We start from the raw sequence: 72,089 nt of genomic DNA, 5'->3' as shown, positions 1-72,089 counted from the left end.
CAAAAATAATGAAAAACATTAATTAAATCTGATAATTACATTTTTCTTGGTGAATATATTTTAATAGGAAAGATGCACATGTGAGGGGATATAACCTCATTTCAGATGAGAGAGGTCAAAATAATCAAGGTTTGATGGCAAGAGACAAATGAAATGTATTTCTATTTTTGCTTCACAACACCTGTTAGATGGATAAACTATTTCCTCCACCAAGTCTCCAGACACATGAAAAAAAAGGCATTTAAAAACTATATTCTACTCCTTATTTTCCTGATTCCTAATGGCACTGGAACAAAGTTCTAAGAGAGTTGACTTGGGGTGCAAAATCAGAAATCTTTGTATTTGCACTAAAATCATATTTTAAAAATTTTTGTTAAAGCCTGATATCATACACGAACATGCAGAGATCACAACTGTACAGCTTCATGCATTTTCACAGACTTGACACACTTATGTAGACAGTACCAGATCTAGAAACAGAATGACATCATCACTCAGAAGCAAGCCCCCCCACCCCGCATCTTTCCTTCAGTCATTATTCCCTGCTTCTGACTTCTACCGGCATTTTATCTTTTATGTACTAAGATAAACGGAATCTGGGGTTTTTATTGCTCAACATTATGTTGTAGATTGTTCTCATTGCTGCGTAGTATTCTATTGTGTGAATATAACCCAATTTATTAAAAATTAAACTTTAAATGTATATATTTGACAAAAAGAGCCCTAGAATTTTTGAATGGGGGTTGTATAACTGAATATAATGCAAACACATGAATGTTTTAAAAATTAAAATCCTATTTTTAAACACAAAAGGGTTAGGGAGAATCCACAAACGCAACCCCTTCTAATCAAACCACATGTAAAAAAATGACCCGGAGGGGCAGAGTCAAGATGGCACTGTGGGAAGATGCCAAGTTAGCATCTCCCCACAACTAGGGTGGCTGCCAGCCGCTGGTGGGAAACCCTGATGCCTAAGGAGACTGGAGGAACCCCCAAGTGAACTGATAGGACGTCGGGGTACTGAGGGGGGAGAAGTGGAGGCTGGACAGGATCAGCACCGCTGAGGCTGGGGAAATGAGGAGAGGCAGGTGGGAGGGCCCATCTGGGAGGAGCGGGAGAGGAGCGGAGGGCATTTGCCCCACCCACTCGGGCCAGGGGAGCCTGCTGTGCTCCCAGCCTGGTCCCCTGACCTCCAAGGTCCCCCTCCCCCGGCTGCATTGGTCCTGGGGGCATAGGGGGGAGGCCGGGGAGATCAGGAGAGGCAGGCAGGAGGGGCCCTCCAGGACTGGAGGAGCAGGAGAGGAGAGGAGGGCATTTACCCTGCCCACTCGAGCCCAGGAAGCCTGCTGGGTGCCCAGGTGAGGTCCCCTGCCCTCTGAGACCAGGGGTGGGGGGAACACCTGGGCCCCTTCTGTTCCTTGAGCTTAAGCCCCACCCCCCACAGCCCCCAGGGCCTTTTCCAGCACTGTGGGTCCTAAGCATAGGTCCCACCTACTGCCCAAACCTCACCCTTGCTCAGGCCCCACCCTCCACAGCCAAGGCCTCCCACCCTTTATTTCTTTTCTTTTCTCTCCTCTTTTTTACTATTGTGGTACTGTTGTACCTTCTGGTTGTTGTTTCATCTATTTTTTAAAATTTTTATATTCTTCCCAACATATCTATTAGTTTCCAATCTAATTTTTTTACTTAGTTATTATTCTCTTATTTTTCTTTTTTTTTGCCACCCCATGCGGCTTGCGGGATCTTGGTTCACAAGAAGGGGGTTGGACCGAAGCTCCTGCGGTGGGAGCTCCGAGTCCGAAACACTGGACTAACAAAGAACCTCAGCCCCAGGGAATATTCATCAGAGTGAGGTCTCATGGAGGTCCTCATCTCAGCACGAAGACCCAGCTTGACCCACAGCCTACAAACTCCAGTGTTGGAAGCCTCAGGCCAAACAACAAGTAAGACAGGAACACAATCTCACTCGTTAAAAAAAAAAAGAGACAGCAAAAAAATATGTCACAGATGAAGGAGCAAGGTAAAAACCTACAAGACCAAATAAATGAAGAGGAAATAACCAATCAACCTGAAAAGGAATTCAGAGTAATGATAGTAAAAATGATCCAGAATCTTGGAAACAGAATGGGAAAATACAAGAAATGTTTAACAAAGATCCAGAAAAAATAAAGAATAAACAAACAGAGAGGAACAACACAATAACTGAAATTAAAAATACACTAGAAGGAATCAATAACAGAATAACTGAGCCAGAAGAATGAATAAGTGAGCTGGAAGACAAAATGGTGGAAATAACTGCCAAGGAGCAGAATAAAGAAAAAAGAATGAAAAGAATTGAAGACAATCTCAGAGACCTCTGGGACAACACTGAACACACCAACATTCAAATTATAGGGTCCCAGTAGAAAAGAGAAAAAGAAAGGGACTGAGAAAATATTTGAAGGATTATAGTTTAAAAATTCCCTAACATGGGAAAGGAAATAGCCACCCAAGTCCAGGAAGCACAGAGAGTCCCATACAGGATAAATCCAAGGAGAAACACACCAAGACACATACTAATCAAACTAACAAAAATCAAATTCAAAAAAAAATACCTACAATCAAGATTAGTCTACCCAGCAAGGATCTCATTCAGATTTGACAGAGAAATCAAAAGCTTTTCAGACAAGCAAAAGCTAAGAGAATTCAGCACCACCAAACCAGCTTTACAACAAAAGCCAAACAAACTTCTCTAGGCGGGAAAAACAAGAGAAGGAAAAGACCCACAAAAACAAACCCAAAACAACTAAGAAAATGGTAATAGGAATATACATACCAATAATAACCTTGAATGTAAATGGATTAAATGCCCCAAACAAAAAGCACAGACTGGGTGAATGGATACAAAAACAAGACCCACATATATGCTGTCTACAAAGACCCATTTCAGACCTAGGGACACATACAGACTGAAAGTGAAAGGATGGAAAAAGATATTCCATGCAAATGGAAATCAAGAGAAAGCTGGAGTAGCAATACTCGTATCAGATAAAATAGAATATAAAATAAAGACTGTTACAAGAGATAAGGATGGACGCTACATAATGATCAAGAGATCAATCCAAGAAGATATAACAATTATAAATGTTGATGCACTCAACATCGGAGCACCTCAATACATAAGGCAAGTGCTAACAACCATGAAAGGAGAAATCAACAGTAACACAATAAGAGTAGGGGACTTTTAACACCCCACTTACACCACTAGACAGATCATCCAAACAGAAAATAAATAAGGAAACACATGCTTTAAATGACACAACAGACCAGATAGATTTAATTGATACTTATAGAACATTCCACCCAAAAGTGACAGAATGCACTTTCTCCTCAAGTGCACATGGAACATTCTCCAGGATAGATCACATCTTGGTTCACAAATCAAGCCTTGGAAAATGAAAGAAAACTGAAATCATATCAAGCATCTTTTCTGACCATGACACTATGAGACTAGATTATCAGTCACAGGAAAACAACTGTAAGAAATACAAACACATGGAGGCTAAATAATACGCTACTAAATAACCAAGAGATCACTGAAGAAATCAAAGATGAAATCAAAAAATACCTAGAAACAAATGAAAATGAAAACACGATGACCCAAAACCTAAAGGATGCAGCAAAAGTAGTTCTAAGAGGAAAGTTTATAGCAATTCAATCTTACCTCAAGAAACAAGAAAAATCTCAAATAAATAATCTAACCGTACACTTAGAACAACTAGAGAAAGAAGAACAAAGAAAACCCGAAGTTAGTAGAAGGAAAGAAATCACATAGATCAGAGCAGAAATAAATGAAATAGAAAAAAAGAAAGCAATAGCAAAGATCAATACAACTAAAAGTTGGTTCTTTGAGAAGATAAACAAAATTGATAAACCCTTAGCCAGACTCATCAAGAAAAAAAGGGAGAGGATGCAAATCAATAAAATTAGAAATGAAAAAGGAGAAATCACAACTGACACCGAAGAAATACAAAGGATTATAAAAGACCACTACAAACCACTCTATGCCAATAAAATGGACAACCACGAAGAAATGGACAAATTCTTGGAAAGGTACAATTTTCCAAGACTGAACCAGGAAGAATTAGAAAATATAAACAGACTTATCACAAGAAATGAAATTCAAACTGTAATTAAAAATCTTCCAACAAACAAAAGTCCAGGACCAGATGGCTTCACAGGCGAATTCTATTAAACATTTAGAGAAGAGCTACCACTGACCCTTCTCAAACTCTTCCAAAATATTGCAGAGGGAGAAACACTCCCAAATTCATTCTACGATGCCACCATCACCCTGATGCCAAAACCAGAAAAAGATATCACAAAAAAAGAAAATTAAAGACCAACATCATCGATGAACATAAATGCAAAAATCCTGAACAAAATACAGCAAACAGAATCCAACAACACATTAAAAGGATCATACACCATGATCAAGTGGGATTTATCTCAGGGATGCAACTATTCTTCACTATATGCAAAGCAATCAATGTGATACACCTCATTAACAAATTAAGGAATAAAAACTATATGATCATCTCAATAGATGCAGAAAAAGCTTTTGACAAAATTCAGCACCCATTTATGATAAAAACTCTGCAGAAAATGGTCAGAGAGGGAACCTACCTCAACATAATAAAGGCCATATATGACAAACCCACAGCAAGTATCATACTCAATGATGAAAAAAATGAAAGCATTTCCATTAAGATCAGGAAAAAGAGAAGGATGTCCACTCTTGCCACTCTTATTCAATATAGTTTTGGAAGTCCTAGCCACGGCAATCAGAGAAGAAAAGAAATAAAAGCAACACAAATTGGAAAGAAGAAACAAAACTGTCACTGTTTGCAGATGATATGATCCTATACATAGAAAATCCTAAAGATGCCACCAGAAAACTACTAGAACTAATCAATGAATGTAGTAAGGTTGCAGGATACAAAATTAATGCAAAGAAATCTCTGGCATTCCTATACATCAACAACGAAAAATCAGGAAGATAATTGAGGAAACACTCCCTTTTACCATTGCAACAAAAAGAATAAAATACCTAGGAATAAACCTGCCTAAGGAGGCAAAAGATTAAACTCAGAAAACTATAAAACACTGATGAAAAAAATCAAAGATGACATAAAAAGATGGAGAAATATACCATGTTCTTGGATTTAAAGAATCAATATTGTGAAAATGACTATACTATGCAAAGCAATCTACAGATACAATGCAATCCCTATCAAACTACCAATGGCATTCTTCACAGAATTAGGACCAAAAATTTTACAATTCGTATGGAAACAAAAAAGACCCTGAAGAGCCAAAGTAATTTTGAGAAAGAATAATGGAGCTGGAAGAATCAGACTCCCCGACTTCAAAGTATACCACAAGCTACAGCAATCAAAACAGTATGGTACTGGCACAAAAACAGAAATATAGATCAATGGTACAGGATAGAATGCCCAGAGATAAACCAATGCACATAGGGGCACCTAATTTACGACAAAGGAGGCAAGAACGTACAATGGAGAAAAGACAGCCTCTTCAATAAGTGGTGCTGGGAAAACTGGACAGCTACATGTAAAAGAATGAAATTAGAATGCTACCTAACACCGTACACAATAATAAACTCCAAATGGATTAACAACCTAAATGTAAGACCAGACACTATAAAACTCTTAGAGGAAAACAGGAAAAACACTCTTTGACATTAACCACAGCAAGATCTTTTTTGACCCATCTCCTACAGTAATGGAAATAAAAACAAAAATAAACAAATGGGACCTAATGAAACTTGAAAGCTTTTTCACAGCAAAGGAAACCATAAAGAAGATGAAAAGACAACCCTCAGAATGGGAGAAAATATTTGCAAATGGAACAACAGACAAAGGGTTCGTCTCCAAAATACACAAACAGCTCATGGAGCTCAATATCAAAAAAACAAACAACCCAATTAAATAATGGGCAGGAGGGGCTTCCCTGGTGGCGCAGTGGTTATGAATCTGCCTGCCAATGCAGGGGACACGGGTTTGAGCCCTGATCCGGGAAGATCCCACATGCCGTGGAGCAACTAAGCCCGTGGGCCACAACAAGAGAAGCCACCACAATGAGAAGCCTGTACACCACAACGAAAACTAGCCCCCGCTCGCTGCAACTAGAGAAAGCGCGTGCGCAGCAATGAAGACCCAATGCAGCCAAAAATAAATAAAATAAAATAAAATAAATTATTTAAAAAAAATGGGCGGAAGACCTAAACAGACATTTCACCAAGGAAGACATACAGATGGCCAAGAGGCACATGAAGAGATGCTCAACATCACTAATTATTATAGAAACACAAGTCAAAACTACAATGAGGTATCACCTCACACCTGTCAGAATGGCCATTATCAAAAAATCTAGAAACAATAAATGCTGGAAAGGGTGCAGTGAAAAGGGAACCCTCCTGCACTGCTGGTGGGAATGTAAATTGATACAACCACTATGGAAAATAGTATGGAGGTTCCTTAAGAAAACTAAAAATAGAACTACCATATGACCCAGCAATCCCACTACTAGGCATATACCCTTAGAAAGTCATAATTCAAAAAGAGACATGTACCACAATGTTTATTGCAGCAGTATTTACAATAGCCAGGACATGGAACCAACCTAAATGTTCATCGACAGATGAATGGATAAAGAAGATTTGGCACATATAGACAATAGAATACTACTCAGAAATAAAAAGAAACAAAATTGAGTTATTTGTAGTGAGGTGGATGGACCTAGAGTCTGTCATACACAGTGAAGTAAGTCAGAAAGAGAAAAACAAATACCGAGACATAAGAATGGACTTGAGGACACGGGGTGGGAGGGGGAAGCCGGAGCGAAGTGAGAGTAGCATGGACATATATATACTATCGAATGTAAAACAGTTAGCTAGTGGGAAGCAGCAGCATAGCACAGGGAGATCAGCTCAGTGCTTTGTGATAACCTAGCGGGGTGGGATAGGGAGGACGGGAGGGAGACTCACAAGGGAGGGGATATGGGGACATATGTATGCATATGGCTGATTCACTTTGGTGTACAACAGAAACTAAAACAGTATTGTGAAGCAATTATACTCCAATAAAGATCTATTAAAAAATGATTCAATACTCAATGCCAATTAAGAGACTTTAATTAAAATCTGTAAACACTGTGAAATGAGCTTTAAGTGTGATAAGCCATATCAAGTTTTCTTTGCTAAATAAATGAACAATGACATGGATATTAGTGGAAGTGATAAATATTGATAGTTAAGTTGTTGATAACAATGAAAAAAAGTTCAGAATCATGAATTCGACCTCAGGAAGGGAAGCCCATCAAAGTCAGTTAATATCTAAGTTAGATATGTCCTTAAAAATAAAAAAGCAGCTTTGGTCTCTAAGAGGTCATAGTAATTCAAATTAATGACTATTGAAATATTTCCACAGCAGAGATCCTGCTTTAATTTGGCTTATTATATATTATAAACTACTTATTTATAATCAGGAGTTGAATTTCTATACTATGAATAAGCTAAAAATCCTTAAAAGCCATTATCTTGAAGAACTTATAAAAGGTCCCCTGATAATCTTGTTTATAGTATTAATTTTATAAACCCTTATTCATTCATTCATTCATTCATTCATTTTAATGCTCTGGTCACCAAATTCAAATTAGAGCTCTGAACGAATGAAATGTGAGAAACACCTTTACCAAACCTTTCATATTTTCTTTATATCTTTATGATATTTGGGGCATTTTACCAAAGTAAAAGCCTCTTGACTTTCCCTCCACCAACACCACACACCCACACGGAAGCACTATATCTGAAGTGGCTGGGCTCAACTGAGAGTCCATGGCTATTTCTGCAGAATCTCCACCCATTGCCCACTCTTCATCTTGCCACACCTTGTATATATCCTGCCACCTTAATTGCCTTTGATATTTCCTGCATTTATTCTACAGTGTATCTCCATAAAAATCATCCTTCCCCTGTTATATTTTCACAGAGAAGATGAAAAATGAGTCTCTGCCAGTAATCATCCACCTCACAACTGTTAGAACAGAATCAAGAGTCTAAAGCATTTCCAAGAGCTGAGTGTCTTTATTATCACAAACACACAACTGGAATTATAAATTCAGCAAATGCAGAGAGTATATATTGATTCTATTTTGTATGAGGTTTTGCAGCAATGGCATTGCCTCTCAACAGACAACAAAATGTCCAATAGCATGTAGCTAACGAAGAACTTGGTCACATGGGGTATGTTTGTCAATGGCATTAGTAAGGCTTCTGTACCCATTAGGCATAACAGTGCAGGGGAAGAATAAATAGTTGTATGCCCGGGGTTACTAGACTTGAAGTGAGTAGTACAAAAGATGAGTTTTATCAATCAGACAGCTAATGACTTGAGGGGATTTTCAGGAGTCGATATTTGCTATGGGTGAAAAATTCAATTCAGTTACTGAAAATTTACCATATATAAAATACCATGGGCGGTACAAAAAAAAAGAGAAAGTCAACCATGTCCACAGTTGATTACACTGTGGTGAGGTTTATATTTTGGTGTAAACTATAACTCGCACCAAAACTATGACTGAGAAATGTTAACAGTAGGGAAAACAATTTCTAATTCTAAAGCATGGCACCTTTAAACTTGAATCCTGAGATGCTGTGATTTCTGATGAAGCAAATTTGTGCATTTTAACTATGGCATTTACTGAAAGTGCTCATTGAGAAGAGTATTAAAGGAAGCTCAAAAGTCTTTTGTAAACGTGTGTCCAGAACACAATTACACTGGCAGCAACAATCAGATAATGAAGCAAGAGGAAAATGAAAAAAGATTTTCAGTTCGAAAGGCATTTCATAATCACAGGAGGCTTTAGATAATGTCCCGGCCATACAATGGTCCAAAAGTAACAGCAAAGGGGAATTGTTGTTCTTTGTTTAGCTTTCTGAAGTTCAGTTTATGTGAAAAGGAAAGTCGTTGGTTTGGAGGTAGGAAAAAATTATACCATCTCACCTAGGTCCACATTTAAAATATTTCTAGAAGAGGAACAATGACTCTTTAGAATGCCTTCAGCTCAGCTTGAAGCTGCCACTAATGGCATAGCAAACAGAAAATGAAAAAAAGCTTCTGTGTCACTGAACCTGGGACTTTGGTAACCTCATGCTTCCAATTAGGGAAACCAGCTGAGCCACAGTCCAGCCAGGTAAATTGGAGTCAGGTGGGAGAAAGGAGGAAGGGCAGTGAAAGAGGAGAGGTCAAAGCAGGGGGTGTATGGTACTGAAGGAGTGTTCTGGTGGCTGGACAGACCCTAGAGATTTGGCTAAGGGGTCCTCCCTGCTGTAGTCCAAGCTCACAAATGATAAATGCACTGAATTTCTGGAAATCATGTTCAGTTTCCACCTGTGTTCCTAATCCCATCCACCATTTCCTCTGTGAGCTTCTCCTATCAAAAACTCTTTCCAGGACTTCCCTGGTGGTCCAGTGGTTAAGAATCCGTACTTCCAATGCAAGGGGCACAGGTTCCACCCCTGGTCCGGGAACTAAGATTCCACATGCTGCATGGTGTGGGCAAAAATAAACAAATAAATAACACAATATTGTTAAAAAAAGATAAAATAGTTCTCTCCCTCTTGCATCTTCAGTCTCTCAGGTTGTGCCAGCCAATTCCTTCTGCCTGTAGGTTGCACTGATCTCAAAAGGAAGAATGAAAATTATTTTCTTAACTCCCAAGCTCATACTTGCTCAGATAAAGATGGCAGCAGTCAAAGTAGAGAAAGATGGTCAAATTCTGGATATAATTTGAAGGCAGAGCAACAGGATATGGTGACATCTCTCACAGGTGAGGGGTGAAGGGAAGGGATCCTGAAATTTGTGGGTTATACAGCTGGAAGAGTGGGTTTGCCCCCAACTAAGATGGAGAGTCATACGGAAGGATATGGTCTGAGGAGAAGATCAGTAGTTCAGATTATGATAGTTCAAGTTTGAGGTGTTTATTAGATATTCCAGCAGGATATTAAGTATGTACTGAACTATCAATATATAAATCTGAACTTCAAAAAGAAGTCCATATTGGGGATTGAAATTTGGGATTTATTGGCATTCAGATGGACACATGAGCCAGACAGCAAATGTCAGCATAGCAAGATCCTGGAAGAGTTATTTCATAGGATACCAGTAAATATTTATCAAGCACCTCCCACGTGCCAATCTCTGAGCTAGGCACCTTCAAGTATGTTATCTCACAGAATCCTCATGCAAACCCTGTGCTGATGCTTTACATAAGAAAAGAAATGATAAGGAAACCAAATCTTGAAGAGGTGAACTAATTTTTCTTAAGAACCAAGCTAGCAGATTGTAAAGCGAAGATTCAAACCAGTGTTTGCCCTAACACCTTATTTTTATCACTCTGAGGGGATCTATATGTGCTAATCCTCATAGGGCTCATAAATCCTGGGTATTTGCCCCTCAGATCTGTATCAGAGGATGAGGACTACATTTAGCCCCATGGGACCACAGAGCCCTATAGATGATATGCTGCAGTTCTGATTTCAGTGGGCCTGAAACCCCCATGGCATGGTTATAGGGCCTCTTCCCATTTGATGTGAATATCCTGCCTCTTCTCAAGTGCTGTGAGGTGCACCAGGAAACACATCTCCCTCAGCTGCACCCACTCAGGCTCACTTCATTGCTACAAGCTGCTCAATGCCTCAGAGGCTCTGGTGCCTCAACATTTCTGCAAATGGCTCTTCATCAGCCTCTTATCTTGAGCTTTGGAGGTCCTATTTTCCCTTTATTTTCTTTTTTTAAAAGTTTATTTGAACTGAGAAGGAAGCACTGTCATTAAAAGAAGTAGGTACAGCCTGCGCGCCACAACTAGAGAGAAGCCCGCATGCCTCAGTGAAGATCCTGAGTGCCACAACTAAGACCCGACGCAGCCATGAAAATAAATAAATAAATACATAAATAAATAAATATTTAAAAAAGAAGCAGATAAAACTTAGAATGATGGAGACAGAAGGGAGGGGGGTAGAGAGGAAGAGCATGAGGCAGCTTGACCTTAGTACTAGGACAAAGGAAGGCAACGCCAGGTGGCTCTTTTGGAAAGGAGATTTGCCATTTGGCTTCTTTTGATGCCTTCATTTTCCGCTTCACTGAAATACTTCTGAGCATGGAGACAGAATATGAACTTTAGACTCTCCCACGTGGTCTATCATTTTAGTGTCTCTGACGTGGAGGCGCACCTATCTTTTCCTCTGAACTCTTGGAACCTGGCTTCCAAGCTCCAGTGTAGCCTTCATCTACTTCTTATTGCTTACCCTCATTCCCAATTCCTCATTCCCAATTCCCTATTATATAAACCCCTGAGCCTGGCATAATTTTCTAATTGTTGTCTACATGCACATCTTTTCCCCCACTAGCTTCTAAGTTCTTCAAAGACAGGACCCCGCCTTAGCTTCTCTGGTCCCCCAGCACATAACCTAATGCCCTCAGTACATGTTTCAATCATACCTGGTGACTTGTCTCACTTCACTACCTTCTGTGGGTGCTGACATGGCCATGCACTGTGGCTTATACAGTCCACAAGTACCGTAGCCTCTGGGACACAGACTGACCACAGAGCCTCTGCAGCTAAAAGGAGAAGCAGCAGCCCTTCTGGCTCACTGCCTTTTCCCGAAGCCCCAAGGGCTTGGCTCTGCCCCACCAGGATTCATACTGAGTTTCCCTCTTACCCTGAAGCAGACCTACCTGCTTCTCATCACAGCCTCTGCTGTCTGCCTGGTACTAGAAGGGACTATCATTGTCAACTGTCTACTCTGCATGTCACCTTTTGCTGGTGCTTTATAGACATTTTTCAATTCGTCTTCATGACAAACCCTTCTCTGCAGAAGAGGAAACTGAAGCTTGGAGAGGATAAACCATTTCCCAAGATCCCACAGAGAACAAGTAGTAAGTTAAGGAATAGAATCCAGGTCTGTCTGCCTCTGAGTCCTTCCCCTCTCCTGAATTCACACTGACCTTTTTTTATTATTTAAGCTGACAGAACAAAATGAAAAACAAATTCTACGTCCCTTGTATTCCACTTTTATCATATGCTTTCCTTAACTGGCTTCAGTGATCACACTTATTCTGAGCTTTCCTTCCATATGTTTGATTCCTGTTTGAAATCATATCCCCCTCCTCTTCCTCCACTTGCCTCTCAAACAGTGGGCTATACCAGAGTTCTCTGAGTCCTTCTCTCTTTTCACCTTATGGGAAGGTCATCCTTGGTAATGCCATTTGCTACCAGAAACGCAACTCCCACCTATGTGCTGGTCTTCCCCTTTCTCATGAATTCCACACCTTCCTACTGGGCCTCTAACTTGGATGTTTCACAAATATCTCTAACTGCAAATATCCACAGTTAAATTAAATGTCTTTCTCTCCAAATGTGAGTGTTCCCTCCTACAGTACTTTAAATTTCTGTCAAAAACATCTTCATCCACCCAATCATCTAAGTTGGGAAATCTTGGAGAAATTGATCCATGCCTGCCTCTCTCTTCCTCACCAATCCAGTCAGCCACCGAGTCCTCTCCACACTACTTCTCAAAGGTCTCTTACCTTCCTTTCTCCTGCCCTGTCCTCATTCTTACTGCCATTCCTTTAGTTTAGATCCCTATCTTCTGTACAGATTAGTTTTTCTGGTTTCCCCCTCTTCCCTTAATCTGATTTTCTCCATATGCCATCAGAGTTATGTTTGGAAAAACAATCTAACATGGCATTCCCTGTCTCAAGAGATTCACTGGCTTCCATGGGATAGGACACAGACAAGGTTGCTCAGAATTCCCTGTCCTGCTAACCCTGCACCATGTATTGCAGTGACAGTACTTTTTTTCTTCTCTATTCCTTTCTTTTCTTTCTTTCTAGTGCATGACCATTCCCTGCAATTTGCAATTTGTCTTTGTGCATTCCACTCTACTTTCTTTTGTGCCTGGACTTCCCTCCTTCTCTTCTTCACTCTTAGAACAAATCTTAAAACATCCTTCAAAGCCCAGCTCCAATTTCACTTCTATGATAGTGTCCCTAACCCATCTGAGTGAAATTAATTACTCTCTCCCTTTTGCTTCTATATATTTTTTTCATACAGCCATTATAGCACACATTACATTCTGCCAGAGTTAATTTTTGAGAGGTCTGATTCTCCAGCTAGATTGCTGGCTTCTTGAAGGCAACAGCTGCATCTTTTTCATCTCTGAAGCCCATATGTTCAACATAGTACTGGGCATGTAATAGCCTCTCAGAAATGTTTGCTGAATTAAACTTAATTTAAATGATATATAATGAGGAAAATAATATTTCATATACAGAACTGACAAAACGCACTTTACAGACAACTGTCTAGAGTCACATCTATTCCAAAAATGAGATGCTTCAACAACCACAGTGCAAAAGGAAATAATTAGGTTTGTCATACACACAATCTTATGTTCTATACTTCCAAAATGACTTCAAAAGAGAGAGTTTTGCACAGAACCATTTGTATTGAGCAGGATGTTGCTTTCCCTCCAGTGAGCATGGTAGAAAAAAAAATTAAGCCTCCAGAGTATAATTTGTTCTTACAGAGGAATATAGCTCAGAATCCCTGCAGCAACTGTTAGGTGGGCTACAGACACGTTGACATAATCTATAACCTGTAAGGCTTGCTTGTCCCCAGGGATGTCATTCCTGATATGTAGTTGTAGAGTGTTGCTTAGAAATCTGTAATGGAGACTGGCTTAGAGGTTTGCATGGAATAACTCACTGAGTGACTAATGATCTCCAAAGCCCAGATGCTTGTCACATCTGCCTTTTCTTGGGACTGTGGGCTATGATACTTACAAGTTTTCAGCCTCAATGAAAGAATTCTAGCCAGGCAGGTGAGAGGCTTTGAAATGTGACTATATATTAAACAATGTCTTTCTTTTTTTCTACGTTAAAATTTTTATTGGAGTATAGTTGATTTACAACGTTGTGTTAGTTTTAGGTGTACAGCCAAGTGAATCATTTGTACATATACATATATTCACCTTTTTTAGATTCTTTTCTCGTATAGGCCATTACAGAGTACTGAGTTCCCTGTGTTGTACAGTAGGTCCTTATTAGTTATCTATTTTATATATAGTAGTGTGTATATGTCAGTCCCAATCTCCCAATTTATCCCACAAAAATGTCTTTCTAATAATAACCATCAAAGCATTAAAAATGAGATAATGCATGCATAAAATCATACATAAATGCTACGCAAATTATTTATTATAAAATTTCTATTTATAACTCTGACTTGTGTTTCATCTTGATTGTTGTACTAAAGTTTGTATATTTATTCTTCTATTATTTCAGCCACTACCATGTCCTACTTTTTTTGCTTCACATCTGTATCTAGGCTTTTGGTCTAGCAAGAGTAGCCAGATCTCTTAATCCCTAGCTGAGGGCTCTCTGCAAAGACCCAGTGCTTTTCGATTTCATTGTCATCTCAGATATGACCAATTATATCACATTAATCTTTACCAAATCCTGGTCAGAGGGAAGGAAGAACAAAGCACTTTCTTTCAAGGTCATGGATAGATAAGGCAGAAAATCCAGGAATAGAACTCAGATATCTGGGCGCCCAATCTAGTGCTTTCACATACATTTTGAACAATGAAATAAGAAGGATAAAGACATATGTCAAGGCCAATGGGAGATGAGACGTCAAAGGGGTGTGTGCAAAGGGAATCAAATGAGAGCTGAAAATAGAAAGAGTTGATGAGGAAAGCAATAAAAGCCAGTCGCTCGCAGGAGGCCTTAGCTTTGCAGGGCAATCTCACTGGTCAATCCACCAGTGGTGCTTGAATGCTGGTAAAAGATGATTAAAGGAAGGAAGTTTCAGTTGTGCAAAGAACTCAACTGGAAGACATAATAGATTTTAAATCCTAAGGTGAATTTGAAATCAGCCCTTTTTTTTTTTCAAGCACAGAGGGAATCCAATTGAGCAAACATCTTAGCTTGTAGCCCAGCCAGGAGTTCACAAGACCCTGAGAAAACCTTCCGCCTGCCTCTCCCCAGGCCTCTGAGGGTCCCACGGGTTCCACAGCTGACAGCAGAGGCTGCTGGAATATGAAGAGAGGTGCCAAGGCTGTCAGCATCGGCCCAGTTAGGGAGACTTGTGTTCATTCACTGTCTCAGCTTAAGCGGCCTTTGTGGGCAACGGAGATTCGCAGTGCGAATTTCAATAGGATCTTTAAATCTCTCAGAGATTTTTCTCCTTTCTAAGGAATTTCTCACTGCCACTTGTAGACTGACAGCTTCACAGGTAGCTCACTAAGATAGCAGTTCCTTTCTTATTCCCTACTGTACCTAGGGGTTTGTGTCCTAAAGGTTTAGGTTTATATGTATATTTTTACATTTTATTTTGACGGATCTTCTTTTCTAACTGGCATCAGCCTTAAATTGAAATGAAGCAGACCTTGATACTATACAGAAATATTGTTTTTATAGGCTTCTCAAAGTAGGATGTATATAAAAAAAAAAAAAGACATAAGTTTCTGGGGCTTGTGTTGCCACAGTAACCCATTTAGACCCAAGGTAAAGAATGGGGATGGGGAGTGACTATGAGATCACCTAGACACGCTTCCCTCAACCATAAAACCTCAGACAGAATTAGATTCCTGCTGCTTTTGTGGTTTTAAGATGTAGAACAAGGAGAAGATAGGTGGATGGGCAGATTTGTGTGTCACCCTTTTACTGTACAAGGCAGAGGTGAATTACAAATAGGCACAAAAGTGCTCCAGTGTATTTCACAGAATTATCAAATAATAGAGTTTGGAACACACGAGGCTGAAAGAAGTTAAGTGTCTAAGTCGTCAAGTGAGGGTACCTCTGGGACAGGGGATAAACTATCTCGCCTCTCCACCAGATAAGACAGTTGTGTTCTAAACCCAAAAGGAGCACTTCCTCTTTTCAGCAGCTACCATTTCCTTGAAGAGATACTGACCCAGTGGAATGGCAACGCCATTTAGAATGAAAAACTCAACAGCAGTAAATGAATACAATGATACTCAGGCATAATAAACTCTCTCTGAAGAAGGAAGTAGAAACTGGAAGTGAAATTATTTGCTTAATTTTTTCTTTCACTTGTATAGATATGCCCTATGCAATAGGAAAGGAGCAAAGTTCCACATTATTCCTTTTCATTCTCCTTGATGTAGCTAACTCTGGGCGCTGAAGCTGATAAAAATGTGTCTCAGGTCATTATATCTGTACAGTCACTGTGAAGAAATCCCTTTGTATCTCCCACCAAGCTGGAAGCCACTCCCCAACCCCTAATCTGCAACAGGGATGTTCTGATTCTCTTTAATGCTATCACCTGCTTACAGCCCTTGATGGGGTTCTATGCTTGAACTGCACGTCTAGTCTATTATTCTGGAAATATACTGCGAGCCCCAAACGAGAGCCACATGCATAATTTAAAATTTCCTAGTAACCACACTAAGCAGAGGTAAAAACAAGTAAATTAATTTTCATAAACCAATTTTATTTAACCCAATGCCTGTATTATTTCAATGCAACTTGACCTGAAGTTTTTATTTAGTATCGCTTCTACACAGACCACAGAAGTGAAGAAAATGGCTCCAAAACAAACAAACACACACTGTTAAAATGTCTTTTGGCACCAAGGACCTAGAAAGGAAGGCAGAACCCCCAAATGGACTTTTTCCATTAACATATAAACGGGTGTGGATTTATCAGACTAGCTAGTTATATGGAGGTGTTGAAATGTGAGGCAGAAATAAAAGTGGGATATAACCAATGCAAATATATATTTACATGTATAATCAATGGAAACATATTAATGAGGTAGTTTAAATCTTTCATACTAAGTCCTAGAAATCTGGTGTGCACTGTTTACAGTGGCAGCGCATCTCATTTTAGACTAGTCACGTTTCAAGTGCTTAGTAACCACACGTGTCAAGTGCCTACCATATTGGGCAGCAGAGATGCAGAAAGTGAGAACAAGTCTGTGGTGTTGACAGGAAGAGAAAAGAAGGATGAACTTTGCTCCCTCCCTAAGAGTTCCTCACCCTACCCTAAACTTGTCTTCTCTCGGCTTTACACATAGATGACATACTTCAAATCACAACAGAAGATAATATACCATGTCATTAGCAGTTCCTATTCATCCAATTTTGTTGCTCTAAACATAAATACATGCAATACAAAACTAAACTTTAAATCTAGAATACGATACACACACATATACACACACAGCTTCTTTTCTTCAAACCTAGATTATTTGCTTGTTTGCTGTTTTGCTTGCATAATCAGTTAATTACGTTAGTTTCTACTCTACATCTTCTCTGGAACAAGGTGAGGTGTAAATAAATAATAACTTTATTTCTGTATCTCATTTTCTCCCTACACTCACAGCATTAACATAAAAAGTCTATCCACCCAGTGAAATATTTCATCAGAATGTGGACACCCTGTTTTATCAGAGGAAATTTTTTAGCCAAACTACCTTATGACCTTTTGTTGTTGAGTCACATATTAATAATATGAGAAGTTATAAGCAGAAAATTTGAATCAGTGGATAAAGAATGCCTAAAGCATCAGACTCAGGCTCAGTCTCACTACCTCAGGACTAAGTGTGAGGGAGGCAGTTTGTCTTCTGTGCTAATGCTTTTTTTTTTTTTCAGTGCCCATTTCCCATCTTTATTTCCGCCTCATGTTTCAACACCTCCATATAACTAGCTAATCTGATAAATCCACTCCCTGTTCATGTGTTAATGGAAAAAGTCGAGAAAAGCCCATTTTGGGGCTCTCTCTTTCTTTCTAGGTCCTCAGTGCCAAAAGATACGTTAACAGTGTTTGTTGTGGAGCCATCTTCTTCAATTCTGTGGTCTATGGAGAAGTGATGCTAAATGAAAACTTCCGGTCAAGAAGAGGGAAAAGGTGTCATAAATGGTAGCATCGGGGCCAGTCTTGTGTGAACAGTGTGTGTGTTTGTGCGTGTGTCTGGTGTGGTTGTTTCACCAAATCTCCATGAGAATGTCAAACGTGACTAGTTTTATTTTATGTAGGATGTTCACAAACTCTGAATCATTACATTTAACTCAGTTGCTGAGAAGAGTAATTTATTTGCTTCATATGTCTTTAACCCATAAATAAAAAAGGGAATATTTTGCAATAAGGCATGAATAGCCCCCAATTTGTAAAATAATTCTTATAAATACCATCACAGAAGTTGTTTACTTGGAATGTGGCTCTAGAGTTTCCCAAAGAAGTAATTTTATAAGAACATAATTGGTAATAATTACTATTCATTGAGTTCCAACATATGCACAACATGTTATCTCTTTTGTCATAACAATACTGAAGGAAATTATCTTCATGTTATGCATGAGAAAAGTTAACATTAAATAACTTACTCAAGGCTTCAGGACCAAAAACTGACAGGATCAGCATTTGAGAGGAAGCCTCCCAGGGCCTCGGATCTATGTTTTGTCCACCAAACCAGGGTCTTTTTTGGGGTTGCAGTTCTACCCCCAGAACATGAGTTAACCCCCTCATGTCACATCATCAAGTTACAATGTTGATGGATGCATAACCTCTAAAGCCAACTGTGTCATGTTTATTCTATATCAAACTCATTCTCAGTTCTAGTTTAAGAGACAGAAACAGATCTACCTTTGGTACAATCCTGGCCGCACTTAAGAGAATGAGGGGGACGGAAGAAAGCAAATGTGGAATTCCAGTAGAATAAAAAATGAGAAGAACGTCCTCAACTGTGATGCGAGGGGACCAGGCCACTGGAATGGCAGCTTTATGAACTAAGGGACTGTTCTGATTAAAGAGATCTTTGTAGGCAAATTGGCAATTAATGAATCAGAAACTGTTATATTTCCTACTGTAAAAGTGTACCAGATGACTTGCCACAAGCTTGAACTCACTATACTTGTTCATTCTGATCACTTCTCTGATTCAATAAAAACTGTAATTCAACTCTACAAAGTGTTAGCTATTCAGCCTAATTTGCTTCCATCATAGAATCCTTTTCCTTAGGCCTGGGAAGGACTAGGAACTCTCTAGTACAATAGCTATCAAACTGGCATGAGTAAAACCCAGGAAAGAGGTAACTAAACCACCGTGTCTCCGTTTCCTCACTTGTAAAATATGTATAATAGAAGATATCCATAGGTATTGAGAAGTCAAGTAATTAACATAAAGTACTTGGAATAGTGCCAGGCACATAGAACGTTTGCTGTCATCACTACCAACATTATTGCTATTATTTTACAATGGAAAACTAAGAGCTGTATAGACCAAATGACTTACCTTTCCTAACTAAGAGCCCAGAGTAGAATGCAGATCACCTAACTCAAAGTCTAGTGCTCTTTTCATGGTACCAGTTGACCCCCAAACTGAAGTTAATGTGTTTCTTATTTTCTTAGCTTGTTTCTATCTACTCAATCACATGTACTTAACAGGATCTTTAAACCAACATTGCTGTGAGACAGATTATTGAACTAATTTAAGAAATTTAAACTAGCATACTTTATATCTCATAATATTTTAGGATCTTTTCATCCAACAGAGTAATCAAGACCTGCATCACTCAATAGAAACTATCATCCAGGACAGAAACCAATACCTTCTGTCTTTCCACCCACCTGCTTCCTCAAGCTATAAAAATTACAAATGGGGAATCTAGTCCACTGAACTCCTACAAACAATCATTTATTTATCCACCAAAGCAGAATATGGCAGGGGGAATTTGGGAGGAGTGAAATGAGGGTTGTCAGACTAACAGTGGCAAATGGGATGCAATTGTTCGCCAAAAGCTTGGAGCCAAGGGGTCTTCCCTTTTCCCCTCCCCTTAATCCCTACTGCTTCCACCCAGCCTGCACACAGAGAAGTTGGTTAACAGAGGAAAGCCCTATGAATAAGCCATGACAGCCGTACATTCACAAACTGATGTCATTTCCCTAAATACTGTTTGTAAAATGGTAATTATCTGCCGAGCAATGACAGCTGGCACTTAGCATAGAGACACAGAGAGACAGAAAAAGAGAGAATGAGAATAAAGGTTCTCTGCATAATTTACCAAAGGGCTAAAAGAGAGAAGGAAACATAATCAGAAAATAAAATGATTACCAGTGTGTGATGGGGTAAAAATTGCTCTGGGCACTTTTTCCTCAGAGAACACAAGATTGAATTGGAAGAATGAAGCTAGAGCTTCATTATACACACTGGAAAGGAGGAGGTTGTATTAAGTAAGGCCGTGTTAGAAAGGAGAAATACCCGCAGGGTCCTGCCTGTGACAAAATAGCATGCAAACCTTGAGGACACCCAGCCTGTCAAACAGGGAGCCCACCACGACTGAATAATACACCCAAGATTATTGCCCCCAGTTCATTCGGGTCTGAGAAATAAGGTAGTAGCCTCTTGCCCCCTTCCCTGTTGCTTATTGTGATAGTTTCTGTGTCAACTTGGCTAGGCTATAGTACTCAGTTATTCAATCAAACAGTATTCTAGGTGTTGCTGGGAAGGCATTTTGTAGATGTGATCAATATCTACAATCATTCGGCTTTATACAGAGGAGATTATCCTGGATAATCTAGGTGGGTCTGACCCATGCAGTTGAAGGCCTTAAGAACAGAACTGAGGTTTCCCTGAGGAAGAAGAAATTCCCTATGGACTACAGTATCAGCTCCTGAACAAGAGTTTTCAAACTGCCCTTCCCAATTGCCTGCCCTATGGATTTTAGACTTGCCCAGACAGCTCACATCATCGCATTATAATTCCTTGCAATTAATCAATCTTTCTCTTTCTCTCTCTTCCCTCTCTCATTCTCTCTTCTGTCTCCGTCTTACACACACACACACACACACACACACCTGGTTCTGGTTTCTCTGGTGGAACTCTGACTGATACACTTACCAAGTACACATGCAGTGATTTGCTTAGCCAAGTGGACATGTTAACAGGTTGAACTGTGTCCCCCCAAAATTCGTATACTGAAGTTCTAACACACAAAACCTCAGAATGTGATCTCATTTGGAAATAGGGTCATTACAGACATAATTAGTTAAGATGAGGTCACTGGGGTGGGCCCTAATCTGACTGTTGTCTTACAAAAAGGGGAAGTTTGGACACAGTCCTCCACATAGGGAGAAGACCATGTGAAGATGAAAGGAGAGATCAGTGATGCTTTGGCTTTTATAAGCCAAGGAATGCCAAAGACCGCCAGCAAACCTCCAGAAGGTGGGTGAGAGGCACGGGACAGCTTCTCCCTCAGAGCCCTCAGAAGGAAGCAACCCTGCTGACACCCTGATCTTGGACTTTTAGCCTCTAGAATCTGTGAGACAATAAATTGGTATTGTTTAAGCCACTCATTTTGTTGTACTTTCTTAGAGCAGCCCTAGAAAACTAATACAAGGCATTACCAGGAAAGCTAAGGCAATTGAATTGGGGAAAGTTAAGAAAAGGACAAAGTTGATTCTAAGAATTTCAGAAAGTTTCATTTCCTTAATGTCTTTGAAATACAAACTAATCCCTTTTTATACTTAACTATTTTACTGCCAGTATCTACTCAGGACGAGACTTGGCTAATGAAACTAATAGTTACAGAGATGCACAAGTGTTCCAGAAATTTCTGAAGGTAGTCCTTCTGTTCATTCCTTGATTCTACTCTCCTTTTGGATACCAGATCCTATGGAACCATCTATGACCATTCATCCCTTTGTGTGTGACCTCGTGGAGTATAGCTCTACTATCATTCTCTTGTAGGAAAGGCTACCTATAACCACCCGGTGCCCTTTCCCCTTTTCTAGTAAGTGAAGTTAATAGAGATTCTATAAAAGGAAAGCAATAATTGTGTCCAAGGGTTCCACAAATAGGTTACAATATGGCAGAACTAGAACCCAAGTCTTTTGACACTCCATTCAGTGACCCAAGTCTTTGACACTCCATTCAGTGACCTTTCCAAGGCATTATTTCTATCCATTTACTGGGTAGGCAGTTCTAATAACTCCTCTCAAATTGTCATAACATATCAGGAACATTTACAATAAGACTTTCTTATCTTACGTGCATTTTCCCCAATGCCCAGGAATGTGGCTTTGGATAAGTCACTCATCTTTTTTTTTTTCTTTTTTTGCGGTACACGGGCATCTCATTGTTGTGGCCTCTCCCGTTGCGGAGCACAGGCTCCGGACGCGCAGGCTCAGCGGCCATAGCTCACGGACCCAGCCGCTCCGCGGCATGTGAAATCTTCCCGGACCGGGGCACGAACCCATGTCCCCTGCATCGGCAGGCGGACTTTCAACCACTGTGCCACCAGGGAAGCCCTCACTCATCTTTTTAGATATGTTTCCTCATCTATAAAATAAAGGAAAAATACACTGGATAATCTACTTCTGACATTCCATAATAATAGAGTCAGCATCAGCATAGTGGAAAGACCTCGATTTGAGTCCAGCTATTGTCAATTTCTATGTAAGTAATAGTGGCCAAGTTATTAGGTTTAGTGAACTTTGTTTCTTCATTTGTAAAATGGGCATTGGGATAATATCTCTTTCATTGGACCATTATAAGGATGAAATGAGATAACACATGTGGGAACATGTTATAAACTCTAAAGTGTTTTAAAGAAGATAAAAGTAAAGAAGGTAACATTCTATAATCTTACAACCTCCTCTCCCATCCAACATTGTAGAGGGTAAGTGTTGCAGAATGCCCTGTCAGGTTTCACCAGACTTGTTCAGAAAGTCATCTTTTATCTGAAAGTACTAGTTCAACATGTTTTTACAAGCTTCAGAGTCTGATCTAGCATAAAAATTAAGTATATCAAGAGCACTTTTTCAGGACCTAGTAATTAATGGATATATTTGGGTATCACCATTATGTGATCCAAAGCACTTATCACACTATTGTCATTACTTGCTTATCTGGTTCCTTATCTACACTGTCAGCACTTATGACAACAAGGACTACCTTTTGCTCAGCCCTATACCCCTAGCATCCATCTGAATATCTGAATAAATACTACAGGATTGTTCAGTTGCATCTTGACAATAATAACTTCAAATTAAAAGTTTAAGGTCAAAAAAAAAAAAAGACGTTGGCTTAAGGTATCATTTAAATGTGGTAAGTATAATACACATTTTAAACAAGTCCACTAAAAAGAGTTGACTATTACAAGTGAAATTTCTTAAGCCCATGGACGTTTACTTACTACCAGTCTATTAACTCACATAATTCCCTCATGTCTAATAGAACCCATGGATTATAAAGTAATTTACAAACATCAACTTTCTGGGCTGTGAAGGCTTTTGAAATTATAAGGAAGCAACAGTTGTGCCAAAATTGTGTGGTGTAAAGATGTCACAGTTTGAAGTACAGATTTCAAAATGTAAATGGGGTCATCAGAATAAGATTACAGATTTCAGGAGCTCTGAGAAACATAGCTTATTTAACAGTGACTCAATGACTTCACAGCCAAAGTGAGCTACAACACTTCAGATTCTGAACAAATATGCTCATTAAATTTATAGAGCAGGATTTCAAAATGTCCAGCATGTTTTCGAAGGGGTGACAGAACACGCTATTTCATAGTTTTTCTTAATTAATTAATTAATTTATTTTTGGCTGTGTTGGGTCTTTGTTGCTACGCACGGGCTTTCTCTAGTTGCAGCGAGCGGGGGACTACTCTTTGCTGTGGTGTGCGGGCTTCTCATCGCGGTGGCTTCCCTTGTTGCGGAGCATGGGCTCTAGGCATATGGGCTCAGTAGCTGTGCCTCATGGGCTCTAGAGCGCAGGCTCGGTAGTTGTGGCGCATGGGCTTAGTGGCTCTGTGGCATGTAGGATCTTCCCGGACCAGGGCTCGAACCCGTGTCCCCTGCACTGGCAGGTGGATTCTTAACCACTGCACCACAACACGCTATTTTAAAGAATGCTTAGAGTAGTCCACTTTTTCTAAAATTTAGTCATCTTTTTTTCACAATTTTTGCCATATTTGCATACCATCTGCACTATTACTTAAATAATATTTTTGAAAATACATACTTTTTACTTTAACTATATTTATTTTAATTGGAAAATTGTATTATTATTATACATGGAAGATAAATATCACTTGTTATAAACAAACATGAAAATACTGCAAAAACAAAATAATGATATTCTCATCTGCTTAGATTCTGTTGAAAGATCTGGGCCTAAGGCCTGTGCTGCATCTGTTGCTGTTTTATTTTTTTAAAGGAGAAGTTACCAAGTGTTTATAAAGGCCTTAAAGCCTTATTAGCCTTATTAAACCAAGACTCCTCTTCGTATAATCAAACAGTTGGAGAGAGATGGAAAGAGAATAACTCTCTTCCACCATGTGATCTGGGGCTATTGAGACAGTACTCTACCGTCTCATATTATTTTACATACCACTTTAGGAAAAAACTAAAGTAACACATTGCAATGGACTGAGTGTTTATGTCCCCTCAACACTCAGATAATGAAACCTAATCCCCAATATGATGGTACTAGGAGGTTGGGCCTTTGGGAGATGATTAGGTCATGGGGGTGGAGACTTCACAAATGAGATTAGTGTCCTTATAAAAAAAAGACTGGACTTCCCTGGTGGCGCAGTGGTTGAGAGCCCGCCTGCCGATGCAGGGGACATGGGTTCGTGCCCCAGTCCGGCAAGATCCCACATGCCGCGGAGCGGCTGGGCCCGTGAGCCATGGCCGCTGAGCCTGCGCATCCGGAGCCTGTGCTCCGCAACGGGAGAGGCCACAAGAGTGAGAGGCCCGCATACCACAAAAAAAAACACAAAAAACACCACAGAGAGCTTCCTCACCCCTTCTGCCACGTGAGGACACGGAAAGGAAATGGACATCTATGAACCAGGAAGTGAGCCCACATCAGATGGTGAATCTGGCAGCACTTTGATCTTGGACTTCCAGTCTCCAGGACTGTGAGAAATACATGCTTGTTTATTAAGCCACCGAGTCTATGGTCCTTTTGTTATAGCAGCCCAAATGGACTAAGATACTGTTTGGAATTTTTATATATTCAAGTATATGTGTACTTAAAATATTTACTCATTATATTGAATGTACAGGATGTAAGCTGGATAGACAGGCAGATTTTTCATACCTACAAACAAAAGCAGGATAATGACTAGTAAAGAAGCGTTTAGAAGAAGAAAGTCACGTCAGAGCAGAAAAACGTTGGAAGCCATCTGTTTTAAATGTGGGCAAACTAAGGCCTAAAACTGTTGTGTCTTATTGATGACCACAGAGCTCAGAAGTGACTCAAGCACAGTGAGAACCCAACTGGTTCTCAATGCTGGTCCAGTTGACTTCACCAAGATGATCCTGTTTTATCCACTTATGATGGAAACAATTTCATGTGATTTTATACCTTGATTACCTATGTGAGAGTAGGAAAATTCTTAAAACAGAGGCCCTATGGAGGAAACAAAAATTAAAACAAATGTGTAAAATCTAAAAACACTGCACTGTAATTAGGATCTTAGTAATAGCTTACTTAGTCAATGCCAGCTGATTATCCTAGATAAAAAATATAGGTCCCAAATTATTTTTTAAAGATTCTCCTGATCCTCCTAGTGAATGGCTGATTACTTGGACACAAGTAAGTCATAACTTTTAGCCATTTTTTGCAGGATATCTTTTTTTTTTTTTTTTTTTTTTGCGGTACGCAGGCCTCTCACTGTTGTGGCCTTTCCCGCTGCGGAGCACAGGCTCTGGACGCGCAGGCTCAGCGGCCATGGCTCACGGGCCCAGCTGCTCCGCGGCATGTGGGATCATCCCGGACCGGGCACGAACCCGTGTCCCCTGTATCGGCAGGCGGACTCCCAACCACTGCACCACCAGGGAAGCCCGCAGGATATCTTTTTTAAAGTATTATGTGTCATCTGACTTATTGTACTAATATATTTCCCAAGTTTTTTTTTTTTTTAATGTATGTCAACACTTTATTAGATTTCTTCACCAGATACATACTTCTGATGGGATATTTTTCCTCATTTGAACTGCTTTATTCTGCCACTGTTTAGCTTCCACGTTTTTATTTTTTAAAAGTAGTTTTATATTTTGTTTTTCCAGCTGCTCCTCTTCCCATCCTCTTTCCTATTCATTCTTCTTCTTCTTTAGTACCACCAGAGATCATCGCTTTAAGGATGTTTACCAGGGTTTTTCATTTCCTTCTCAGTCTCTTGTGTATTTTTGGAAGGAGACATGAAAAGTCCTGGCATTCTTACTGGGATGTCACTGCTGGTCTATCTATGTAATTGACACCAGCCAGCACTGTGATTTCCACTGCCTCCTGTACTGAGGCAGGAACTGAGGACTTTTATGGTCACTTATAGTTAAAGGGAGTTGTAACTGTAAAGCGTTTTGCTAATACAGAGTACTACAGAAACATCTCTGACAGTAATGATTACTGACAGTGGTGACTGTCCATGATTATCTCTTTATTCCTGGATATTTCTCATGCAAGTTATACTTTAGCTGACACTTCCTCCCCCCACCCATCCCAAGTCCAGTGGATCTAAAGAATAAAGAGAATAAGTCTATTTCTAGTAGTTCTAACTAAACAAATGATGATTTTCTATGTCCAATTAGTTGATTTATAGAGCATCATACCTTAATAAACCGGCTCTGTTTTTCTATTTTTTATTTTAAATTTGAATAAGGCAGGCTTATTATATGACTACAAATGCATTTGTGTTCTCTCCTGTGGGAGCACAATTTACACAATTTATGCTCTCATCCTAAAAATCACAGTTCTAGTTCAGCTGCAAACTGTGATGTATGAAAAGAGTATATAATATCAAATATCATGTCCCTTAGCCAAGTTACCAATCAAACTCTTATAACAGCATAGTTTATAACAATGATAGAAATGTTAAATACAAGGCACTAGATTATCTTTATGCCAGAGGAGAGACAGTGGTTAAAGTACGGAAAAAACATTCTAATTTAACCTCATTCACTATGTTGCTATGTGAATTGAGAGAATTACTTAGAAACTCTGTTCCTCTACATCTATATTCTTCAATGTCAGAGAATACTTACTAACTCAAGGCATCTATGTGCACATGTGCCTGTATATATGTTTAATTAACATGTGGAAAATATATATAACAAATACAAGTTAATATTTCTATCACTACTGTTTGGGGTGAAAATGACCACTAACTATACAATGTTCTGAATTACACGTTGTATTTTTCATCAAAAGCTTACTGAACTCCAGGGTTAAAAACCTGCACAATTATCTGTAGAGAATGGCTAGAATTTAGGATTCCAACAAGCTCTTATCATGTTTAAACAAAAACACTGATTTAATATTCCATGTTTTGATGTCAGAAGTGAATTACAGAATGGAATCACGGTTTTATATAAGTAATGGTATACTTTGATCACAAAATAATATTTACTCTCTCATATTAAATAAGGAGTAGGACATCACAGGGGATCAATAAAATAATTATTATCATTTATAATGAAATAAAAACCATAAATTAAATAGATACACTCCTTCAGGTTAGGGGAATTTAGGCTGGCCCTAAAACTATACTAAAAATATAAAACTTAAGGTAAAACCCACAATTATATTCTATAGAACAAATATAAAATTTCATACTTTGGAAAATCATTGTAAATATATTATTCAGATATTTACTAAAGCGCTAATTAAATTTCTGCTACATGCATAAATTTAGAGCTCACATAAGCCATATATGGCAGTTTACTTAACAAATATTAGTTATTTGCATTTTAGTTCTCAGGTGCTGTTTTAGAAAGCTATGCCTATATTCACTACTCCCATACCATATCACCTCTTAGGTCAAGACTTACTGAGCATCTCTGGTCTTGCTCTTTTGTTTGTTTATGTTACAGTTTTCTAATCAGAGTGCATAACATAAGAATTATTTATGTATGAACTGAGAGAAAGGGAAAAAAGGGCTCAGTTCACTAGGTTGAGTTTTAGGGATTCATTTAGTCACCTAGACATATATTTTGTAAGTTCCTACTAATAACCAGATATTGTACAAGGCACTCAGCTTTCAGTGTTGCTACTGAAAGACAGAGACCTTGTTCTTAAAGAGTTTACAGTCCAGTGGAAGAGACAGATGATAAACAGGTAATCCAATCAATAAATATTGAACTTCATCATTGAAAGGTACAATGAAGGTGAAATTTTTGTGCTGTGTTAATAAAAAGGACACAGTCGGGCTTCCCTGGTGGTGCAGTGGTTGAGAGTCTGCCTGCCGATGCAGGGGACACAGGTTCGTGCCCCGGTCCGGGAAGATCCCACCTGCAGCGGAGCGGCTAGGCCCGTGAGCCATGGCCGCTGAGCCTGCCCATCCGGAGCCTGTGCTCCGCAAGGGGAGAGGCCACAACAGTGAGAGGCCCGCGTACCGCAAAAAAAAAAAAAAAAAGAAAAAAACGACACACCCAATGAGAGAGGTAAAAAAAGGATACTTTGAGAGAGTAATTTTAATCTGAATCTTAAATGATTATGAAGCAGACAGTATGCAAAGGCCACAAGAAAGCATTCCAGAAAAAAATAAGAAGCACATGTTAGACCCTAAGATGGGAAGGTCATGGTATGTCTGAAGGACTAAAGGTCAGGCAACGTGTGTGGCCCTTTGGCAGCAAATGGGGGAGCAGTTTTGAAAATGTTCGGATATAAAAGATCCAAATGATGAGGGATTTAGGCTATGGTCAAGAAGTTGAACTTTTTAGAGAGGACTGGGGAGCTCTTAAAGGGTTTTAAACAGAAGAATGGGTTAATAACTCTGGATGTTTTACAAAAGGACTGACGACAGTTCAGTGAGGTGGAAGCAGAGTAACCAGCAAACTGTCCAGGTTATGGTAAATAGTCAAGGCAGGAAGTGATCCATTCTCCATCTGGCTTTCAATTCTTTCCCTTTCTATCCAACCCTACTCTGCACCTTTAAAGATCCTTCTCCTTCTCTGAAGGCTTAGCCTAAAGGATCCTCTGGAACGTATTCAACTTGTAAGGTGTTTGAATCTACCCTTTGGGATAAGTAGGACTGTCGCCATGCTGTTAGCAGAGCGTTCAGGGTCAGGGAACCATTCTTAGGGGTCATGGTGAGAAGAGGGAGTGTCCTTTGTAAACAACATGGGAAACTGAAAGCTACTGAGGCTGCCAGCCAACATCTGCTGGGAAACAAAATCTGAATACAAGAAAGACAAAGTCCAAACACCAATCTTAAGAGATCAGAGGTGTTGGTAATTAAATCTTATAAAAGCTACAATCAGAAATGTGCATTTCCCACTGCGTCTGCTTGCTGTGCCCACTGAAGGAGCTGCGTGGAATACGGAAGTGAATACCTTTAAGTGAATGTGTATAAACACCATGACAGAAAAAATAAACAAGGGATACGAGAATGCCATCTAAACCCTGTGTCCAAGCTTCCTATGTAGCCTCTGTATGCGTTACTATCCCTTCCTGTTGGTCATTTTTCAATGACCTGCTCTCTGGAGAGTTCTAGGTTTTAACTATTTCAAATATGGCCTATTAAACTGACAACAAAACTCCTGTTCAACCAAAAATCAAGCAAATTAAGACTGAAAAGGAAGAGTAATGTCAGATTACAGAGAGCCCGGAAGGCAGCTACAATGAGACTGAAATCTACACGGGAGACTGAGGGCCACTACTGACTCTGTGCAGGGAAGTGACCCTTAAAATATTTTTAAAGAAAGACAAGCAGAAGAACAGTTGTTTATTAAATACCCACTTTATACCAGGAACTCTAGATAGTCTCATCTATCCTTACAAGTACAGATACTGTTTTCTGTTTACAATAAAAGCAACTGAATCTCAATTTGTTATGTGTAAGTTCACATAGTACACTGTGGTGCTTATTTGATTCTACATTAATCATAATTATAAATAAGGCTAACACAAAAGGACTGATTCCAAGGTCTTGCCTTTGGAAGCCTATTTTCTGCCCCTAATGAGTACTCTACTTACCCTAGTTTACTGAACGTGCCCATCAGGAAGTCATAAATATACAGGAAGCCTTGTTCTAAAGTTTTTGACTCAGAAAACTTGCTCAAATCATTTAGTACCATTAAAGATTTTATCAGAATCTGAATCTAATAAAGAGTACGAAGAAGAAAAATCAAAGGATGGTAGATTATTGCCAGAAAAAATAAACATTTCTACTACCTAAGTTAAGACCAAACATTCTACAAAGTAAAATATTTAAATAATAAAAAATTCCCGGACGTTAGGAATTGCTGGGGAAGATGGCGGAAGAGTAAGACACGGAGACCACCTTCCTCCCCATAGATACACCAGAAATACATCTACACGTGGAACAACTCCTACAGAATACCTACTGAACGCTGGCAGAAGACCTCAGACCTCCCAAAAGGCAAGAACCCCCCCCAAATACCTGGGTAGGGCAAAAGAAAAAAGAATAAAGAGACAAAAGGATAGGGACGGGACCTGCACCAGTGTGAGGGAGCTGTGAAGGAGGAAAGTTTCCACACACTAGGAAGCCCCTTCGCGGGCAGAGACTGCGGGGGGCGGAGGGGGAAAGCTTCGGAGCAGCGGAGGAGAGCACAGCAACAGGGGTGCGGAGAGCAAAGCGGTGAGATTCCCGCACAGAGTATCAGGGCCGACAGGCACTCACCAGTCCGAGAGGCTTGTCTGCTCACCCGCCGGGGCGGGCGGGGTCTGGAGTTGAGGCTCGGGCTTGGGTCGGAGCGCCTGGAGAGGACTGGGGTTCGCAGCATGAACACAGCCTGCAGGGGGTTAGTGCGCCACGGCTAGCCGGGAGGGAGTCCGGGGAAAAGTCTGGACCTGCCGAAGAGGCAAGAGACTTTTTCTTCCCTTTTTGTTTTCCTGGTGCACGAGGAGAGGGGATTAAGAGCGCTGCTTAAAGGAGCTCCAGAGACGGGCGCGAGCCGCGGCTAAAAGCACGGACCCCAGAGACGGGCATGAGACGCTAAGGCTGCTACTGCCGCCAAGAAGCCTGTGTGCCAGCACAGGTCACTGTCCATACCTCCCTGCGGGGGAGCCTGTGCAGCCCGCCACTGCCAGGGTCCCGGGATCCAGGGACAACTTCCCCGGAAGAACGCACGGCGCGCCTCAGGCTGCTGCAACGTCACGCCGGCCTCTGCCGCCGCAGGCCCGCCCCGCACTCCGTGCCCCTCCCTCCCCCCCGGCCTGAGTGAGCCAGAGCCCTCGAATCAGCGGCTGCTTTAACCCTGTCCTGTCCGAGCGACACACAGACGCCCTCCAGCGACCTACATGCAGAGGCGGGGCCAAGTTCAAAGCTGAGCCCCTGGGAGCTGTGAGTACAAAGAAGAGAAAGGGAAATCTCTCCCAGCAGCCTCAGAAGCAGCGGATTAAAGCTCCACAATCAACTTGATGTACCCTGCATCTGTGGAATACATGAATAGAAAACGAATCATCCCAAATTGAGGAGGTGGACTCTGAGAGGAAGATTTATGATTTTTTTCCCCTTTTCCTCTTTTTGTCAGTATATATGTGTACGCTTCTGTGTGAGATTTTGTCTGTAGAGCTTTGGTTCCACCATTTGTCCTAGGGTTCTATCCGTCAGTTTTTTGTTTTTGTTTTTTTTTAATTTTTTTCTCTTAAATATTATTTTTTTATTTTAATAACTTTATTATATTTTATCTTACTTTATTTTATTTCACTTTATCTTCATTCTTTCTTTTTTTCTGTCCCCCCTTCCTTCCTTCCTCCCTCCCTCCCTTCTTTCTTTCTTTCCTTCTTTCTTTCTTTCCTTCTTTCTTTCTTTCTTCTACTAATTCTCTCTTTCTACTTTATCTCCCTTTTATTCTGAGCCAAGTGGATGAAAGGCTCTTGGTGCTGCAGTCAGGAGTCAGCGCTGTGCCTCTGAGGTGGGAGAGCCAACTTCAGGACACTAGTCCACAAGAGACCTCCCAGCTCCACACAATATCAACAGCGAAAATCTCCCAGAGATCTCCATCTCAACACCAGCACCCAGCTTCACTCAACGACCAGCAAGCTACAGTGCTGGACATCCTATGCCAAACAACTAGCAAGACAGGAACACAACCACCCATTAGCAGAAAGGCTGCCTAAAATCATAAAAAGTCCGCAGACACCCCAAAACACACCACCACACATGGACCTGCCCACCAGAAAGACAAGATCCAGCCTCATCCACCAGAACACAGGCACTAGTCCCCTCCACCAGGAAGCCTACACAACCCACTGAACCAACCATAGCCACTGGGGACAGACACCAAAAAACAACGGGAACTACGAACCAGCAGCCTGCAAAAAGGAGACCCCAAACACAGTAAGATAAGCAAAATGAGAAGACAGAAAAACACACAGCAGATGAAGGAGCCAGATAAAAACCCACCAGACCTAACAAATGAAGAGGAAATAGGCAGTCTACCTGAAAAAGAATTCAGAATAATGATAGTAAAGATGATCCAGAATCTGGGAAATAGAATAGACAAAATGCAAGAAACATTTAACAAGGACCTAGAAGAACTAAAGATGAAACAAACAACCATGAACAACACAATAAATGACATTAAAAATACTCGAGATGGGATCAATAGCAGAATAACTGAGGCAGAAGAACGGATAAGTCACCTGGAAGATAAAATAGTGGAAATAACTACTGCAGAGCAGAATAAAGGAAAAAGAATGAAAAGAACTGAGGACAGACTCAGAGACTTCTGGGACAATATTAAACGCACCAACATTCGAATTATAGGGGATCCAGAAGAAGAAGAGAAAAAGAAAGGGACTGAGAAAATATTTGAAGAGATTATAGTTGAAACCTTCCCTAATATGGGAAAGGAAATAGTTAATCAAGTCCAGGAAGCACAGAGAGTCCCATACAAGAAAAATCCAAGGAGAAATACGCCAAGACACATATTAATCAAACTGTCAAAAATTAAATACAAAGAAAACATATTAAAAGCAGCAAGGGAAAAACAACAAATAACACACAAGGGAATCCCCATAAGCTTAACAGCTGATCTTTCAGTAGAAACTCTGCAAGCCAGAAGGGACTGGCAGGACATATTTAAAGTGATGAAGAAGAAACACCTGCAACCAAGATTACTCTACCCAGCAGGGATCTCATTCAGATTTGATGGAGAAATTAAACTCTTTACAGACAATCAAAAGCCTAGAGAGTTCAGCACCACCAAACCAGCTTTACAACAAATGTTAAAGGAACTTCTCTAGTCAAGAAACACAAGAAACGGAAAAGACCTACAATAACAAACCCAAAACAATTAAGGAAATGGTAATACGAACATATATGTCAATAACAACCTTAAATGTAAATGGATTAAATGCTCCCACCAAAAGACACAGATTGGCTGAATGGATACAAAAACAAGACCCATATATTTGCTGTCTACAAGAGACCCACTCCAGACCTAGAGACACATACAGACTGAAAGTAAGGGGATGGAAAAAGATATTTCATGCAAATGGACACCAAAAGAAAGCTGGAGTAGCAGTACTCATATCAGACAAAATAGACTTTAAAATAAAGACTATTAGAAGAGACAAAGGACACCACATAATGATCAAGGGATTGATCCAAGAAGAAGATATAACAATTGTAAATATTTATGCACCCAACATAGGAGCACCCCAATACATAAGGCAAATACTAACAGCCATAAAAGGGGAAATCGACAGTAACACATTCATAGTAGGGGACTTTCACACCCCACTTTCACCAATGGACAGATCATCCAAAATGAAAATAAATAAGGAAACACAAGCTCTAAATGAAACATTAAACAAGATGGACTTAATTGATATTTATAGGACATTCCATCCAAAAACAACAGAATACACATTCTTCTCAAGTGCTCATGGAACATTCTCCAGGATAGATCATATCTTGGGTCACAAATCAAGCCTTGGTAAATTTAAGAAAATTGAAATTGTATCAAGTATCTTTTCTGACCACAATGCTATGAGACTAGATGTCAATTACAGGAAAAGATCTGTAAAAAATACAAACACATGGAGGCTAAACAATAGACTACTTAATACTGGAGTGATCACTGAAGAAATCAAAGAGGAAACAAAAAAATACCTAGAAACATGACAATGGAGACACAACAACCCAAAATCTATGGGATGCAGCAATAGCAGTTCTAAGAGGGAAGTTTATAGCAATACAATGCTACCTTAAGAAACAGGAAACATCTTGAATAAACAACTAACCTTGCACCTAAAGCAATTAGAGAAAGAAGAACAAAAAAAAACCCAAAGTTAGCAGAAGGAAAGAAATCATAAAGATCAGATCAGAAATAAATGAAAAAGAAATGAAGGAAACGATAGCAAAGATCAATAAAACCAAGAGCTGGTTCTTTGAGAAGATAAACAAAATTGATAAACCATTAGCCAGACTCATCAAGAAAAAAAGGGAGAAGACTCAAATCAATAGAATTAGAAATGAAAAAGGAGAAGTAACAACTGACACTGTAGAAATACAAAAGATCATGAGAGATTACTACAAGCAACTCTATGCAAATAAAATGGACAAGCATGAAGAAATGGACAAATTCTTTGAAATGTACAACCTGCCAAGACTGAATCAGGAAGAAATAGAAAATATGAACAGACCAATCACAAGCACTGAAATTGAAACTGTGGTTAAAAATCTTCCAACAAACAAAAGCCCAGGACAAGGTGGATTCACAGGCGAATTCTTTCAAACATTTAGAGAAGAGCTAACACCTATCCTTCTCAAACTCTTCCAGGAGATAGCAGAGGGAGGAACACTCCCAAACTCATTCTACGAGGCCACCATCACCCTGATACCAAAAGCAGACAAGGATGTCACAAAGAAAGAAAACTACAGGCCAATATCACTGATGAACATAGATGCAAAAATCCTCAACAAAATACTCGCAGACAGAATCCAACAGCACATTAAACGGATCATACATCACGATCAAGTGGGGTTTATTCCAGGAATGCAAGGATTCTTCAGTATACCCAAATCAATCAATGTAATACACCATATTAACAAATTGAAGGAGAAAAGCCATATGATCATCTCAATAGATGCAGAGAAAGCTTTCGACAAAATTCAACACCCATTTATGATAAAAACCCTGCAGAAAGTAGGCATAGAGGGAACGTTCCTCACCATAATAAAGGTCATATATGACAAACCCACAGCCAACATCGTCCTCAATGGTGAAAAACTGAAAGCATTTCCAATAAGATCAGGAACAAGACAAGGTTGCCCACTCTCACCACTCTTATTCAACATAGTTTTGGAAGTTTTAGCCACAGCAATCAGAGAAGAAAAAGAAATAAAAAGGAATCCAAATTGGAAAAGAAGAAGTAAAGCTGTCACTGTTTGCAGATGACATGATCCTATACATAGAGAATCCTAAAGATGCTACCAGAAAACTGCTAGAGCTAATCAATGAATTTGGTAAAGTGGCAGGATACAAAATTAATGCACAAAAATCTCATGCATTCCTATACACTAATGATGAAAAATCTGAAAGTGAAATCAAGAAAACACTCCCATTTACCATTGCAACAAAAAGAATAAAATATCTAGGACTAAACCTACCTAAGGAGACAAAAGACCTGTATGCAGAAAATTATAAGACACTGATGAAAGAAATTAAAGATGATACAAATAGATGGAGAGATATACCATGTTCTTGGATTGGAAGAATCAACATTGTGAAAATGACTCTACTACCCAAAGCAATCTACAGATTCAATGCAATCCCTATCAAACTACCACTGGCATTTTTTACAGAACTAGAACAAAAAATTTCACAATTTGTATGGAAACACAAAAGGCCCCGAATAGCCAAAGCAATCTTGAGAATGAAAAAACGGAGCTGGAGGAATTAGGCTCCCTGACTTCAGACTATACTACAAAGCTACAGTAATCAAGACAGTATGGTACTGGCACAAAAAGAGAAATATAGATCAATGGAACAGGTTAGAAAGCCCAGAGATAAACCCACGCACATATGGTCACCTTATCTTTGATAAAGGAGGGAGGAATGTACAGTGGAGAAAGGACAGCCTCTTCAATAAGTGGTGCTGGGAAAACTGGACAGGTACATGTAAAAGTATGAGGTTAGATCACTCTCTAACACCATACACAAAAATAAGCTCAAAATGGATTAAAGACCTAAATGTAAGGCCAGAAACTATCAAACTCTTAGAGGAAAACATAGGCAGAACACTCTATGACGGAAATCACAGCAAGATCCTTTTTTGACCCACCTCCTAGGGAAATGGAAATAAAAACAAAAATAAACAAATGGGACCTAATGAAACTTCAAAGCTTTTGCACAGCAAAGGAAACCATAAACAAGACCAAAAGACAACCCTCAGAATGGGAGAAAATATTTGCAAATGAAGCAACTGACAAAGGATTAATCTCCAAAATTTATCAGCAGCACATGCAGCTCAATAACAAAAAAACAAACAACCCAATCCAAAAATGGGCAGAAGACCTAAATAGACATTTCTCCAAAGAAGATATACAGAGTGCCAACAAACACATGAAAGAATGCTCAACATCATTAATCAATAGAGAAATGCAAATCAAAACTACAATGAGATATCATCTCACACCAGTCAGAATGGCCATCATCAAAAAATCTAGAAACAATAAATGCTGGAGAGGGTGTGAAGAAAAGGCAACACTCTTGCACTGTTGGTGGGAATGTAAATTGATACAGCCACTGTGGAGAACAGTATGGAGGTTCCTTAAAAAACTACAAATAGAACTACCGTATGACCCAGCAATCCCACTACTGGGCACATACCCTAAGAAAACCATAATTCAAAAAGAGTCATGTACCAAAATGTTCATTGCAGCTCTATTTACAATAGCCTGGAGATGGAAACAACCTAAGTGTCCATCATCGGATGTTTGGATAAAGAAGATGTGGCACATATATACAATGGAATATTACTCAGGCATAAAAAGAAATGAAATTGAGCTATTTGTTATGAGGTGGATAGACCTAGAGTCTGTCATACAGAGTGAAGTAAGTCAGGAAGAGAAAGACAAATACTGTATGCTAACACATATATATGGAATTTAAGAAAAAAAAAATGTCATGAAGGACCTAGGGGTAAGACAGGAATAAAGACACAGACCTACTAGAGAAAGGACTTGAGGAGGGGGAAGGGTAAGCTGTGACAAAACGAGAGAGAGGCATGGACATATATACACTACCAAATGTAAGGTAGATAGCTAGTGGGAATCAGCCGCATAGCACAGGGAGATCAGCTCGGTGCTTTGTGACTGCCTGGATGGGTGGGATAGGGAGGGTGGGAGGGAGCAAGATGCAAGAGGGAAGAGACATGGGGACATATGTATATGTATAACTGATTCACTTTGTTATAAAGCAGAAACTAACACAGCATTGTAAAGCAATTATACTCCAATAAAGATGTAAAAAAAAAAAAAAGAATTCCCTTTTAGGGCTTCCATGGTGGCGCAGTGGTTAGGAGTCCGCCTGCCAATGCAGGGGACACCGGTTTAAGCCCTGGTCCGGGAAGATCCCACATATGCGGAGCGGCTAAGCCCATGTACCGCAGCTACTGAGCCTTCGCTCTAGAGCTCACGAGCCACAACTGCTGAGCCCGTGTGCCACAACTACTGAAGCCCACATGCCTAGAGCCCGTGCTCCACAGAAGGAGAAGCCACCGCAATGAGAGGCCCCCACTCGTCGCAGCTAGAGAGGGCCCAGGCACAGCAACAGAGACCCAATGCAACCAAATATAAATAATAAATAAATTTTAAAGAAGAATCCCCTTTTAAAAGCAGAAGGATTATGACTATATCTATACTTATATCAGCAGGGCATGAACTCTGAGGCATATTTGTAGAGCTTTGATTAGTAGAACAGAGTTGGGGGATAAGCTGAGTCATCTCTTTTCCACTCTTTCAAAACTACAAAAGGATAATTCCAAGTTTGATGCTTTGAAATTATTTAATAAGCAAGTTTTCTTAATTACTACAGGTACCTTGATTCCATGTGAAAATGTTTTATACTCACAAATGTGTCCTTAATATTTAAACTAAGTTTTTATCTACTGCAGCCCAAGCTCAACTTATTCAATTCTGAATGACTGGTGGGAATAATTGATCCCTTCTCTCATTTAGAGTATCTCTTTCCTATGTGTTCCAGTAGTTACTCTGCTTCCCTGTTATCTTTCTTCCAGTCTGAACATGCCCATTCCCTTAACGTTTCCTTATAGATCTCATTTTCCAAAGCTTTTACCATTTTTGTTGCTCTCTTCTGAACTCATTCAAATTTATCTATGATTCCCTTTCAACTGAGGGATAAATACTGAACACAGTTATCCAGTTGAGGCCTAAAGAGTGCTGGTAGGGCTAAATAATTACCTCTCAGTTCATCCATGCTCTCCCTGTCAATATACCCCAAAGCAGTGTCTAGGGTTTTATACAGCACTATCATATTGTTGATGTATACTCAATCTACCATTCATTAGAACTTACATCTCCATCCCCATGGGATAGTAGTTTGTGCAGTTTACATTTGCTTTTATTGAATCTTTGTTTATTGATTTCAGCCCCACGTCCTATTTATCAAGATGGTTGTTTGCAATACTAACCTCCAATTGGCCTCCAACAGCACACAATCGCCATGTTCTTGCCCAGGTTCTTAACTGCGTAAGTGATTAGCACGCTTTCTGCTCTATCTCACCAAATCTCTGAGTGCACAGTTGACTCTGTGTGTGTGTGTGTTTGAATGGCAATTTATGCTAGGATTTAAAACTTTTGCTTCTTACTTCTTACATTGCTAACCTCAAAAGCTCTGATTTATCGAGTGTCAGTTATACTGCCAAGACTGTATGCTGTCATATTAGTCCTCATAGCAATACTCTTGAGATCTGAGTAGCCCAATTTCACAAAAAGAAAATAAAAAAGACTCTGAGGGCCATAGATGTCCAGTAACTTTCTCAGTGTATAACTAAGAAGGAGCCCAGCTGGAACATGAACTGGTGTGTTTGATCTTACAACCAAGCATTTTCCAGTACACCAGTAAATAGTACAGCTTAATTCACACACACAAGTTTATTTTACCAACAAGTACCTCACTGGTTCTGCTATTACTAGACAGGATTTTTAAAAACCATGGCAGTATCTTTACTCTAGGAAGTCTTCTTTTAGAGGGATGATGCTGGTGCTGTGAATGATGAGGCCATTGTTCCTGGGGACAGAGATGATGCCAGCAACAAAATTACTGCTTACTATGAACGCCGTGGTATCTGAAAGACTACTGAATAGAGTTGATCATAGGTTGTTCTCCCACCCCTTTTTCTAAATTAAAAAAGCATCCCAACTAAAGCAATATGATAATTAACTTGACTTCTATTTGTTTCCTTATTTCAAAGTAACTGAATCCAAACACTATCCATCCAAATCACTCGCGTAAGTCAATGGTTGCTAAGTGAGGTGCTAAGGCTCTGTTGGGTATTTTAAAAGTTCCTAAGGGATGCTCTACATTTTAGCATATGGAATTCAGAAACCACAATGCTTGTTTAGTTAAGGCTGTATGAGCTGACTGTGTGACTTGCCCACATCAGTAACTCAGCCCCTATCTTATCAAACCCAGAGTGTGCACATATGCTCATTTAACTGGTGAACACAGAATTCAACTGCTTTAGGGAATGGGTACCAAGGCCTGTTTTACAAAGTGCTCTTGTTCATAAAGTTAATACAAATATGTCTATTTCTTAGAAAAGAAGATGTGAATCAAATTGTAAGGGACAAGAACAAATGATGGAAGATAACAGACTTTTGTTAATATTGGGAAATTTAGAACATTTAAAATAATTAGCAAGAATAAATGAACTTACTGTCCTAGGACAGTTGCCTAGCAATGGGATTTCTTTACTATTTGCATATACTTCATGCTTCCCTTGAATGCATCACTGGATGTGTCAAAGGTTTGGTTTTCAACAGGAAGATGAGAACATTATCTACTAAATACAGCTACTTTCTAATGGACCAATTTAGAAAATATTGAGTTCTGATTTTGTTAAAAATATGCATCAGTTTGGTGGAAAATAAAGACCCTTCTGAGTTCAACATGACTGCCAAGGCACTTGATAAGTAGGAGGAGGCCAAAGAGTGAAATCCTACACCATGCACAAGTTGGGTGGCTTTTGTGCACAGTATGAGAAGAGGGCTGCTCTGCTGGGCTCGTGCCACGTCTCTTCAGGGCCTAAATACAGGCTATGGGCAGATGCATCCTTTGTGTCTATTCCCCAAAGTCCTGAGAGTAGTGTAAATGTGAAAGGTTAGTATTGAAAAGGACACAATAGAAGGGAAAATAAAAGAATCATTTTCCTTGTATTTATTTTCTAAACACCTCTACCACTGATTCCTTTCTTACTACATGAAGCTTGTTCTCATCAGTAATAAGTAAAATTTTTTAAAACTCAAAACAGGTATTATTACCTCCCTAGTAGTGACTATTTTAATTTATATTCAACATATCAAAACAGGTTCACAATAGGTAGACTATTTTTTTCTGGGATTGAAAATAGTTCTTCACTTACAAACATTTGCAGCACTGAGATTTGACTTTAATTTTATTTTTCTGTTTGTGTTAACTTTTCCTTAGTTTTATCCTTCCTCTTTACCCTTCTTTTAACACAGATGCTCTCAGATTAGTTTGCCAGGGTTTTTGTTTGTTTGATTTCCTTATTTTCCTTTTCAGTAATGTGTACAAGAAAGTATATTTAGGGTCCAAAGTTGCTACAAATATCTTCTCAATTCTTATAAAAGGATTATTAGTTATTAAGAAACCATACAAAATCCACAATGTATAATGGATCTATTCTGATGCAATGAACACAATGTTTTACAATCTCAATAATTGTTTTAATTGAAATATTTAATAACTTGTTATTAATAAATTATTAATAGAAAAGATAGGGTCAGACTTGTCCACATTTAAGCTTCACTTAGTTATATTTGAGAGTTCTCTCCTCTCCTTTTTTTCAATATTAAAAAAAAAATGTGGTTAAAACATATGCAGGCTTCAAAAATGAAATATTTGTTTCAACTGAAAAAAACTAAGACATAATTAATTAGGCATTATATTCCCTATATACCAAATGCACATACAAATTGTAGACACAGGAAAACAAGAAATTTAGTTGTCAGTATTGCAGAAATGCCTAATATAAACAACATTCTAAGGACTACAAAGATGCAGGAGCCACAAAGTGGAAAACACCAGGAAAAATACAAAGCAAACAGACAAAAAAACTAAACACCTCAGCTACTTCATTTTGAGTCTTACATGGAAAACCAAGCCAACCATAACAAAAAAAAAAACCTTAAAATTTAAAATCCTAATTAAATGATAAAAATACACTCTTTGGGATTTTCAGCAATAAGCTTATTCCTCTTTTAATTCTCTTCAATGGCAAATTGGTATTACTACTTTATTTGGTTTTCACTTAGATTTTCAAGCGTGTTAAGAATTGGAAAGTATTTTCTTTCTCCTAACTTAGAAGACAAAACATTAAATGGCCAATTTTATTCTGTTGACAAGAACAATCTACTTCATGGTTTTATAAATGTCTTGGAGGCAAAGAAAATTGTATAATTTTCTTATCAGAGCCAATGCTAATACTTTATTATTAACATTATTTTTAATTTGAATACAAGTAGAAGGCATCCCAGAAAAGGGAGTATGATGAAATATTCAGAAGGAAATTCTAGCCTCATATTAAGCAGAAAATCACTGTTCCCTTCCTGTATTTTTAATTTTGAGCTAAAGAGTCAATAGGGCATTTGCTAGCTCATACTCAGCTCTTTTGTTTTCCATTTAAATTAAACATTTATTTTCTCTTTGGATATTGTTTTTATTATTAACTGTCAGTATGTTGATGAAATGTGTTTCATTGTTAACCACCTACTCTCAGAAATGTTGAAACATTTTCATTATTAGGTCATTTATTTTTAGTGATACAAACTTGTTCTAATTTTGTAGCCAACTGCACACCTCACCCGTTGGCATGTCTAACTGATTATATCAAACCATGCTATGTAAGAAAATTAATACACATTCCATTAATAGAAGTGGATATTTAAAGATAGTAAATATTCAGCCCTGACCATCTTATACCTCCAAAAGTTTTAGTAGGTACAAAAAAATCAGGTCTTTTTTGGGTTTTGTTTTTAAAGAAGGGAATGCCAAAACATAAAAACAGATGAACTAGAATACCAGTATGTCATCAAAATGACATTTAGCAAAACAAAAGTCTAATTTAATTGGAGATATTCATTATTGTAAGATCTTTAAATAAAAGATAATTGTTATGTATACAGTATTATGGAAGCATCTATTAGAAACTGGGTTCAATCTAAACAGATTTTATTACATCCATTTCTGATAGGTGAATTAGCAGGGGCCAACTGTCATAAATTACCTTGGCTATTATGATACTGCTATGAATAATTAGTTATTGACAGATATTCTTTAAAATGAAAGTTTATACTAGCTCAATTAATTCCCACCATGGTGAATGTATGTTTAATTTTTAAATATTAAAAAATAAAGGAGGGCTTCCGTGGTGGCGCAGTGGTTGAGGGTCCGCCTGCCGATGCAGGGGACATGGGTTCGTGCCCCGGTCCAGGAAGATCCCATGTGCCGCGGAGCGGCTAGGCCCATGAGCCATGGCCACTGAGCCTGCGCGTTCGGAGCCTGTGCTCCGCAACGGGAGAGGTCACAACAGTGAGAAGCCCGCGTACCACAAAAAAAAAAAGGAAACCTTGATGCACACAGAAAAAAACCTTAGTTCTCAGGAATCTGAATCATTTATTTATTTTACTCCTGAGAATATTTTATTTCTGGGGCCACAAGACAAATGAAGTTTGTCCTTAATATTTACTTAACTGCTACCTAACTGATTTTCCTTTAGACTATAACTCTTTGAGGACAGAGGCTTACTTTCTTTTGAGTTACTTTCTTAAATCTCCTTCCTTGAAAACATTAAAATAATGTTAAATACTGTTGAAAGTAGCAAACATCTGGAATCATACCATTTTCCATTTACAATGGAAGGTTAGGTTTGCCAAGTAAAAAACACGAATGTATGCTTAAAGAGCAAAAAAAAAAAAAAAAAAAAAAGACAGTTGACACCTATTTCTGCATATCCCAGCTGTGTTTCTGTGGACCAAAACACATGCAGCTGTCTTCCCAAATCACCAAGCGTGTCCAGGTATGTAGATAAAAACTTCTTTTTTTGTTCTTATAAAAAGTACTTGTAATTCCTAAGAAAAGATGCAATGCACTCTGGCCTGACCATGTGGTTCACTGGTATTGGTAGTTTATGGTTAGTTTGTACTCAGTATAGTAACTTCATGTTGGACCTCAGCATTGGATATTCTTCTTATCTAGAAATTGTTCAGTAAAAATGCCCAACTATATATCTTTAGTTGTCAGCAAAATAAATGGAAAAGAATAGCAGAGCATGGAAACACCCCAGTAAATACACTTATGTATGTTTCCAAAAATAATCAAAACCAAACAGGAAAACCTGAATTTTCAGACTTTCAAAATAGGAATTTGCTTCCTTGTCAGGTCTAGTGATAAAGAAGTCCTGTTGCTTTGTGGGTCTCTTGCTGCTGCTTGGGCCTGTATTTGATAGTAGGCACATTACACCTCTATAATCATTTCTCATATCCAGCCATGCCTTTTCATGAAATAAACCACAAAATTTGGGCACTTTTCTCAAGACAATAATGGTAGCTGAGTTTTCCACAAAGTCAGAACATTTTTAGTTCTTCTGGTAAAAACCACAACTGACATTAGGCTTACTCTGAAATAAGCGTTCTACCAGCAGAAGAAACAGCTGTCTTGTGCATGCAAAACAGAATTCTGTCTACCTTCCTCAGAACATACATGTGGCTACTTTAAAGATGATGAGTCAATGGAACTGTGAGCTCTTTAGGGCAAAGATCTTATTCATTCAACTGGCATAAATATTGGCACAGAGAGGGCATTCTAATCTTTAGAAATCAATAAAGTGAAGAAATCAGGTCCATTAGTAAATGTTTCCTCTTTGTACAACAGTATTATATAAAGTATCTCATCAGACTTTAGGTGTTTGAGGTCTTGGAGACATCCTTGATCCTTCCCTCCCCCTCATTCTCTATACCTCGTTCAGTACCAAGTCATAGGTAACCCCTGAATCAAGCAACTTCTTTCTGTATAATCTGCCAACACTTCAGTCCAAGCTAGTGTCATCTTTGCCTATAATAGTCTTCTACTTGGTCTCCTTTTATTCACTCCGGCCCCCTCTAATTCCTTTTGTGCACCAAATCAGAGACATATTTTCAATCACAAATGAAATGATTACTCCATCCTATCACCACACCCTTAAACCAGTCAGTGGCTTCCCCATTACTCTTTTGATAAAGATTGAAAACTTTGAAGCTCATGTCATACACACGGGCTGTCTGTCTGGTGCAGAATGCACCACACTGTCCAGGGTGTTTCCCCTGCTTAGAATGTGTCCCACACCTCCTTCTCCTAGTCACGTCCTGCTCTGTAGGATTTTAGCAGATCACGCCTTTCCTGACCCCCTCAGTTACATATTTTGCTAGCAATTCTTACATTACCACATTCCTCTCCCTCAAAGCACTTAACTCCATTTGAAATAATGAATTCACTAGTGTGATTATTTGATTAATGTCTGTTTTCCTCTCAGGCTGTAATTTTCATGATGGAAGAGAGTGTGGCTCATTTTGCTCACCTCTATGTACTTGGGACATAAGAGAAGTCTGGCACGTACCACTAGCTCTTAAATAATGTATGTTGGATGAATGAATAAATGAAGGAATGAGCATCTGGATCCCTTTTATAGAAATGAGGATGAGCAATGAGCAGACTACACACAGATTCTCGCCTACCTTTTATGACCAGCATCAGCATTTTTAAGAGTTTTTATTTGGGGTTACCATATTTGATTAGGAGACATTAATTTTTATGAAATAAATATAATAAGGACCTTTAATAATCTAAACTGACTATACTGAAATCTGTTTGCTTGTTTGTTTTTTTTTTTTAACTTTCACTAAGACCTGTTCAAAATCTGTTGGGCTACCCAGATAAGCTCATTTACTATAGCCAATATCTACTGTCTTGAGAAAGATGCTGATATTTCTAAAGAGCTTTCAACAACTTACTGGTGATATAATGATTCTTGGGTCCAAATTACATTTCTAATTCCAAAATGCCTTTAAAACTATTATGTCATTTATCTAAAAGCAACTGATGAGAAGGATGGGTGTGGGTATTATTATCCCCATGTTACTGCTGGTGACTTTGCTATATTGTAAATCAACTATACTTCAATAATTTATTTTCTTAAAGTAAAACATACTTTGGAGGACAGCTTGTGATACAAGTTTTTATTTGTTTGTTTTCGTTTTTTGTTTCTGCTTCTTCCTACAGTGCAACCTGATGGGCAACTCATAAAGGCTGTTACACAACAGAACATTGGCATATGATATTGTCACCTTGATTTATAGTGCTTTGATGAAATGGAAGAACAAGGCAGTAGTAAGCAAGGACATTGTCCTTTTCGGGAACTTAGGAAAATCAACAAAAAGCTGACCTGGTGTGAAATGAAATGAGGGCAAATTGTAGTGCTGCCTGCCAAAGTTCTCAGCAAGAGGCTCAAGGAAATTGAAGCCAGTAAAGGGCTGACATAATGAAGGGACAACAACCCTTGACTCCATGTGTTAAAATTCGCTCCGTATTTTTTAAAGAATATCTTAGTAGAAATACCAGCTATGTATTCATAGTCCCTACATTTTACTAATGTGTTTTTATTTGCTGTCTTCCATCCGGTATCATGGTTAAAAACATAAGTTCTAGTGTTATATGGTCAGGGTTCAGAACCCCTTTTCCATCTGCTTCTAGTTCTTTTTAACTTAAATTATGGTTCAGTGTCTTCATTTGTAAAAGAGGAATTTTAATTATATTTCCAAGTTCCCAGAAAAGATTCAGGTAGTATAGGGCTTGAAGCTTATGTAATTGTGAAAAGGATGTCTCTTTATGCAAAAGCATACATACAAAATGTACTATAAGTACACAGCTCAGATCCCAACCCGGCTCTTAGAAGGAGGCAGTGAAAGTGAGTACGCTAAAGCTTAAGCTTTGAAAGCATCACCTTTGTATTCTTCTTTTTCAGTTAAAAAAATTAATGAAGGTTAAATAAACTATGTAGCACATAATGAGACACATCAAACACTCCCTAAAAGCTAGTCTTCATCCGCGTTGTTATTACTTACACTATAACTCACAAAAGTGTCAAAATAAATAAATAAGATAAATAATATCCATTTATGGTTCCTCAAATTTTAATTTTATTCTTCTGAGGCTAAGTGCTAGATAGGACTAAATAGTGAGAGTGATGCATGTTCAGAAATTAGTTCATTCATTCATTTGTTTACTGAGCAAAGTATGTCAAGCAGCTACTCTGTGCCAGGCATGGTGTGGAAAGTGAAACAGTTAAGGGAGCACCACACAGGAAAATGCAAAACAAATTTTAAAGTGAGTAATAACAAGCATGTGTGTGTGTCACAGGATAATAAGAAGGTACTGGGATAGAGAATAATGAAGAGAGACATGAATTGGCTAGGACAGTGAAGGAAGACCTGTCTGGAGGTGGTAATCATCAAGGAGAAATTAGAATATTCTGAAGGATCCCATAAAGACAAGTTTGGAATAGTATTCCAGACAGAAGGAAAGTCATGTTTGGAGGCTCTACAGGAAAGAACATGAAACATTTTAGAAATCTAGGCTCTATAAATAGGTAAGATATTAGAAGAATCATGTGAGTGCAGTGACTAATGGCTCACAGATGCTTCAGTGAGATGAAAGGAAGAAAGGGAGGGAGGGAAGGATGGAGAGAGAGAGAAAGAGAAAAAAAGAAAGAACTAAGAAAGAAAGAGAGAGAAAGAAAGAGAAAGAAAGAAAGGAAAGAGAAAGAAAGAAAGAAAAGAAAGAAAGAAAGAAAGAAAGAAAGAAAGAAAGAAAGAAAGAAAGAAAGAAAGAAAGAAAGAAAGAAAGAAAGGGAAAAAAAGAAAGAGGAAAGGAAAGAAAGGAAGGAAGAAAGAAAGGGACAAAACAAATGTTGATGGAGCCAAGCACGTAAAGCTTAGACTTGGGATGCTGGACACAGAGCTTCCCCCAAATAATTATGAGCTTTTAGGATAGACTTGTCTTAATTGACCTTTTCTCCTGGATTATTAAAGCAAGCTTGAACAAGGAGGCCTCAACTCAGTCCCAGACCTAGAGCATCCCCAGACCTAGAGCATCCCCACCCCTGACATGCAAGTTAAAATGGACTAGATGAATCCACTTAAGGAGAACTTCTTAAGGGTAAAATAGTGAGTGCTTTGAAGGAATTCAAACAAGTTGGATTATACTATCAACAATGATTTAAGGAAAGAAAAAATGTACTAAAGTCATAAAACTAAAGAATAAGTATTCCAGCCTAGAACAGTAGGTAATTGGCGAGTATCATTAAAGGTTTCTGAGAAAAGATGTGCTTAGGAAGAGATGAGAGATAGAAATTGCTAGCAAGAGAGGGGAGTGGGTGTAGAAGCCACCTATATTTCAGACTTCCAGCATATTCCTTTCAGCCACTGGGCTATGTAGAATGAAGTTTTTCCAAGTAGCAGAGCAATATTCTTCACACTGTGTACCCTTTCTTACACAGGGAGTTTCCTTAATCATTGTTTAAAAGGAAATTCTAAAACAATTTGATACCCATCTCATGGTCTAAACCAAAGAAAGAGATAAAGTGCCGATGAAACAGCTGAAGATTCAGGAAACAAATAAACCTTGGGGGATACAACTGAGTATCTGTCTTTTAAACTTCAGCCCATGCTTTCACACAGAGGAAAATACTTGTATTGTTCTCTGAAATAATGACCTGTTTTAGTTACCAACTGCTATGGATTGAATTGTGTTTCCCCCCAAATTCATATGCTGAAGCCCTAACCCCTATTATGATGGAATGCAGAGATTGGGACCTTTGGGAAGTATTGAGTTTAGATGAGGTCAGGAGGGTAGGGCCTTCATGATGGGATTAGTGCCTTTATAAGAACAGACACCAGATAGCTTGATTCCTCTCTCTTTCTCTGTCCACTATGTGAGGACACAGAGAGAAGGTGACCTTCTGTAAGACACGAGAGTTCTCCGAATCTGCCTGCACCTTGATCTTGGATTTCCCAGCCTCCAGAACCGTGAGAAACACATGTCTGTTGTAAAAGTCACCCAGTCTATATTGTTTTATAATAGCAGCCTGAGCTGACTCAATTGTTAGAAGTAATTCAAACTTAGCCCATGCTCACCCCAGAAAGCATTCATATTGACCTCACTCTCCATTTCAAGGAGCTCATTTCATCTGCATGTAAAGAGTAAAGTTGCTAAGTATTTTGGTGGAGGCAGCCAATTAAGGCAGGTTAAAAACAGTATAGGCCTTCCGCCCATTTTTTAGTTGGATTGTTTGCTTTTTTGCTATTGAGCTCCATGAGCTGTTTGTATATTTTGGAGATTAATCCTTTGTCCGTTGTTTCATATGCAAATATTTTCTCCCATTCCGAGGGTTGTCTTTTTGTCTTGTTTATGGTTTCTTTGCTGTGCAAATGTCACGTTTCTAGTTGTTGCCACCCCAGCTGCTGCCTGCGCCCAGCCTGTGGCCTGGTCTCCTGCCACACCACTTGTTATCGCCCCACCTGTGACCTGTGTCATCTCCACCTGCCCCCACCCTGTGTGCTACACTTCTTCCTACTGCTGAAGCTCTGCCTGTAACCTCTGTCACATTAAGGATGTCCTCAGAAGTCATGTAGAATGTGCTGGAGCCAGCCAGTGACTGGGGAATGGACTCAGCGGCCAACTCTTCTTCTTCTGATTTGGCATTCAGAGTTGGTGCTCAGTTCTAGGAAGTGACAGATGAAAACACATTTGTCACATGATTTTAACTCAGGCCCAAGTGCATCTATTTTTAGACCAGCAATGTCTTCATCCTAAGTATACACTGACTGTGATGATCTCATACGACACTGTTTTCCTATGTTCTTAATAAACAGCAATTTCCCTGGGGTGGGGCGGGAAACAGTATAGGCATATGGTACCTGAGGAAAATCTAATTCAAGAGATGTTTCTATTAATTTAAATAGGGCCACAGAGGCATGTCCATTGATCATCTGTGTCCAGGGTTACTTTGAAGATCCACTATAATATCAAGCATATGTGGATGCCATGTGGAAAATACATTTCTTTCCTGCCAACTCTTGCTTTGGATCAACTGTAGGATTCACCCAGGAGATTCTAACTGTCAACAGTAAGGTCCCTGTTCTTTTCATCATCTCTGCTTTCTTTCAGGGTTCAACGTCCTTCTAAGCTGTTGAAGAATCTCAGTAAAATGGAGAAGTAGCTGGAACACTTATGAAGTCAGGAATAACATGAAAATGTTCTCAATTTCTACCACTGTCTCCAGTTAGAAGCCCAAGGCTTCCTCTGACTATCCATGCCTGCAAACTCTATAAATACATATCTTCTAGGAGAGTTCCATGCCTGCTCAGATCTATCAATCTGGCTTAAGAACTTTTTTAATAATGCAGGGGTCTGGCTCTAAGGACCAAGGCTACTATTTTGCTGGACAGAATATTCCCCTCCAATTAGACAATTTAAAGCTCTATTCTGCCTGATTCCTCACTTCAAATGAGACCAGAAACGATTTCTTTTCCTAATATCTCTTATATAGTATACATGCTCAATAATAAACTGTATTCCTACCTATTATTATTCCTAGGGTGAGAGCATCAGCGGAGCGAACACACATATCTCTGCATGAGCTGTTTTGACCATGAGAACATGGCCACCTAGACAAACCATTTGGTTCTCAATGAGCCGTAACATCTATGCTGGGTAAATAAACACAAAAATAGTGATTCAGAAATAAGCACTAAAAACAGTTGTGTTTGCATTACCTAAAAGCCTCATAGGCCCTGTATAATTCATTATGACCATGTATGTAGTAGGTCTTATATTGAGATGAGGCTTAGTTATTTTAACTTGTTTAGTGTAGATTTTGGAAAACAAATGGCATCTTCACAAGTAACAAAAGCCTTCATGGACATTTCAGGTCCTAACTTTTTCACATATGTTGTCTTGACTGCTGGACAGGTAAGATTTTATGTTAAACCAGTAAGGGACAGATTTGACTAGATATTATATATTCTCATCCTAGAAATTTTAACTTCATAAGCATTATTTTCTGAACAACTTTCCTCTTTCCTCCCCGTGGTCATCACCTACCGTTTATCTGATTTACCGTTTATCTGATTATGCCTCAAAAGCAAGCACAAACGTGTTTATTTAGACTGCTTGAGGAGTCCAATTCCAATCTGAATACATCCATTTTACCAAATAGAACGTTATGCAGACCTCTTGTCCTCCCTCCTGTTTGTTGGTCAGAGATTTATACTGTAATCTCCCAGCACATCTGAATTAGAAATGTGAGTCCTGATGGCAACTGTCTATAGGTTGAAATTATAAAGGTCAAAACTGAGTCCAGCAAATCTTCCTCTCCTTTCATTTGAAGATTCACATTCCTTAATGCCAGAATAATATTTATGATGTTCTTGTTATTTAACAGATGCATTTTATTTATGTTAAATGTATTTCTAACAAATTCTACTGTATTTTCATTAGTTATTCAGTGAAACTTCCAAATAAGATAGTAGATAATGATTAATCTCTGATATGCCAAATGTCTTATGACAAAGTCTTAAATTGTCTAATCTGTTTTTCTCCCTCTCCCTCTTCCTCTCCCTCTCCCACACACACATGCACATACACACACACACACACACACACATGCACACACACACCCCAGCATGTGGCCTGCTAAATAAAAAGCTATTCCTTAGCATATAGAGTACTTTTTGCTCTCAAATATTTCTCCCCTTCACACATACTTATTTTACTCATTCAGCTAAAATCAACATGCATCTTTTTTAATCCACAGTTGTATATGCTCAAGTTCATATCTCTTTGAAAGATTAATTAATACAGTCATGGCTAATTATCTATACCTGTTTATATGATCAAGGCCATTTTACAAAGTGAATATCATAAAGATAATCAGTTTCTTTTTTTAGCTTCTCAGCACAGGTCAGGGTAAAGCTTTATCATCCTTCATAAATAGGAATACTGGCCATCACTGGGGAGTGAAATGACTACTGGTCCAGTATGGTGAATGTCCTTTCAGAGTTTCATTCTTAAAAATTGTTTACTATGAAAACAGACTCACAGATATAGAGAACAGACTTGTGGTTCCCACGGGGGACGAGAGTTGGGGGAGGGATGGATTGGGAGTTTGGGTTAGCAGATGCAAACTATTACATATAGAATGGATAAACAATAAGGTCCTACTACATAGCACAGGGGACTATATTCAATGTCTTGTGATAAACTATAATGGAAAAGAATATAAAAAGAATATTATATATATATGCACACATGTATAACTGAGTCACTTTGCTGTACAACAGAAACTAACACAAAATTGTAAATCAACTATACTTCAATTAAAAATGTATAAATAAATAAATGATTGTTTAGTAAATAGATTCAGAGAGAGTGAAAGAGGAGAGGGGTCACCCATAAGCTTAGAGAATTTCCCTCATATCAAAATACCCTGCAATAATCTGAAGCAGAAACATATTATAATGACTTGAGAAAATCCTTGAAGAAGTTCCTCATTGAGGTGACTTCGAAGGACTAATTGAGAATGCTGCCTATGAATCTGTGTACTTGCCCGCATGTTTTAACACATAACCTCAGTCTTAAGTCAATGCTCAACTGTAGGATATACAAGATGTGTTGGGGACGTTGTCTTAAATTATGATTCCTGAAAGATCTACAGTCTACAGGTCATAGGACCCTGAAATCTGCATTTTAGTTTATATCCCAAGAAAGTTGTGAGCTGCAGCTTCTCTTTTCTTCCTTCATAGATGATTAAGAGCCAGATGTTGAGAGGAACAGTTTAGGAAGACAAGGCAAAGCACGAATCCATCAATGGATGCTGTGAAAAGTTGGGGCAGAGAAACGCTCAACAACCGGTCTAACCAGTATATGTCAACCCTAATTTAAGAGGTGTCTAAACCTTTGAAAGGTCAATGTATACACTGCAGTATATCACGGGCGGCACCATCCATCATTTCCCGTCCTCCCCCTTGCCTGTCCCTTTGAGGTTTTAAGCTGAGAAGCTCAGAGGCCATGTTATCATTGGGGCTCATGCTCCCTCTCCAAATATACTTTTCATTTCCACCCTGAGTCTAATGCCTTGCTCTTTCCTACTTATATTCCTTTTCCTGCTCTCCTCAGTCTGGAAGCCTTTCATCTGCCCATTAATCATACACATTCTTAACGAACCAGACTAAGGGCATGTCCTCTTTGGATATGTCTCCAGCTAGCCATGTTCTCCCTATATAAATTCCATTTCCATGTTTGTTTAAATTTCTTTCATTTTTATAAATGTTATTGTTAACTGTATGATATAACCCCTTTGTCCTGTATCAAAGGACACATATACTTTTATATTCCCCCAATACCGTCTATAGCAGATGCTTTATAAAAATCAAAATAAAGCAGGTTTCTTAGAGATGGCTCTTATGGACCAACCACATGGGAATTACCTTAAAAGCACGTGTAGTATGCACATCCTGGGACCCGCCCTAGGCTTGCTGGACCAGAATCTTTACTTTTAAGCTACTAGGAGATACATATGCACCCTACAGTTTGAAATCAATTGGCCTAGAAACATATTTGCCCTAAGGTGCCTACGTATGAGAATCATTTGAGATCCTTATAAAAATTACACATTCCAGAGCTCTGTCTGACTTTCTGAAGCAAGGAGCATCCCAAGAGCAGTGACCTGAGAGTCTATATCTTTAACAGGCCCTTTTCATCCCTATCCTTGCCCCATCAGATAACTTAACAATTAGGAAAGCCAGATGAAACTTTCTCTAAACTGTTAACAGTGCTTTCTTAAATGGATAAAAACACATTTCAGAGAATAATGTAATGCTAGTTTCTCAACATTTTGCTTTAATTATAATCATTTTCATTATTTAAAAATTTCATACTTTGAGAAATGTAAACTAAAGAATAATGCATTCAATTTCTAAATGATTTCCCCCTGATTGAGATAATAGCCCTGCAGGTAGCCTGGCCTAGTATAAAAACAGTGGAATCTGTAGTAGCCAAAGTCCCAACTTCGACATTCATGGACTGATGGGAATAAGAAAGTTACTTAAAATCTAGGAGAACTAGTTTCCTCTTAAAAAAAAGGTGCGGGATCGCAATACCTAACTCGTAAGCTAATGTATGTAGCCGAGTTCAGGGTGAGGCACGGAGTGTTATTCATCCCTGACTCTAAAATTCCAGCAGAATAGGGAAAGCATGGAAAGTGCATGGGGTGCGTGCAAGAGCCCTTGTTGAGACCATGGTTCTTCTGTGCATTAGCAGAGAGAAGACCCCTTCTTTTTAGGAGGTCACATGAGCACTTCTGTGGGCTGGGTCCACATCACAGATCTGTGATTTCCACCCTGTATCTCAGCAGCAGTGCAGGACTTTTCACTCCTCTTAATCCTTCCTCAGTTGTACAGAACAATAGTATTCTTAAATGCTCACGTACTTTATTAAACAAAGTACTGTACTTGCAGTGGCAACTTAATAGATAGGCAAAATATTGTAGAATCTGCTCTACTTGAATTCACTGGTTATGTGCATGTTTGCTGAAAATCAGATTTTTTTAAAACAACCATAACGAGTGCTCACTGAGCAAATAAATATAAGGATTAAGTTTAAAATCATTTAATGAAAGTCACGGTTACTGTTTTTAAATATGTATTTCCATTTTTCCTAGAAATAAACATGTTTTCTTTCTTTAATTGGTATGGTTTTTATACAATGTTCTTCACCTAATGTTATATCATGCACATTTACACATTGGTTCAAATAGTCTTTAAAAATGGTTAATAATCGCTTATTATATCTTACTATAACAGTTCTATTATTTGTTTACATACTCTTCTATTACTGAACATTTAGTTTCTACTATTTTGCTTTTATATAGAGTTTTTAAATAAATATTCTTCTATGTAGATCTCTGATCTTATCTTTAATTATTTTGTTAGAACCCATTTCCAGAAGTGGGATTACAGGGTCAAAGGGAAGAAAAGTTTTTAAATCTCATGATATATATCTTTCCCAGTTGCTTTCTAGAAATGTTGCTAATTCAAACTCTATCACCTTCCATCCTACCCAAGAAGAATCCCACTGCATCCAACACCAAAGGCTTACTAAGTGTTTTCTTTTTTGCTTAAATATTTGCCCAGTGAATAAACACTAAAAGAAATTCCTTTTTAAATTGCATGTATTTGATTACTATTAAGATTGATCCTGTTTTATTTACTCATTGTTCATTTTATACTTTCTGCTTACTGTTTTTGATTCCTTTTCTAATGGAGCACTAATATTTTTCCAGTGACCTGTAATCACACTGTATGTTCTGAAAATAAAACTTTTATTTATTATATGAACTAGACAAGTTTTCCCAAGCTGAAATTTGCCTTTAAATTTTGTTTAAACACTAATCTTCATTTTGATAGATATGTTTTTCTTCTCCTGAAATGTCAGGGTGAGGAATCAGAAAAAAAAACCACCAAACAAACAACATTGAAAAGTTAATAATACAGTTTTGTGCAAACATCAGAAAAGTTGAAAAAAATTATGCAGTGAACACCTACGACATAACATTCTAAAATGAATGTTTTAATTAATTTTATTTATTTATTTTTTAACATCTATATTGGAGTATAATTGCTTTACAATGGTGTGTTAGTTTCTGCTGTACAACAAAGTGAATCAGCTGTACATAAACATATATCCCCAAATCTCCTCCCTCTTGTGTCACCCTCCCACCCTTCCTACCCCACCCCTCTACATGGACACAAAGCACTGAGCTGATCTCCCTGTGCTATGTGGCTGCTTCCCTCTAGCTATCTATTTTACATTTGGTAGTGTATATATGTCCATGGCACTCTCTCACTTCGTCCCAGCTTACCCTTCCCCCTCCCTGTGTCCTCAAGTCCATTCTCTACGTCTGTCTTTATTCCTGTCCTGTCCCTAGGTTGATCAGAACCATTTATTTCCTTTAGATTCCATATATATATGTTAGCATACGGTACTTGTTTTTCTCTTTCTGACTAACTACACTCTGTATGACAGACCCTAGGTCCATCCACCTCACTACAAATAACTCAATTTCATTTCTTTTTATGGCTGAGTAATATTCCATTGTATATATGTGCCACATTTTCTTTATCCATTCATCTGTTGATGGACACTTAGGTTGCTTCCATGACCTGGCTATTGTAAATAGAGCTGTAATGAACACTGTGGTACATGACTCTTTTTGAATTATGGTTTTCTCAAGGTATATGCCCAGTAGTGGGACTGCTGAGTCGTATGGTAGTTCTATTTTTCATTTTTTAAGGAACTTCCATACTGTTCTCCAGAGTGGCTGTATCAATTTACATTCCCACTAACAGTGCAAGAGGGTTCCCTTTTCTCCACACCCTCTCCAGCATTTATTGTTTGTAGATTTTTTGATGATGGCCATTCTGACTGGTGTGAGGTGATACCTCATTGTAGCTTTCATTTGCATTTCTCTAATGATTAGTGATGTTGAGCATCCTTTCAAGTGTTTGTTGGCAATCTGTATATCTTCTTTGGAGAAATGTCTATTTAGGTCTTCTGCCCATTTTTGGATCGGGTTGTTTGTTTTTTTGAGATACTGAGCTGTATGAGCTGCTTGTAATTTTGGAGATGAATCCTTTGTCAGTTGTATCACATTGATTGATCTGCATATATTGAAGAATCCTTGCATTCTTGGAATAAACCCCACTTGATCATGGTGTATGATCCTTTTAATGTGCTGTTGGATTCTGTTTGCTAGTATTTTGTTGAGGATTTTTGCATCTATATTCATCGGTGATATTGGTCTGTAGATTTCGTTTTTTGTGACATCTTTGTCTGGTTTTGGTATCAGGGTGATGGTGGCCTCGTAGAATGAGTTTGGGAGTGTTCCTCCCTCTGCTGTATTTTGGAAGAGTTTGAGAAGGATAGGTGTTAGCTCTTCTCTAAAAGTTTAATAGAATTCGCCTGTGAATCCACCTGGTCCCGGGCTTTTGTTTCTTGGAGACTTTTAATCACAGTTTCAATTTCAGTGCTTGTGATTGGTCTGTTTTTATTTTCTATTTCTTCCTGATTCAGTCTCCTAAGATTGTGCTTTTCTAAGAATTTGTCCATTTCTTTCAGGTTGTGCAATTTGTTGGCATATAGTTGCTTGTAGTAATCTCTCATGATCCTTTGTATTTCTGCAGTGTCAGCTGTTACTTCTCCTTTTTCACTTCTAATTTTACTGATTTGAGTCTTCTCCCTTTTTTTATTGATGAGTCTCGTTAATGGTTTATCAAGTTTGTTTATCTTTTCAAAGAATCAGCTTTTAGTTTTATTGACCTTTGCTATCATTTCTTTCATTTCTTGTTCATTTATTTCTGATCTGATCTTTATGATTTCTTTCCTTCCGCTAACTTTGGGATTTTTTGTTCTTCTTTCTCTAACAGCTTTAGGTGTAAAGGTTACGTTGTTTATTTGAGATGTTCCTTGTTTCTTGATGTAGGATTGTAGTGCTATAAACTTCCCTCTTATGGGATGCTTTTGCTACATCCCATAGGTTTTGGGTCATCGTGTTTTCATTGTCATTTATTTCTAGGTATTTTTTGATTTCCTCTTTGATTTCTTCAGCGATCTCATGTTATTTAGTAGGGTATTATTTAGCCTCCATATGTTTGTATTTTTTTACAGATTTTTTCCTGTAATTGATATCTAATCTCACAGCGTTGTGGTTGGAAAAGATACTTGATATGATTTCAATTTTCTTAAATTTACCAAGCCTTGATTTGTGACCCAAGATATGATCTATCCTGAAGAATGTTCCATGAGCACTTGAGAAGAAAGTGTATTCCGTTGTTTTATGATGGAATGTCCTATAAATGTCAATTAAGTCCATCTTTAATGTATCATATAAAGATTGTGTTTCCTTATTTGTTTTCATTTTGGATGATCTATTGGTGAAAGTGGGGTGTTAAAGTCCCCTACGATGTATGTGTTACTGTTGATTTACACTTTTATGGTTGTTTACATTTGCCTTATGTATTGAGGTGCTCCTAGTTGGGTGCATAAATATTTACAATTGTTATACCTTCTTCTTTGATTTATCCCTTCATCATTATGTAGTGTCCTTCTTTGTCTCTTGTAATATTCTTTATTTTAAAGTCTATTTTGTCTGATATGAGAATTGCTACTCCAGCTTTCTTTTGATTTCCATTTGCATGGAATATCTTTTTCCATCCCCTCACTTTCAGTATGTATGTGTCCTAGGTCTGAAATGGGTATGTTGTAGACAGCATATATATGGACAGGTCTTGTTTTTGTATCCATTCAGCCTGTCCATGTCTTTTGGTTGGAGTATTTAATCCATTCACATTTAAGGCAATTATCGATATGTATGTTCCTATTACCATTTTCTTAATTGTTTTGGCCTTTTCCTTCTCTTGTGTTTCCTCCCTAGAGAAGTTCCTTTAGCATTTGTTGTAAAGCTGGTTTGGTGGTGCTGAATTCTCTTAGCCTTTGCTTGTCCACAAAGGTTTTAATCTCTCCATCGAATCTGAATGAGATTCTTGCTGTAGAGTAATCTTGGTTGTAGGTTTTTCCCTTTCATCACTTTAAGTATGTCCTGACACTGCCTTGTGGCTTGCAGAGTTTCTGCTGAAAGGTCCACTGTTAATCTTATGGGGATCCCCTTGTATGTTATTTCTTGTTTATTCCTTGCTGCTTTTAATATTTTTTCTTTGTATTTAATTTTTGATATTTTGATTAATGTGTGTCTTGGCGTATTTCTCCTTGGATTTATCCTGTATGGGACTCTCTGCAGTTCCTGGACTTGATTGACTCTTTCCTTTCCCATATTAGGGAAGTTTTCAACTATACTATCTTCAAATATTTTCTCAGTCCCTTTCTTTTTCTCTTCTTCTTCTGCGACCCCTATAATTCGAGTGTTGTTGCATTTAATGTTGTCCGAGACGTCTCTGAGACTTTCCTCAATTCTTTTCATTCTTTTTCTTTATTCTGCTCTGCGGTAGTTACTTCCACTATTTTATCTTCCACTTGTCTGTTCTTCTGCCTCAGTTATTCTGCTATGGATTCATTCTAGAGAATTTTTAATTTCATTTATTGTGTTGTTCATCATTGTTTGTTTGCTCTTTAGTTCTTCTAGATCCTTAGTAAACAGTTTTTGTATTTTCTTCATTCTGTTTCCAAGATTTTGGATCATCTTTACCATCATTACTCTGAATTCTTTTGCAAGTAGACTGCCTATTTCCTCTTTATTTGTTTGGTCTGGTGGGTTTTTACCTTGCTCCTTCATCTGCTGTGTATTTCTCTGTCTTCTCATTTTGCTTAACTTACTGTGTTTGGGGTCTCCTTTTCATTGGCTGCAGGTTCATAGTTCCTGTTGTTTTTGGTGTCTGCCCCCAGTGGGTGTGGTTGGTTCAGTGGGTTGTGTATGCTTCCTGGTGGAGGGGACTGCTGCCTGTGTTCTGGTGGATGAGTCTGGATCTTGTCTTTCTGGTGGGCAGGACTGTGTCCAGTTGTGTGTTTTGGGGTTTCTGTGACTTTATTATGATTTTAAGCAGCCTCCCTGTTAATGGGTGGGTTTGTGTTCCTGTCTTGCTAGTTGTTTGGCATAGGGTGTCCAGCACTGTAGCTTGCCGGTCGTTGAGTGGAGCTGGGTCTTAGCATTGAGATGGAGATCTCTGGAAGAGCTTTCGCTGTTTGATATTATGTGGAGCTGGGAGGTCTCTGGTGGACCAATGTCCTGAACTCCGCTCTCCCACCTCAGAGGCACAGGCATGACACCCGGATGGAGCACCAAGACCCTGTCAGCTACACGGCTTAGAAGAAAAGGGAGAAGAAAAGAAAGAAAGAGAGAAAAATAAAATAAAATTATTAAAATAAGAAATAAAATTATTAAAAATAAATTGAAAAGTAATTAAAAAAAAGAAAGAAGGAAAGAAGAGAGCAACCAAACCAAAAATGAAATCCACCAATGGTAACAAGCACTAAAAAACTATAGAAAAACAAACAAAAAGATGGACAGACAGAACCCTAGGAAAAATGGTAAAAAGCAAAGCTACACAGACAAAATCACACAAAGTCCACAGCCTTAATTTGGGATGATTCTGTGTCTCTTCAGGTCTTCCACAGATGCAGTGTACGTGAAGTTGATTGTGGAGATTTAATCCACTGCTCCTGAGGCTGCTGGGAGAGATTTCCCTTTCTCTTCTTTGTTCACACAGCTCCCGGGGCTCAGCTTTGGATTTGGCCCCGCCTCTGCGTATAGGTCGCCGGAGAGCGTCTGTTCTTTGCTCAGACAGGACGGTGTTAAAGGAGCGGCTGCTTCGGGGGCTCTGGCTCACTCAGGCTGTGGGGAGGGAGGGGTACGGATGCGGGGCGAGCCTGCAGTGGCAGAGGCCGGTGTGACGTTGCACCAGCCTGAGGCGCGCTGTGTGTTCTCCTGGGGAAGTTGTCCCTGGATCACAGGACGCTGGCAGCGGCGGGCTGCAGCTCCCGGGAGGCTCCCGGGAGGGAGGTGTGGACAGTGACCTGTGCTTGCACACAGGCATTTTGGTGGCTGCAGCAGCAGCCTTAGCATCTCATGCCTGTCTCTGGGGTCCGCGCTGATAGCCACGGCTCGCGCCCATCTCTGGGGCTCATTTAGGCGGTGCTCTGAATCCCCTCTCCTTGTGCACCAGGAAACAATGGTCTCTTGCCTCTTACGCAGTCCCAGAATTTTTCCCAGACTCCCTCCCGGCTAGCTGTGGTGCACTAGCCCCCCTCAGGCTGTGTTCACGCAGCCAACCCTAGTCCTCTCCCTGGGATCCGACCGAAGCCTGAGCCTTAGCTCCCAGCCCCCACCCGCCCCGGTGGGTGAGTAGACCTAATTAATTTTATAATTAAAGTTTAATGTGTTATGTTTTTATCACGTATCTATCTATTGGAAATTATTTTAACTGTTCAGAGTCAATTCTTTTTTTTTTTTATAATCCCACTTCCAGGAACTTAACCTACGGAAATACTAAAGTTTAAGCACCATAAAACCTAGGTGCTCTTTCTGTCTTGCTTTCAACTGTATCCATAGCATCTAGAACAGGGCTCATCGCATTGTAAACCTCACTAGATGTTTGACGGCATGGCTTTCTTCAATTGGGGGCGAGGACTTTTCCTGCTCCAGGACAATAAAAACGACATGTTAGTGTGTTTATGCCCCAAGATCATAAAATCTGTTTAGTGCAAAGCAGCATACTATATTCTAACAGCTGGTCAGATGTAACTGGCCTACTTAATCCATGTGCTAAATGGCTGAAAAGTATGCTCAAATATTAGAAACATCAAATATGTTTTATCTACAAATAAGCAAAAGCCTGTGGATAAACTGTCATAAATTCTAGAAAATGGTTTGCGTTTAATGGCAGCATTCCATAGCTGGGAGGGAATTAGAATTCAAAACATTTCTACTTCCTTCAAGAAGATGATGGGCTAATACTGAAATGCCTATGAAGACAGAAGAACAAAAGAAAATGTTGCAGGCTAAAGCACCTGACAAGAATGGGGAAAAGTGTGTCACAGATTATAGAATTTATCTCATTGAGAAGGGAATAGAAAAATGATGCATGATACTTCAAGAGAGAAATAAAAGTCTGCACGAGTCTTCTGAGTCTGGAGTGCCAGGGTGAGCAGAAATGTAGAAACAAGCTAATTACTGTCTGTCTTTCACTCTCCTAGTTAGGAACAAAAGGAGGAAAGGAGCCACACATTCTCGACATTCACTAACAACAACAACAACAACAAACTTTTATTGTCCCTCTTCTCAAGAGTCTTGGAGCAAAGCTAACTCTGCCATGTGGTTGCAGCTAGAATCACTTGCAAAGCTTCCAAAAAAAAAAAAAAATTCTAATACTCAGAGCCTGTGCCAGACCAAGGAAATCAGAATCTCTCCAGGCTGGGGAGGGAGGGGAAGGCATTTATATAAAACACTCCCCAAGTCATCCTGATGTGCAGCGAGGAATGCAAAACACTGGATGAAAGGAAGTAGCAAAGAAGGCATGGAGGAGTCAGATTCTGTAAAGTGCTAAGTTCCTTCCAGAGTTTGCTCTTCTGTGATGACAACCAACGAAAATAGGGTAAAGATAAGAAAGCGCTTTCCAGTGATTTCAGATTTCGGCTACCTCTCACCCAAATATCAGGTGTGTGCATTGGTTTCTGCGGAAAAGGCTAGGGGAAGCCTTCATCAGGAGTGTCATTTTCCATTTGTATTTAGGGTAGTGGATAGGTTATGCTAACACTGATGTAAGGAATGCCTCCTTCTCATGAAACAAAATAAACCAAAATCAAGAATGAAAGCACCTAGCCCAGTACCCGTCACACAGGCTCTAGATAAATCTTGGCCTCTAACTTCTCTGCCTGAGACGTCCTGAGGTAAAAACAAAAAATCAAGTATTTCGTGCTTGCCCTAAAACAACAGATTTCAGCTTAGGAGCAGGGGGGAAAAGGGGGACACCCTTCTATAAATTGGCTTTCTAAATGTACTGTTTTCATAAGCATTTTACAAATTATCTCTACTTGATAGACAAGAAAACTTTTAATAAATAGAGCTAGGATTTCAACTAGAATTGCCTGAATCTAGTGCCTTGTGCTCTTATAATTGCGATTTTCCATATTTACTCAACTATATCCATTTTTGACACTTAGAACATTTCTAATTTCTAACCATTATAAAATAGGTGAATAGTTTCATGTATGTATTTTCCCTGTATATTTAAACTTACTCCTTTGGAACACAGTCTTGGAAGTGGGTAGTCAGAGAGTGTGAACACGTTTATGGTATTATGGTATTTTACGTAGATTGTGAAACTGCTTACCAAAGGTGTTTTACAAATAGACAACACCTCCAGGAATGCATGATAGACAAATTGCAAGAGTATTTATCTCCAATTTAATTATTTAGTTATTGCTTAATTTCTATTTTGTTTACTGGTGAATTGAAACATTTCTTATGTTTTTTGGATTGTTTATCTATTGGAATTTTCACTTCTAAGCTTTGATATGATTTTCTTTGTAGAGTTTTTCACAGTAGCAATAAGTACTTTTGTGGCATTATGTTAAATGCTTATCTTCCCAACTAGATAGTAAGCCCCTTGAGGGCAGATGTCATATCTATCATGCTCAATGTTGATTTCTGGTGCTTAACATCGTGCCTGGTATACAATATGCGCTAAAGCTATTCATAAATAGAAAGACATATTTACTAGCATATTTACTGGAGGAAAATGTGAAGTCTATTGTGTTTTTATGGTGTTGATTTTATTGTTGTTTTGTATGGTTTAGGGTAGTACCAAGGCTAGGCAGTGAGTCACCATCACAAAGTAATCCATTGAGAAATCATAGAACAGAAAAGGCAGTTTGAAAGGGATGGAAATGATCTAGGAAAGCTTCCTTGAAGAGATGGATTTCTTTACTGCCAAAACCTTTTCAAATGAAGGAGAGAGTTTTGTGGTACCCTTTCTGTTGGGGATTTTGCTGATAATCTTTTATAAGAGGTAATGGACCCAACGGAAACAACCTGTATTCTCTAGGCTGTAATGGACTTCTAATTAGCCCAATTAATGTGATGGCTTTAATTTGTAAGACAGGTAATGCTTTAGAATCTGATTTCCTTGAGATCACTTCTCTCTAGGATGTAAAACAACTATAAAGGGCAGCTAAAGCACTCCTGGAGCGGCTGAATACTGTATTTACTCATTGTATTTCCTGCCCCACAATTTTAAAGCGAAAATAAAAGGTATTTTGCCTCCACAGAACTCCCCCTGACATGCCACCTTTGTTAGGACACCAATCAAGAGCAGATCTGAAGTGATTCCTTAGAGTTTTCATAAGATCAGTCCAGTGAAGAACCCCCAATGGGTGGTCATGTGTGCCCAGGCCAAGGTCCCAAAATATCTGAGTTTGCCCTTTTCTGTGGAAATAAACAGTATTATTATTTAAAAACTCCTAAAGGAAACTATGATGTGTGTGTCTGAGGCAAACCATTCTTGTCACACCCTACTGGTTCCCATGAGCTGAGAAGCATCAGAATAAATCGTCCGCTGTCACTGCCTGTGGAAAGTCAGATAAGCTCTCTAGCAATCTGAGCTACAGAAATGGCCCTTCCTTACCATCTCAGCACCCTTTCTCGGAAACAGCACGCTTGCTGCTCTGTTCAGACTCCACTCTGATTTTTTTTTTTTTTTCCAAACAATTCCCAGGGGATTCTGATGGTTTTGAATATGTAAAGGAACCAAAGATTTTCAGAAAGAACTACTGAGCCTGATAGGGGCTTCTTGATTCATGTAGCTATTGCCTGAAGTGAGAATTCCTCTTTGACAGTTAAAAGCTACTGTTACCTGCCTTCCTTCCTTCCTTTGACTGTGAGCACATATTTTGGACAAGTTCATGCAAATAAAAGGCAAGCACAATTGGGAAACACCACTAGTAATTTCAGAAATTTGGCAAAGTATTTTCTAAATCAGTTATTAATAAGTCATATATTTTTCAATGTCCCAAAGTTACTTTTTTTTTTTTTTTTTTGCGGTACGCGGGCCTCTCACTGTTGTGGCCTCTCCCGTTGCGGAGCACAGGCTCCGGACGCGCAGGCTCAGCGGCCATGGCTCACGGTCCCAGCCCCTCCGCAGCATGTGGGATCTTCCCGGACCGGGGCACGAACCCGTGTCCCCTGCATCGGCAGGCGGACTCTCAACCACTGCGCCACCAGGGAAGCCCCCCAAAGTTACTTTTGATACCAGTGTTTATTTGGTGTTTCTAAAATAATTATTAAAAACAAATTCTAATCTTTTGACACGTTGATGTCCAATACAGTAGCTATTGGCTACATGTGGCTATTTAGCACTTGAAATGTGACTATTACAAATATAAAATAAATGTGTAAAACACATTATAAAATTTCACCTATTTATTTTTATATTTTTAGAAACGTGTCTACTAGAACATTTTAAATTACGTATGTCAATTACATTATACTTATATTGAGGCCAGTCTTGGGATGGAAACATTTAGGCTTCAACACTGCTGGAGTTCATCACTAATAGGATAATCTCAGCACAGTCCTATGTGTTGCCTTCCCCCAGCTCTCCACAATCTCTCTATGCAGCAACAGAATTGAGAGGAATTATGAAGATAAATATTTGCTAGTCAATTAGAGAGCCTAGACCTCCAGGGGGACAGACTAGGCTAAGGAAGCAAGCCCCTCACTTCCCACTGCTGGCACTGTCCGGTCCTAGGACTCGACCTCTCCACCACAGCAAACATTTGAGGCTCCAGAGGCAAGCTGATAGGGTCATAGTTGAGCCCCAGCTCTTCAACCCTTTGACCAGCAACATTCTTAGAAGGGGCTTTAAGTAGGAACTGGCGTAGTAGTCTTAGCATTTTTAAAAGCAAAATTCTCCAATACTTATTGATAACTGATGCAAGTATGGTTGAATATGAATATAATGTTATTTGGAAACCTTTGCCATTGGGCAAACAAATCTTTAAACCAGGTTTTATCAAAGTGAGGTTCTGATATAGCAGAAGCAACTGTTTAGCTGCTTTAAATGCATTTTCCAGGGCCCCAACACCAATAATGATGACTTACTAGGCCCAGGCCAGGGAAAAATAATCTCAATTTAGACATCTTTACATTTATTCCCGTTCTAAAGTATGTGATGTGAATCACCACTTGAAGCCATTGTTTTTATTTTTTTAATTACTCTACTTAAAATAAATACATTACATAATAGATATACTGCCATAGTATTATCTATATATTTAGAGATTAAGGAAATGAATATAATTTCCCGGAAGCACTGGACTCTCTACTGCTTCCTCACGAGAACCTGAACACAATTATTTCAGTCATAGTTTCTTGACAAATTTAAAAATTTACTGGTGCTATTACTTACACATCTAAAATTCTTTAATAAAAAGTACTTAATAAATATCTTACTCTATTATGTTTCTGATTATAAATCTGAAAATATAAAATTGCATAATATTTTATGCAGTTATAAATTATTAAGATTAGAAAGATTGATTTTTTTGAGTCCCAAGAATTAGGCTGTCCCTGGAAATACACGCAGTAGGAATTTCTTAGAGCTTCTTTAATTATACCATGTAAAATGCCACTCATTTTGACTACCCATGGGTACACTGAGGAGAGAGAGATTTAAAAAAAGAACTCAGGGGTTATAATTGAAGTTAAAAGTGAGACACTTCAGACAGGAATTATGTGTCATAACAATCAAAACAAATCGGATAGTATTAACCTGAAGTTATGCCACGTGACACAAAGGAAGACACAGTACCTCCATTGCAGCAAACCTGGATTCTGGTTTGGGGTTATTCACAAACAATGACATTGACATCAGCTGCCTCAACTGAAAACGAAAGCTGGTAAACAAGATGATACTGAGACTTCCTTTTAGAGCTCACATTCTGTGTTTTTAATCCCCACTTGCAGGGCTATGGACCTGTCAGGATAGAATCATGACCAGATTGTTTGGGCAAGATTTAGAGCACCTCAGCGACAAGCTTGTGTGTGGTCACCGAATGGAATAACACGAAATATTGTAGGGCAGGTGTACAGGCAGAAGTGTGAGGTTTCTAGAATGCTACAGATGCTGCAGAATAAGGTTGAAATGTAGGCCCTGGAAAGAGGTGACCAGGCAGCTAAGCTGTGGCTGAGGACGTGATTGGGAGGCGGGTTCTGAGTCAGGCTGAATAAGGTAGGGAGGGGACAGGGCTTGAGGGCAGGGTCTCTCCCTGGAATGTCACACAAGGCAGACGGCACTCTCAGCCTCCCACCTTATGAGCACCACCATTTAAACAGCAGAGAAAAAGGAAGACGTGTGTGAAAGTGACATATCTTTATCTCTCCGTGGGAGAGCGGCTTTTCCATTTCCTTTATCGTTTTCAAAAGAAAACATCAGGAAAGCTGGTCAAGCTAACTGCCTTTTGAGGAAACAAAGAACCTGAGTTCAGGGAGCATGGATGGCAGGGAAGAAGGAAAAATCAGAGGGTAAGATATTTGTCTCCCAACATGAATTGTATGAAGTCTCTCAAAACTTACATGATAAACAAATGATATTGTACTAATGTTTTTCTTTTTTTTTCCCTTCTCTATTGGCTCACCACGAGACTTCAGTCTCATAACCCCTCACCACTCTGCCATGCCGTTTTTCCTCTCTGGTTGTCTACGTCCAGAATAAAAGATTTGGCCTACGTGGCAGTTCCTGCCCGGAGCCAAAGCAAGAACTGTTATGTGAAATATTTAATGGACTCAGAGCACATTTGTCCAAGTTCCTAGAATATCAGAGTTTCACTCCTGAAATTTCTCTTTACTTTGATGTCAGTTAACTACCTTTTAAACTAAATGGTGTGGACGCAAGTCCTTTTATCCCTCCTACCATATAAGCATGTGTCTGCCCTCTGGGAGCTTATAACTCAGATATATTACTCCTTTCTGAAGTGTCCTCAGGAAGGCTCTTTACACATATGTTGAATTTCAACAATAGTATTATTAATATAACAACTAAGTTTTATATATTGCTTAGTGCATTCAAAGCACTTTCAAAAGGCTTCACATGTATTTACTTATGAATACTGATTATAACTCTATGCATTAAGTGATATTATTGTCCCCATTTTATAAATAAGAAGTCGGATATCAAGAGAGCTAAGTAACTTGTTCAGAGTCACACAAAGAATAAGTGACCAAGCCACTTCATGAAATGCCACTCTTGCACAAGAACATAAAAGTCCATGATGGTGCCACGTAACATGTACTTGACATAGGGAAAGAGAATGGAGTTTGAAGACAAGAGGCCTGGGTTCAAATAAAAATTAGCCACAATCTAGCTGCATGACTCCTGGACAACTTACTTAACTTCTTTGTGGCTGGAAGATTTTTCATCTCTAAAATTGAAACTAGTGCTTATAGAGGTGATGCAAGGCTCAAAAATAATGTATGAGAGGTACCTGGCACATACTTGTCACTCAAAGAGAGTTGTTGATGTTACTATTAAAATCAGCAAACCATAAAAGGCTACCTAAAACTATTACTCCCTATTTATCTTCCTACTGCAATGAGGTTTCTGCCATTTCCCCTCTCCATTAATGTCTGGTAATGCGGGACCCAGGTTAGGTTGCACGCAGTACAAAGGGGCACACCAGGCCAGAGCATATGTCTGAGATCCCTAGGGTCAGCCCTGTTCATTGCATAGAAGAAGAGCTGGTTAAGTTAATCCCAGGGTTGCATTCTCAGTAATGATACATCTCAGGCCATCGATCCATGGCTTTATTTTCAAGCTTATTTAAGCAGGAGCTATAAAAAGGAGAGCATCACATGCATGCAATATGGAATTAAGCCCCACCTGCTCACCCTTCTAATTCTCAGATACCTTTTTATTTGCCCTCATTTTGGGAAGCAGAATCCAATAAAGAAACAGGTTGGGGAAATTTTTAGGGTTATAATTTTCCACATAATGATACAAACGATTCTGTATAGAACTGCTATCTTGCTAGTGAGAACCCAGAGCTGTTTTCTGGAACAGTGTGCCAGAACAGAAATCAGTATTGTTCTCTGAGGTGATTCACTGTGGCAATATGGTTGCTGTGAATTTTCTAGAAATTGTAAAATATATCTTTGTAAAAGGAGGCATGGTTTTAGCTTTCTCAATAGGTAGTAAGGCTAAGTGTATCAGGCCTATGAGATGTGAAGGGAATTATCAATTTATTGTATTATAAAGAGCAAAGGAAACTCAAGGCTCCTTTAGCCATAAAAGCGTCCTCGTCTTCCTTTTCCTTCTCCAGAGCTGATTCATAAGCAGGAATGGCCATGAGTGAATGAGCAGCCTGGAAAGGAGGTGGGGACCACTTCTTCTGACTTCTGCCTTAGACATTTCAGTGCAATTAATTTAAGCTTAAGGAGCCCTATTTTCTTCTTCGGTGAGGGCAGGGGCATATGAGCTATAGTAATATTCCCCAAAAAGTATTACCTTATGCCTTGAATTAAAAAAAAAAAATTTGTATAAAAACAAGAAGGTTCATGATGTAAATTGCTTCGAAGAAATCTGTTCCTTGAGCTCCACACCATACGAGTAAATTCTGGGTTCTAAGTTTTAAGATTAAGTTCTTAAAAGTAGGACTGTTGGTGACTTGCATAAACATTTCTCAAGGGCAGGATCTCAGGTATACGACATAGCAAACTGGCGCTTGGTAGAATCTGGGCAAAATCAGATCTTGGAACGCTCACTTGTTACTACTAATTCCTACGTAGCTTCTAAGGGGGCTCAACTCTCTACGTTATGTAGAATGCATGTTTTTAAGAGTTTTATGGGAGTCAGGAGAATTGGTTTCTGTCCCTCTGATTGCATTTAATGTTCTAAAAGTTAAAAGTTCTTAAGATGGAAATGGTCTAAGACATCTCACTGGGACTCTTTTTTCAATTTCTAAATAATCAAACCTATCATCAGCCAGCTCTCAGTTTTATCTTCCTTCAGGCAGGCTTAAAATATACACATATACGCTATAGAAGCTATTTTGTGTGTGTGTGTGTGTGTTTTTTTTCCCAAACCTCATTTCATGAGCCAATATGCTTGTTTCCCAAAGGAAAAAAAAAAATGTTTGTTTTCATGATTTGGGCAGAAACAAATGTTTTCTTTGGGGCCGTTCAAACCATCAAATATTTCAAGTTTTCTCATTTCGTTCTATTGGGGGGAGCACCCCCTGGTGGAAAACTGTGAAAATGTTTGCCACGTGTTTTTACTGTAATGTTCAATAGGCAGATGTGTTTTGAAAATATTATTTTTACATAAAGCACACCCAGAGCCATTTTTTCAATGTTAATGTCTTAAAAAATTCCTTTACTTCTTTCTAATCATCACCATACTACTTAGAACGCGCCCCCTTGTTTTAGATGTTGCATAGATGCAGTCAGAGATGCTGCTGCAATCCCCGAGCTTCAGAACTGAGTGGAGAGAGGCACTCCGGCAGGATGTTCTTACAGGTGGGAAGAGGGGGACCATTTTCTTCCTCCCCTCAGTTCTTCCTTCCTGCCATTTCTTCCCTCCCTTTCCTGTCTTCTTTCTCTCTCCCCCTCTCTACCCCCCCTCCCCTCCCCTCTCTCTCTTTCTCCCACTCTGGGGTCTCTCCTTCCTTCCTTCGTTCCTTTTTTCTTTCGTACCAGTACAAAGAAAACTGTATTTCCTGGAGGGTCTCAGTGAGTGAGACAACAAACAGTCTGCTGGGAGGATACCCAATTATAGACAAAGATTAAGGTACAAGCCTTTCCAGAAAAGGGTCCTGCTACAGCAAACTGGAGGAGATTAACAAGAGGGTAGTTTGTTGGGAGATCTTCTTGGCCCCCACCTTCCCCCAAAATATGAACTTAGATAATTACTGAAAAGCATATCAAATTAATCAATGAGCCTTTAATTACTGCATTTTGTAGAGAAAAAAAATCATCTCTGGTGTAACTGGAAAGAACACTATTGCTTATCCTTGCTGTCATGGGTTGAATCATGCACTCCCAAAATAAATACATTGAAGTTCTAACCCCCCGTGCCTCAGAATGTGACCTTATTTGGAAATAGGGTTGTTGCAGATATAATTAGTTAAAGATGAGGTGATACTGGTGTAGGATGGGCCTCTAACCCAATGTGGCTGTTGCCCTTATAAAAAGGAGACATTTGAACACAGACACACACACACACACACACACAGGGAGAATGCCATGTGAACATGAAGGCAGAGATTGGGGCGATATGTCTACAAGCCAAGGAACATTAAAGATGGCCAGCAGGGCTTCCCTGGTGGCGCAGTGGTTGAGAGTCCACCTGCCGATGCAGGGGACACGGGTTCGTGCCCCGGTCCGGGAAGATCCCACATGCCGCGGAGCGGCTGGGCCCGTGAGCCATGGCCACTGAGCCTGCGTGTCCGGATCCTGTGCTCCGCAACGGGAGAGGCCACAGCAGTGAGAGGCCCACGTACCGCAAAAAAAAAAAAAAAAAAAAAGATGGCCAGCAAACCACCTGAAGCTAGGAGAGAAGCAAGGAACAGATTCTCCCTCACAGTCCTCAGAAGAAACCAATCCTGCCAACACAAAACATCCTGGTTCGTGATACTTTGTTATGGCAACTCTAGCAAACTAATCTTCCTTTGAACCCAACTGGTGGTCCCCTCTCTGCCTGATACCTTTCTGTGTATAGACCGGTGTGAATGGTCTAACTTCTTCCCATGGTTCCCTGGCCATGTGTCTTTAAAAGTACTGAAGACGGAGATGGAAGACAGATGACACATTGGGAACTGGGCAATATGGCCAGTCTCCCAAGTCCCAAGTGGCTCTTCCATATACCAAGGCCTAGCAATAATTGTTTCTACTGCCACCACATGGGACCAAAATTTAGTAGCAAAACAGCAATGGAGCCCAGGGTCTCTCTCCACCTCTTACGCTGCCAATAACCAGGCGTGGTTATTCCCACAGGCAAACAAAACAAAAGGAAACAGGTGATAGATATGTCACCTAGAATCCCTGTGCTGCTTGGAGTTTTCTTGAAAGCTCTCTCTCAGCTACCCTCAGTAGAGCCAGCCAGTAGTCTCACCTTCTATTATCTGTCCTGCTACCCAAGGGACTGTCCTCTACACTGTTCCCCAAACACACTAAGGCCTTTTCTCCATTTGGTTTGCTCATGGTACAACCCTCATTCCCCAAAGACATTCAGCCCCACCTTCTACATGGACCCTTCTCCAACCAAACCAATCCATATTAACCTCTGAATTCCTGTGACTTGATTACACTGCATCACTCAGCCTCGGACTTTCCTCCCACATCAAATAGTCAAGTCCAATAAAGACAACTGTAAATTTTCCTATTTAAAGGTGCACTTCACAGCATGCTACGCTCCAGACCAGACAGTGGCTGAGCAATGCAGGCTTACTTTCTGAAGGAAAATGAATAGCTCTGATTATTTGGCTGGATATCTCCATCCCCAAACTGCACAAAAACATGTAAATAATGACTTTAGAGTCTCAACAATATTTTCTTTTGTATGATGCCATGTAATCCTACAGCTACCCTGAGAGATGGAGATTCTTACAATAGCATGGAAGGTTTGGGATGAGTTAGAACGTAGTCTAAAAAAGGTTTGGAGTATATTTCAGGCCTATGATTCTCAAGGTATGGTATTTTATAGAAAATTCTACTGTGAGAGGAACATCCAGCCTTTCAGGTTTCTTCCCTTTATTTTCCTCTCTCTTTCATTGAAACTCCTGGTTAATGAAACTCAAGCCACCCTGTGACCGTTCACACAACTATGCAGACTGCGCTTGCATTTCTTGCCACACACTCTGCTTTCAACAAACCCCCAGAAACAAGGAAAAATAAGTCTCTGTCATGTCCTTGTTTTGTTTTGTTTTTTATTTTTTAATGATGAAACAAACAACAGGAGAAAGAACCATCTAACAAAACTCTCGTTTCCACTCTGGCCAAACGCTGAGCTGCTTGACTGCTCCCAGCCAGCTTGATTAAGGTGTCATCCCTCCTCTTTGTTTATATTTATTATTTTTGGAGGATTTCCCCCCCTTTAGTGTTCATGTACGTTTTCCCATTTTTAAAAAGTCATGATTCATAGTTTGATTTACAACCACTCTCGGG

The sequence above is a fragment of the Grampus griseus genome (assembly GCF_964374135.1).
Source record: "Grampus griseus genome assembly, chromosome: 5".
Lineage (NCBI taxonomy): Eukaryota > Metazoa > Chordata > Mammalia > Artiodactyla > Delphinidae > Grampus > Grampus griseus.
The sequence above is the reverse complement of the archived record's forward strand: the minus strand, read 5'-3'. Positions refer to the sequence as shown.